The following is a 72089-nucleotide window of genomic DNA, read 5'->3' as shown; positions in this document are numbered from 1 at the left end:
GCTCTACGCGATTGGACCCAGCCAGTAGGAGGAATACCTCCCTTCTGGTCTTTTAGCGACCTGGCTATCTGCTCCTGCTCTGCCCCTCTCAGTGATGCCGAGAAAACCCCCAGGAGTGCGTTGGTTCGAGAGCGGACACTTGACTCGCTGTGCAGAACGGTGAGTCAAGTGTCCGAGCCATGCGGGACAAAGCACAATTACACGGCTATGTTCAACTGTTGGCGTCTTAGTGCCATCTTAAGCACTAACATTTTTTTTTTGTTTTCCTGTCGTAGATAGTGGCTGCGCACGTCTTCGTTTGCAATTATTTGCATTTATGTGAATATTTATTGTGCCTATATTTACGATATTCCAGCCCTAAAGCGGTGCTTTGCCTGCCTGTTTTTGGCGCCTAAAACGAGCGTTTTTATTAATATAGAAACTTTAGCGAGTTGGCATATCTTCATCATGCGTAAATTGTAGCGCCCACAGGAAACGACGGATGAAAGACAAGAAGGAAACAGGACTAAAGAAAGATTGAGAGTGTGATTAGCGAGTGTTTGTTGTGCGCATGTTCATTCTGAGAATGTATAAAAGGCTGGTTTTTCTTGAAATAAACATTCAGTTGGCAGTCAGCGCTTGTCCCGTGGTCTTCGTTCCTTTGTCGTCCTTGTTTCATTCGCGCTGTTACTTTATTTTTTCTTATTTTGTTCTTATTTGTTCTTATTTGCTCTAAGGACTATCGCGTTTTTAATGCCTAGAAACCCAGCCTCTAGTTATTACCTTTCTACGAAACCCAGTAGTACAGGCTTTTGGGCTACTTTTATCGATACATTTAGTAAAGCTATAGCGCTGAAAACGAAAACAGTATAGCACGTTCAGTCCCTGTCATTGCCCTGTGTGCTGTCAGTGCTATGAACTTATTGGAATTCTACGAATTCTCTTCTTGTCGAGCAGCTTTGTAGCCGCCGCCCAACATAAATGGGTAACTTTCGCCGCCTGTTTTAGCAGTTTATCTTTCTTAAAATACGGAGGCTGTTTTAGGAGTTCATTTTTTTGATGGAGTTTCGGCGATCATCGATTTTATTTCTCGTAAATTCCCGATTCTCGAAAAAAACGGGTTTACATTTGCAGTGAACTCATTACTCCAAGATCTTCGATTAAATGATTTATCTGAACACGAAAGCCTTAGAACACTCGAAGCATGTTTTAGTCGTCCGGAAGAATCCAACGCACAAGCCCATGTACAGTACGGTCCACTGTTAAAGGGAACACTCGAATGAGCAACTTTCACTTTGTTGGCCCCCTAACAGCTAGTGGATGCGGAAAGATTGTTCGTAGACGTTACTAGTCTATCATAAGGGTTCGGAACTGTCAATCACCAGTAGTGTTATGCAAATCTAAGCCGTTATGCTTTTGTGGGAGAGCGAAATCCGGACACACCCGAAACGCAAGTGTTCCCCTTTAACAGTGGACCCGTCTGTACACACAACTACAAATACATGAATACAAAAAAAACGTAGGTTTGTGCGTATTACATCCTTAAAGCTTGTTCTATTAGACGCAAGTAGAATTTACGATGTCCATATGTTCTATGTCGCCTGGCTGCCCCAGCGCCGTCAGGGGACAGCGTATAAAGACGTCTCGAGTCTCGGAGGGCCCTACACACGTTGACTCCTCTCGCTCCATGCGCGACAAGCCCGTCGTTAAATGTGGTATGGGTGCGGTCTACGAGATACTGTTGACGTGAGGTAAAGTTTACATCGGCCAAACCGGCCTATGCATGAATGAACGCTTAGAACAATGTCTTGCGATAAACCGTGGATGACGATGAATCAACTTTTATTGAGCTCAAACTTTATCGCTGGTGCACGCAGGCACCAGACAGCGTGCACCAATGGAATGGAACATATGGTTCCCAAGCTACGGGACCGGTTCCCTAGCTACGGGACCCATATGTTCTCAGCAGCTCCTTGCCCGTGTCCGTCAGTGCGAGCTGTACAGGGTCATATTTGCCGTTAAAAAGGAGTTTCCGGGATAAATCCGAATTGCCAAAAAATTTCAGGCGTATAATTACTGTCTTTTGTGGGTATATTCGAAAACACGGAGCCCTAGGTGTAACAAATTAGGGTAGTGACCATGCTATTGCAGGCGAGCATCACTTTTGCGTAAATATTTCTCTGAACCTGTCATCGAGGAACTACATTAAATCCACCGGCTTATACAATATGAACAACCAAAACCAAAACTTACAATAAAATGAGTGTGCATTCGCCGTGCTTGCATAGAAAGAATGTGCATTGCTTTGACTGCAAAAGCACCGGACTACTTCAGGAACAGTGCCTATATAATCGTACATAGAGGAGTTGTCTGAAAAACGCTGATTACCAGGCCTTCTCACATGTCCCTCGGAGCCCTAGCATACATCACTCATCATTAGACGGTGGCTTCATAGACCACTTTCGCTTATATTTTCCCGAATGCACACCGCCGATGATGGCATCGGTTGAGGATTATACCCGTGTCGCACGGACACTAAAAAAGTCTTTTAAGCAAGAAAGATTTTTCCGAAAAAAAAAAAACATCACAGCATATCCACGGAGTGAATGATGATGAGTGGGCGAAGCTGTGGAGGTTCATCGGTAAACCGTCAATCTTCCGTGAATTCTGCCCAGTACATCATCACCGACGTGAGATCGGGCGCGTTTATACTAAAGGTTCGATGACAGTTATGACGACTTGCAGCTCACTTTAATTTTACATGTACGCGGTGAATTTCCGTTGTTTAGAAAACCATTGCTTTAGAAAACATCTGGCGTCCTTCGTTAAGCAGCTGGCGTCTTTTTGTTTTGCTTTAGAAACATCTGGCGTCTTTTCGTTTTGCTTTTAGAAAGCATATGGCGTCTTTCGTTGGTTTATTTCATCAATCAACGGCGTTTTGAACAAAATATTTATTGTTTATTCACGCACAGGAGAAATCTCACCAGGCACTACCTTGGAGGTAAACAATGGCTGCTAATGGGAATGAGAGACAGAAGAAGTCGGCTTTTAGCTAACGCTTACACTTCTACTTCTACTAACGTTTCCTACTGGAACATGCCAATTGCTGGAATTGGGGAATGAGAGACAGAAGAATTCGGCTTTTAGTTAACGCGCACGCTGCGAATTTTTTATTGTTCAACAACGCACAGGAAAAATCTCCCACCGGCACCACCTTGGATGTCAAGATCTGGTACTAGCGTTACGACTGTTTACGCACTACTACGACTACGACTACGAGGGACGAACGGGTGCCGCCTTAAGGAGCTTCACCCCTAAAAGTCTTTTAAGCAAGAAGACTTTTTCCGAAAAAGAGCTCCACGCGCTGTCACACGACAGACAGCGATCTCCTTTTCAGAAGCGGTCTTTTCTGGAAACGGCATTCGCCGAACTCTTTCACGGCGGTAAAGGAGTAGCCTCGAAACCAGTGGGCGGCAGCATTTATGAAGTGGTGAAAAAATCGGCAACCTTTTATTTCGGTGTCACTTGGGCTCACCATAAAAAATAAAATTAGTTTGTCGTAAGCAGCGTAAGAAAACCATTTAAACTTTATTTTAGGGGCGAAGCTCCTTAAGGCGGCACCCGTTCGTCCCTCGTAGTCGTAGTGCGTAACCAGTCTTACGCTTTGACCTCCAAGGTGGTGCCGGTGGGAGATTTTTCCTGTGCGTTGTTGAACAATAAAAAATTCGCAGCGTGCGCGTTAACTAAAAGCCGAATTCTTCTGTCTCTCATTCCCCAATTCCAGCAATTGGCATGTTCCAGTAGGAAACGTTAGTAGAAGTAGAAGTGTAAGCGTTAGCTAAAAGCCGACTTCTTCTGTCTCTCATTCCCATTAGCAGCCATTGTTTACCTCCAAGGTAGTGCCTGGTGAGATTTCTCCTGTGCGTGATTAAACAATAAAAATTTTATTCAAAACGCCGTTGATTGATGAAATAAACCAACGAAAGACGCCAGATGTTTTGTAAAAGCAAAACGAAAGAACGCCAGATGTTTCTAAAGCAAAACGAAAAGACGCCAGCTGCTTAACGAAAGACGCCAGATGTTTTCTAAAGCAATGGTTTTCTAAACAATGAAAATTCACAGCGTACATGTAAAATTAAAGTGAGCTGCAAGTCGTCATAACTCATCGAACCTTTAGTATAAACGCGCCCGATCTCACGTCGGTGATGATGTACTGGGCAGAATTCACGGAAGATTCACGGTTTACCGATGAACCTCCGCAGCTTCGCCCACTCATCATCATTCACTCCGTGGATATGCTGTGATTTTTTTGTGTACTCTCGTAAACAGGGTGAACGGGTTGGGGTTATGGCCACCCGCATAGAGGCGAGCATGGACGCGAGTGAGCGCGGAAAGGCGAACGCCGGTGTGCTATCAGCCCGTCGTCGCGTCTGCTCGCCGCGTGTGCCTCGTTTTCCAGAGAGAGATGGTACGCTACAAGACTTGCAGTTGTCACTTTTTCCTTCGTACGGTCATCCATAGCGAGGCAGACAAGAGCGCTAACAAGGAAAACAGACGCCCACTGTTGCCACAATAATATATAAAAGCCGCCAGTTGTTCAAAGGCTTGTTAGGATACTACTGCGTGAACCTTCCTTTTTTTTTCAACTGGAGTTGCTAAATTTATGTCAACAAACGTGCCATACAATAAATTTGGACATCTTCTGTCCAGATAAATAATTTTCTTTTCGCTGGTTCTGTTTTGAAAGCGAGCGCCACTCTTTAGGTAGCGCATTCGGAAGTAACCTCTAAAAAGAGATCGTCAGTGCTGTGTGACTGCGAGGGAATGCCTCTTCATAAAAGGTCTTTCAACAAAAGACTTTTTGCGCGCCCGTGTGACACGGGTATTACAATGCAGCTCGAGAGATTCCTCATGATATAGTCGGGAAAACACATGGCCGATGATGGTATGGGTTGCAGGCTTAGAAGGTTGCTCGGGACATCTTAATGGTCTCCCATGGAAAACCAGCGCTGGCCAGGTGGCCCGCATGCAAAAAAAAACTGCGGAGGGGTCAAGCATGTTGGGAAGGGAGTTTCAGCTCAACGTGATACCTGTGGAGGGGTGACGCATGCAGTGTGCGCCGGTGTTTCCTGCAGCAAAATCACGGCTAATGGCCAATGAGAAACAGAAGGAAGATCAGACACAGAGGCCCGATGTCCGATTTTGGTTAAAGTGCACGCTGAGAATCTTTATTGTTCAACTACGCAAAAGGGAAATCTCCCAGCGGCCCTATATTGCAGGTCAAGATCCAGTGCCTACGCATAAGGTGCAGCTGGTGAACAGTTGGGTAGGTTTTTAGGGGCGAAGCACCTTAAGGTCTCAGTGTGCCAGCCTGCATCGTCGTCTGCTGTCGTGACGGACCACTTGCTTGAGCGTAGGCTCCCTACTTGAGCGCAAGAGAGAGCGCCACCTTCTCAGCGCCCACCGTGCGGCGAGAGAGAGCGAACGACTTGTGTTGACAATGGAAACGCTCTTTCTTGCGATGAACACTGAACTAGCAGCTCGCAAGGAAGGAGAACACGCGCTCGCCCGCTAGAGACAACGCCGACGCAGGCAGCGTCTGCTAGCGAGTTTCTTGATTGAAAAAACGCGAGGCCTGCGCGGGAAACGCAGCACAGTCACAGAGAAAGCTGGAAGAGCGGCATTTCTAGAGGCTGTTGTAAACTCTCTTGGGGCTAATAATGGAATTACACTAGCAAGATACCCACTACACCATAACTCGTAGCATTTATGAAGCAGGACTGAAAGTTGGGCTAGTTGGTGATACATATTGGGCAAAAAAGAGCGCGCAGACGGACGGGACGAAGAAAAGGATACACAGAACAAGCGCTGACTCTCAGCTGTGGTTTATTAGGCATATGCAGATTATTTATAGACAAATGATAAGCATCAAGAACATGCACAGTGGAGCGGGCAAAGGACCATAACAAGAAAAAATGGAAAAATAGAAAAAAAGGCTTTTATACCGCTGCGCAAGAGCGACAAGAGATCAAGCAAGCATACGACTGATTAAGTTTAGGGGTGTGCGAATAGTGAAATTTCATCTCGAATCGAATTCGAATCGAACAGTGCCGAATAGTGGCCAAATATATCGAATATCGAATCGAATATCGAATAGTATATTTACGCGAAATGTGTACCGCCAGTTACGGCAAGACAAAGGAAAAATCAGGGACGCTACGGTGGGCTGACAGCTTCATTGCGCACTTGTTCGGGAGTGGTTTTTGTTCCAGCTTTTATGGGCGCGCAAGCATGTTGATAGAAGAGCCGCCATTCCTGTCAGCAGCGCCACTCCTAACAGAGGGGGGTATGGTAGGTAGCTTTTTTTTAACACGAAAGTGTTTTATGCCGGGGTCCACCAAGTACATCCGCCACGGATATGACGTTCATAAAATGGACGCCAACGGGCAAGAAAGAAAAAAACCAAGAAAGAGTTTCCCGCTGGGAATCGAACCCACGATCCTGCGGCCTCGACGGCAAGCGCGCGCCGCCCTACCGACTAAGCTAAGTCGGCAGATGCTGGGCACGGCGCGAACGCGCCTTATATCTTTCACAAATTCTCTTTCGCACGGTGCTCTCTGTTGGCGGTGTAGGTAGGCGGCGCCGAGCGGGGCGGTGCCGCCCTCTGTGAGAGATGAAAAGAAGTAATGCTTCACGATCGACACCTACTAGCGCTTACTCCGAGATTGCGTGCGATATGGGAGGTCATGGTTACAGCTTCTCGATACCAGCGAGGTACACTGGCCGCGCTGGCGTCGCCGAGGCACCCTTGACGCAGTTACGTTGGTTACGTTCTTTTCTTGCCTTTCGCTTCGTGTTAGCGTGCGTTGGCTCATCGGAGTAGTGCAGCTTCCACATACACCAACGGGATTTCTCCGCTGCCGACTGCTTCGATTGCGAGAGCACCGACTAACAAAACTGCTGCAATACGCGTTGCAGAAAGGACGAGATTTCGACGGGCGAATGTCGTGCCTTGGTGGAGCGAGACTAGCGCCTGCGAGACAGAGCACAGCGGGACACACGCGTTTGCGGCTCAGGCTACGAACCTCCACCTGCCGTGTTGCTGAAGCGTAGTGTGTGGTAGTGTATGCATGAGCGCAGGCGTCGGTCAGCCATTGCTAGAAAGCGCACACCGTGCCGTTTCTCTCCTTAACTGACGACGCTTTGAAGAAGTGCATACCGGGTACCAATGTTGAATATGAGATTGTTGATATCATCATAACGCGGGATTCACGATTCGCTGTGTCCAAATATATGTTCACAACGTCAGCTACCACAACGGTTTAATCATGATCATGGGCGTTAGTCGTCGCGACGCAATAGAAACATGCCGTCAACATGGGTGCATCCACGTCAAACGGTGCTACAGCTGCCAAACACGAATAGACATTGTACAAGCTCTCATATATCACTACACACTAAGCACTACTTCTGTGAAGACACGTTTCACTTTCGTGGTATACCTATTCCTATGACGGAGGGATCAGCCATGTTTTTTTGCCCCCATGGTCGCGCAATACAACTCATCTGACAACGGTAATGTTGTGCTTCATCGCCATGGGTGCTCCGGGCCCAAACATCTTGGGGCACCCGTTCACACGCGCCGGAACGCTTGCAGTTTCTAAACGAGTGGTGCGGTGCGGCAGTGGCGATCGAGTGCCCAGCGTGAAAAACTTTTTATATGCAAGGCCAATCACCGAGGGTTTCGCAGGCCAAAGTCAGGTCGTTTTAACGCGCTTGCGGTATATGCGACCGAACTACGAAGAAGTCCGTGCCTTCGTTTCGGGAGCGAAGTTGTGAAGGACTTGACTGTTTTCTCACGTGTTTTTCTACGTGGAGAAATGACATAATCTCCTTGAAGATCACCATGCGCTCGCTTTTGAACCAGGGTGCCAGTGAAAGTTCAACGAAAGGCGACGTTAGCGTTAGTTTTAGCCACCCCACCCTAACTAAGTGGCACCATTGGCCTTTGTCGCGTTTTAGATATTTGTCCTGTCGAATTATTCGAAACTTCGAATACTAGCTATTCGAAAGTCGAATCGAATTATTCGATTAGGAACTATTCGATTCGAATCCGAAACTCGAATATTCGCACACCCCTAATTAAGTTTACTTCTTTTTCGTGTAAAGAAACCGATGTTTGGCTGACGCAGGACTCTCCTTCTTTTTTAATTTAGAAAGCTTCCACAAGTTCCCGTGTCGTCTGATCACTGTGTCTAAAGAGCACTGTCGTGTCACTGAACAATGGCTTGCACCCACACGTATTGCAGTGCGAAGGCAGGTTGGCATACGTGCATGTCTTGAAGGTTCCAGAATGTTCTTTTAGCCGTACATAGAGGCAGCGCCCCGCTTGCCCGATGTACACTTTTTTACAGGTTAAGGGTACTGCAACACGTGTGGGTGCAAGCCATTGTTCAGTGACACGACAGTGCTCTTTAGACACAGCGACCAAACGACACGGGAACTTGTGGAAGTTTTCTAGATTAAAAAAGAAGGAGAGTCCTGCGTCAGCCAAACATCGGTTTCTTTACGCGAAAAAGAAGTAAACTTAATCAGTCGTACGCTTGCTTGATATCTTGTCGCTCTTGCGCAGTCTCTTCACGGTATAAAAGCCTTTTTTTTCTATTTTTCCATTTTTTCTTGTTATGGTCCTTTGCCCGCTCCTCTGCGCATGTTTTTGATGCTTATCATTTGTGTATAAATAATCTGCATATGCCTAACAAACCACAGTTGAGAGTCAGCGCTTGTTCTGTGTATACCTTTCTTCGTCCCGTCCGTCTGCGCGCTGTTTTTTGCCCATTATGCATTTATGAAGTTGGGGCGCACTTACTACGCCATTATTCGTCATTCTGCGGAGAAGCGAGGTACCAGCTACACATCTCTAAGGCATTAGGTGCACTTTCTTGATGCGACGACTGATGACCATGAATTATGGCTGAACCCTTTGTGATGGGTTGGAAGCTTTAAATGACCCACTAGTTACGTAATTCACATTGCGAGACGCCCAGTCGCTATATCACTCTCCCATCACGCTACATAAGATACGTTAATATAACATACTTAACGTGAATGAGAGAGGGGGGGGGGAACTTAATTGAAACGCTATAGAAATGAATCATGGTGGCCTTATTGGCTTCCTGGGAAACCAGTACAAGTGCGCTTGCGAGGAACCCACTACGATATAAATCATCACAATTTTTCTGAGGTATAGGGAAGCAGCCATTATGCCATTTTTCGTCATTCTGCGGAGAACCGTGGTACCCGCTAAACACCTGTAGGCATTCTGTGCACTTTGCTGCTGCTGTGCCTGATGACGATGAAGGATTATGGCAGAGCGCTTTGTAATGGGTTGGAAGCATTCAAAAACCCACTCATTGCGCACTTTGAATTGTGTGACGCCTGGCTACAGAATTCGTGTTGTGCGGCCGCCTGGCTGTTATTTTACCCATTCTACTACGCGCTATTACGTATGTGGCGTCTTTTGTTTTCCAAAGCAGCCAAATGCAGACGCCGAACCTTTGCTAAATTTCATGGGAGCGTAAATTGCGACTAAGTATGTTGAACTTCTAAAACAGTTGGAATCAAAATGGGGCCATTCCTGATTGTAATGTGAACTCAAAAATGCAGTTTCTAACAAAAATTAGCCAAATTCTGCATCTGTTTAAGTCAAACTGAGCCGCATTCATTACACCAGCGCTGCGTCAACAGTCGTGACAAAAACAACGAACATGGTCTCATCCAATCTGTTTCATTTTTGTCCTAGTTGCTTTGCTGTCGTGTTTACCATCCACAATTAGTTTTTCTAAGTCGATTTTTCACTTACTGATTGACATGATGTTGTAGGGCAAGACTCGAGTATAAAGAGTAAGAGGCCGACTTTCCTACTTATTTTTGCGTCTTAGCGTTTCTTTCGAGTTTAGCGTTGCAGTATCATGTCCTTCTTTCGGTCGAAGACGATATATTTGAAATAAAAGATATATGAAATGAAGATATTGGGCACCGATCTATTCCTTGAAGAAGAAGAAGTTATCCGAAACGGCACGGCATAAAAGGAGTTCAGAAGAAGAAGAGCTGGAGCACATTTCAAGGCCCTCGATAGATGTCAAGAACTAGAAAACGCTGCCGACAATCCAGAACAGTGCGCCTTTTGCCACGAAGGACCACTCTCTCTTCAAATCTTGTCGTCACCATTACGCGCATGCGACGGAGGACGGCACCGACAGAAGCACAAGGATGATGTTAATTTTATCGCAAAATATTGCTATACCGTACATTCGAATCGGTTTAGATTTCTTTTATGAGCTAATTCAAGCCCAAATGTAATGTTCCTATCTATCAGAGCCAAATACAAAGTTTACTCCTGAATACCGACGATAGTGGGCTATGTCGATTTTAGCCGCAAGACAGATTTGACCTATTTAGGCGACAGGAACACACTGGCAAAAATTATTTAAAAAGAGCCGACCATATTGGCAGTAGCAAAAAATACGCTTTTCTTTGTTTCAGTTAGAGTGCATTTGGCTCTTTTAGAAAAAAAAAACGCCAGATATGTTAATGTGGTTCTTTCCCGACATGAAGCCTGTGTAGGGTCTTTTTCCGTTCCATCCTAGATATTTTAAATGCGAAGCATTTCTTAGCGAACTTCTGCGACTTTGATCGTATCTATCTATCTATCTATCTATCTATCTATCTATCTATCTATCTATCTATCTATCTATCTATATCTATCTATCTATCTATCTATCTATCTATCTATCTCTATCTATCTATCTATCTATCTATCTATCTATCTATCTATCTATCTATCTATCTATCTATCTATCTATCTATCTATCTATCTATCTAGTCGCCTACGGCTTTGTGCTCTCCTGGCCGTTTCGTTTACGGGATGTATGCCAAATGTGGTATGGCATAACATGACTGTATGATGGACATAAATGACAGGTCATAACATGAAAATAATGACATGTATGTCATGGACGACATGATTTACATGCCGCGGTGTTGGTGCTCCCGCGTCCATTTCGTTAACTTGATATACACCAAAATTGGCATGGCGTGACAGGAGTGTATGACCAACATAAGTGACAGGTCTTATCGTGCAAATCATGACAGGCATGTCATCTACAGCATGACTTACATGATATGATCTCGGGGCGCTGGCGGCCGTTACGATAGCTTGATATAAACGAAAATTGGTATTGCATGACACGACTGTATGACGAGCGTAAATGACAGGTGGTAACATGACAATCATGACGTGCATGTCGTGCATGGAATGATTTACATGTCATGTTTATGGTGCGCTCGCGGCCGTTTCGCTTGCTTGATGTACACTAAAACTGGCATTGCGTGACGTGACTGTATGAAGAGCATGAATGACAGGTGGTAATATGACACTTATGACATGCAGGGCATGAATTACATGCCATGATCATGGTGCGCTCGCGGCTGTTTCGCTAGCTTGATATGCACCAATATTAGTATAGCGTGACGTGACTGTACGACGAACGTAAATGGCAGGTGGTAACATGACACTCAGGACATGCAGGGCATGATTTACATGCCATGCTCATGGTCTGCTCGCGGCTGTTTCGCTAGCTCTACATTTACCAATATTGGTATTGCGTGACGCGACTGTGTGGTGAACACTAATGGCAGGTAGTGACATGACAATCATGACATGCATCCATGTATAGCATCATTTACATGCCACGCTCATGGTGCGCTTCCGGACGTTTTGGGTATACACCAAAATTGGTATGGCATGACATGAGTGCATGATGAACATAAATGACAGGCCATGCACTGCATAGACCAGAATATACGCTTCATTATATAAAATACTGCACAAGCGTGCATGCATACATGACATACATGCGATATATAGTGAACTAAATGTCATCACATGAATGATTTCATTTGCCTCTAAGACAAACGACGTGATGTATGCAGCTCCAAGCTGGCTGCTTCGCAATACATCGATTGCCACAGTGCGTGGGATCTGCCCGCTTTTTTGCTTATCTTCATTTTTTTTCTTATTTCGCGCGATAGCGGTTACAGACACCAGCGGCAGCGGACAACTACTGCGCCAAGAACGGCCGTTGAAATTATCTCATAACAGCTTTCGCTGTAAAAAAGCTTGCTGGAAAGCAAAATGGTCAGCGTTGGCTGCTTTGGGTTATTAACGTACTTTACTCCACAATCGATAGGGAAACATTACAAATGGCAGTGATCTCACATATCACGTACATATTATGAAAATACTGCGCATCTCATCCTCTATATTTGCTAAGCTAAAATTTCTTGCACATGTTCGGAACCTGTTAAGATAGCATATATCGGCACCATCGAAGCAAACATTCGATATTCAGCGATACGGAAATATTCTGCCGCGCACGATACTGAAAGCAGCGCGCGGCACTGGTAGAAAGAGTAGAGGCTTCAGCATGCGCCAGAGCACTCCAGTGCAAATTCCCGTCTCTCCGGCGCTTCGCAGTGAGCGACGGCGCCAAAGCGGCGAAGCCAGTGCCCCTACCAGTGCGACCGAGCTCTTTCCCAGTGCGTTCACCGAAGTGCCAGTGAATCCCAACGTGTACCAGTGTTCCCAGTACGATCCAGTGCCAAAAAATCAGTCCCCACGATAGGTGGCTGAAGTAGTTATTAGATGTTTTCAAAGATGGCGGGAGAACGCTACTTGTGAAGACAATCTTCAAATTGTTTTATTATCTATGAGTTATCAAGCTTCCTCCGATCAAGCACGCACTGCACACGTGGGTCACTCTGTATGCGCTCGGTGAAATAATGAAAAGCTAACATTTTCTGGGTCGAAAGCTATGTCACATCGTACTGGGCGCAAGCCTTATAGCCGAATCCATCATAAAAATAAAATTGCGAATGGTGGACAACGACATTTCTATATATCAACCCAAGTAACGCAGGATGTTGAGTCAACGTTGTTTGAATGCAACGAATGTCAGCAACGTTAGACAGTGAAACACCACATTGTATTAACGTTGCTGGAGCTACGTTGCCTTAACGTCGTGTTTTTAATGTTGCAACAACAATCAAATGATCACGTGATATCAACGTGATATATAGATATCATGCCAATGTTTATAAGTTAACGTAGAGGCCACATAGAGAAAATAATCTCTGAAACATCCAATAACACAAACGGGAACCTTTCTGACTTTTGTGTATGCTCATATTTGAATAAAGGTTGACAATGGCTAGTCGGTGCATTTTCATAAACAACTGAAGAAGCACGAACAACACAGACAAGAGTTAGAGCTTAGCATTTTTGTCTGTGTTTTTCACACTCCAATCCTTCTATGGATCACATAGAGCTGCAGCCTATGTTGCCCTTTTATATCTGTAACTGAACGCACAAAACACAGTAAATTTACACGTGTAAAAGAGTTAAGCAGGAGCATTCAGCATTTTATGACCTTGTTAAAGGGGTTGAGACATCAAAGTCTCAGGCAATAAAAGGCCTGCTGTAGGCTTCCTCTCAACATGTATGCATACAGACTTGTAGGATACAGATGCCTGTCCATGTTAATAACTACTGTGCAGTCGTAAAAATAACACTTGTATGTTGCAATATATGTTTTCACTTTTGCTTCAGCATGTTTGGGACGTTAAGCCCCAGATATTATTATTATTATTATTAACATTCAGCATCATCATCGGGGCAGGCCATCACCCTGGCATCGTGTTGCAACTAGTTTTGCCTCCCGACCCATTCTGGGTCTTTTTTAGTAATAAAACGCAACTAAAGGTGTCAGATAGTATGAAACGGCTCGCAAAGAAGTAAGAAGAGCCACCAAGTAGCAATCAAGACCAGGGCGCATTTCGAATGAGCAAACTTTATGACTACGCTGCAAAAGAACTGTTGTGACGTTGCCCGAGTGAAATAATGGTGAGCGACATGGCGATTGCGCCATCAGAGATGTGTCTCACAGGACACCTTCAAGGCAACTGTAAGTCCTCAAAACAGCACTTAAAATATACGTGACAGCGAATGGTCAAAAGAACAAGTCAGATTAATGAAAGATTGCACTGCTGTGACCATTGCAGGATCAGGTGTCATGTGTACAACACGGAGTTGGATGTGCCAACACTGACAGTTCCAGAAACTGAAAAGGTAGTCGCCACCGTGGTAAAGAAATTCAATGGCTACTTGGCGCCCAGAAAAAAATCTACACATAATACGTATTACCATGCAGGAAGCATAGCTGGGGGAAGCCTTCAGCGCATTTCTTACAGACCTCAAGGCAAAGGAGAGAGACTGCAATTGCAAAGGTCAGCGAGACAATATGATCCACGACTAAGTCATTTTAGGGATCAAGAGGTACCCATGAAACTGCTGAAACTGGAGGACCCAACCTTGGAAACATCTGCAAAAGTACCTCACGCATGAAACGTTTGCGAGTGAACTAGAAGCATTCAGGCAGAATGCCAGTGTGTCCAAGGAAGAGACAGACCCTTTGCACGTCGTCAAGACAACCAAGCACAAGCAACACGCAGCGACGACATCCTCTGAATGTGCAGGTACTGTGAAAATGCGCACGTTTTCTACAAAAAAAGAGCGTTTCAACAAAATAAAACAAAACTGCTCTTAACAAAACCACTTTGCTATGCAATACAAGTCCTGAGCAAGCACCTGAGCGGTACACAAGAGTGGATCGAGCCAGGAGGAAGTGCTGTGCTAAGAAAAGAAAAAGGATGGCATCTTTGTTGCGCTTCACATTACAGAAAACAATGAAAAGATGAGATTCCAAGTTGACAGCAGCGCATCAGTGAATGCCATTCCTAAAAGCTATGTGCGAAACAAGCTTGAGGAAGTGCCTTCACACTTGATAACGTACAATGGAACAATCATTGTTCCAAATGAGAAGTGTTGACTCAATCTCAAAAATGTAACAAACAGAAAATATACTTAGTCAAGATTGTCAAAGTGGACATGCACTTTGCCCCTTTACTGCAGAGAGAAACATCAAATATGGGACTCAATGGTGAACCACGTGTTGATGTCTGCACTTGGACAGAGCCCAGCATCATTGAAGAACACTACTGACGATAAATTTCAGCGCGTACCCATGTGACACCTGACGGTAGATAGAAGCAAAAAACCACTGTTACTTGGCTTGCAGTTACACCGGAGGTGTCAACTACAAGCCAAGTACCACTCAGCATAAAGCCACAGCTACCGTATGTCCTACAAGAACTCGAAAAGAAACAAACAATTGCCAAGGTGGATCAGCTGACACCATGGGTGAGCAGCGTGGTAATTGACAAAAAGAACTCCTGTGATGTGCAAATCTGCATCAATGTGAAAACATTGAACAAAGGAGAGAACGCCCCCTGCCAGTGCTAGAGGGTATCTTACAAGAACTCTCACAAGCAAAAGTGTTCTCCAAGCTGGATCTAAAGAATGGATGCTGGCTTTGCATCCTGGATCAAAGTCGAGTCAGCTGACAACCTTCCAGAACCCGTTTGGATGTTACAGATGGCCTTGGTTACAATTTGGTTTGGCTGTGAGCGGATTTTTCAGAAGCGATTCCAAACAGTACTTGATGGCCCAGAAGAAGTCACCTGCCGCAAATGACATACTTGTGTATGGTACTGGAAATAACATGACCCAGGAAGAACATTACAGAAGGTGGAGGTTGAAGAGGCTGCTCAAGAGATGCACAAAGGCATCTGCATCGACAAGCAGATGCTAGAATCAAGCACAGGACAAGTGATCTTCTTGGGTGACACGCTCACCATCAAAGGACTCATTTACCCTCATAAGCCCAGAGCGACCGCTGAAATGTTACCTCCCATGGATGCAAGTGGTGCACACGGCATTGTGATATAGTGAACTACGTTGCCACATTTTTCCAGGGCATACTGGAATTTGATGGAACTAATCAGAAGCCAAATGGCAATGTATGCTGGGTGGACACGATCAAACGAGCAGACAGAAGCCTTTGAGGCAGTGAAATGTCTCGTGACTGCAACACCAGTGCTCGCCATGATGACAAAGAACTCATCATTCAATGTGACACTAGTGAGAAAGGCATTGGAGCAGTACTATACCAGGAGGGAGCACCAGTCTCATATACCAGTCGCACACTCACAATGACAAAGCCTCAAGAGCCGAAGTGTGGCACAAAGGCATGGGAATTTGAGCCATCCACTAAGTAATGATGCCTTTGCACTGGAGCTGAAGCAGTTAAGAGTTCTCTGTTCGTTGACAGAGGAAGGGTGTCCTCATCGTGGTGCAAGGATGAATTGCTGCCTCCAGCTACGTGCCTTCACAACATTGACTGAGCACTGCAAGGAGTGCAGTCGCCTGACAATGCGGCCATCGAGTCCTCCATTGGCCAGAGGTAATGCCACCTGTTCGGGCCCACGGATTGGACCAACATGACTTCATTTGCCTAAGCTGTGATTCGCTGAAAATGATGTGATGAGGCGGTATATGCTGGACAACTATGGAGAGAAGGTTCGTTTTTTTGCCACGGGCTGCAGCACACAATTTGCTACCGCCCAAAACTATGAACTTATGCTTTCATTCTACTAAGTTTTATTCCTGCAAAAATGCAAATAAACCCAAACTTCTCACATGCCCACATCACTCTTTGCCAGCTCCCACACATACGGGCAAGATACAATAAGGAATAGAGCCTGTGGCACCAAGATCATACCACGTCAACATTCATGGCAAGACTTTTAAGAAGAAACATGCCCAGACGTCAAGCCCAAGACGAAACTCTACAACCATGCAGTAGCTAACTACTGGTCCAGATATCGTTGACATCACGCCAGAGCCAGCACCAGACACACTGCTTGAGTCTGCGAGCAACTATTCACCAAAGATAGTGGAAGTATCAAATGATGTACAGTACTCAGAAACAATCAGGTCAGTGCACACCCCGGCCCATGAGGAGGAAGCTTATGCCGCGATACTTCAGTGACTTTATAATGTCATAGACTGAACAGTTCTTCCTTTCCTCAAAGAACAGAGGATGTTGCAATATATGTTTCTAGTTTCGCTTTTACATTCAGCATCATCAGGGCAGACTGTCACAATTGTGTCTTGAGAGTTACGGCTTGCTTTCCCACCTGACCCATCCTAGGTTTCTTAGCAGTAAAGACGCAAACCAAACATCATAGACACACCATTTATGAGGGGCGTGGCTTCTGTTTAGAAGCAACTTTTTGAGCAACAAAGAGAGAAGTTTGGAGCAGGAAGATAACACATGAAGCAAAGATTCATTGCTTTGGAGCAACAACCCATTGCTAACATGCAAAGGCCAAACTGCGCATGCAGTATCACACAAAAAAATCTGTTACTAAAAACACATGCATTTATTAATTACTTAATGCACTAACTGAATTTACTAATACAAAGTTCATTAAACTGCAGGGAACACAAGATTAGTGATCATATTATGTAACATTTGCACAGTGAAGTACAATTTAGTCACAGCAAAATATCATCAGTCTATAAAATCAAACGAATTATCACTGCTTAAAAAATGTAACTGTAAGAGGATATAAGGGCAAAATTAAGATTAGTTAATGAATGCATAGAAGAGCAAATCTTTGGGCACGTTGGTCGTACATGCTTAAAACTAACAGAGCGGAAACGACAAGGACATAGGAGAGTAACAGAAGCGCTGTCGTCTGTCGCGTTTGTTGCTCTCCTAAGTCCTTGTCATTTCCACTCTGTTAGTCTTAAAGGGCCAGTAAATAGACTCCGACTTTTTTTTTACACCCCCCAAACAAGCTCGCCAATTCATACAGTAGACCACGGCAATCACATTTTCCGAATATTACAGCCGCGCAGACCTTCCATTTCGAAAAACAATTCCCGCGCCTCTTTCCTTCACCTGACCAATCCCGCTCGTACGCGCAGTGACGCAAACTTGCCCGTGGGCAACTTGACGTACCACTGAGCTCGTCGATTGGTCTAAACCAGGTCTCAACAAACAGTTGTCAAGTTAACGTCAGTTCCTGTTCCCACCCACCACTACGAAACTGTGCCTTGTTTTTTGGCCCTGCGGTGATGCAGTTTCAGCCACACATTTGTCGCGCGTATATTCCGTGCACTGCATAGCACCTGCATGCACTTCGCCTTCGACATGAGGCAAAGCGTTGTTCAGTTGTCGGCTGCAAACCGAGCGGAGAGAGGGGAATCTCCGGTAGCTCGAACTTTTGCTAGGATTGTATAAACAGGAATTATTCCCATTTTCTAACTGTCTATTTGTTTTTAATGACAGAGCACCTGACATTATATGAAAGAAACGATGTTGCAACATGTCTTGCTCATAATAATTACGCATGTTAAAAATGTTTTTTTGTACCACTTCAATTTATGTTTGATTCTGTGACTAAACACATAAATAAGTAATCGTGAATAAATGTCTTCATTTTTTCCCCCCTTTTCTTGCATTCAACACGTGAGCATGGTCTCTGCTGCCTAAGCTGCGGCACGTGCTCATGGTTGCTTTAATGTAGCGTGCAATTCTGCACATAAAGGTATACACACACAACGCATGTTCACTTATAGATATTGTTTATACAAATCAAAACTACATATTTTGTTATGCTATATAGTAATGAAACTGCTGGATGCATATCACGTACACTGCAAGCTTTGTGACAGGAAAGCAGACTGTTCTGAGTCTGGTCTGACACTAAATTTATAGGTTAGCTTTTCTAACAATATTTGTATATGAATTTATGTATGTGTTGATCAAGAGACGTATGGAAATATATATACATCAAGTGCAACACGTGCATCATCATAAGAAAATTAGTGGGGTATTGGCTGTCCGCCGTCATCGCGTGCTCCCTTGTATTTAACAGACAATGTTTCCCAGTATTTTCCCCTTGCACGTTTACAGGTTGGGATTGTACAACCAAGAATTTTTGGCATTTTCTGTCTGTTTTGATGACACAGCGGCTCACTGTGTGTAGAAAGAAACATTTTATAGCAATATGTTTTGTTCATATAAATTACTGTATTTTTCATACCACTACCCTCTGTAATGTCTCCGCCTTTGCAACAATAAGAAATAAATAAAAAGTAGGTAATCTTCATTTGCAAGTGTTTTTAGTTTTTCTTCGTTTTTGCATTCAGACATGTGCATGTTCTCGGCTGCGGCACTACATGCTCTCATGATTTCTTCAGTGTAGGCTGCGACCTCCTTCACATAAAGAATTCTACCCACAAAACGTAATGTACTTAATTGTTTACATAGAGCAAAACTGTACATTTTTTATGCTGTAATCTATAGGTGCAGGTTGTGCTTCAGGCACATTTCAAGCTTTATGACACAAAAACAGTGTGCTGCTGAGTCTTGCAGACATCTGCAGCTGTGGTTTAACATTTTTATAGCTTGGCTGTTCTAACAGGTTTTATTTATGTATGTATAGATGTGTTTGATCAAGGAACGCGCCTACACCCCAATGCTTTAGTTCCTCGGCAGCATTTAATTATGCAGTTTTTTCCCCACCCTGGCAGACAGCTTTCCAGGCTGAGAGCTGTGCACAGCGGCTTCCACAATAGGTCAGCGTGCCAGATGGTAACAACATACACACACTAATGCGACCTGCCATGACAGACAGCTTTCCAGGCCGAGAGCTGCGCACAGTGGCTTCCACAATAGGTCGGCGTGCCTGGTAGTAACAACATACACACACTAACGCTACCTGTATGTTTCTTGTATATGTTGCCTGAAAGTCAAATTAGCACACATGCACGTTTAGATCATGTTGTTTAAACGTTGTACAAACATTGCCACAATGTCTGGAATGTCACTGAACGTTGCTTCAATGATATATTTAACGTTTCGTGGTGGTCAGAAAGGAGGACATTAAGCGCATTCACACAACGTTACCCACTGACATCTGGACACATTTAGGCAACATCATGGCAACGTTCTGCGTTGCTTGGGAATGATTTGAAGGGTGACGTGAGCCAGTACTGGTGACTACTTTTCCTTTCAACGGAGAGAAAGTTACGGCGGGGGAGCTTGTGCGCATGTAATCCTACGCGAACTATTTCGGTATGGCTCGAGTTTCGCACTGCTGTGGAAATTGATGGCGCAACGAAGTCGCAAAGTGGGCTTCTTTCCATAGGATATTTTTGATAACTATGGTAGCGCAAAGAAACAGGCCGTAAGAAAGGCAAGGAAGCAACACAGACACATTTATGCTTGCCGGCATTTGAACATATCTCAGGCACATGAATGACGACCCGCGGGTGAGTTACAAGTTTAAGAAGGAGAACGTATTATACGCAGGCAACGCTGAATTTTGCGGTAGTGGAACAAAACCCCTCTTCAAGAGAGAACTTAAAGACGCAATGGAGATGCTTACACGTCGTGAAAATTGAGAACTTTTGCAAGAAATTCGGCAGGAGCGAAGCATCTAGGGAAAGCTGTTTCAGCTTCACTAAAGTGAAATATCCGGAGGGGCGAAACATGCAGTGTGCGCCGGTGTTTCTCACAGCAAAATCACTGCTAATGCGCAATGAGAGACAGAAGAAAGATTAGACACAAAGACCCAGAGTCCGCTTATATTTAACGTGCATGCTACGAGTTTATATTGTTCGTTTACGCACAAGAGAAATCTGACAGCGGCCTATATATACGGGGTGGCTGGTGAACGGCTGTGCAGCGCGAGCAGTCGTTTTTTTTTTTCAGTCAAAAAGCTCGCTAGCAGAAGCTGCCTGCGTCGGCGTTGTTTCTCGCTTGCGAGGGCGCGCTTTCGTTTGTTGCGAGCTGGTAGTTGAGCGTGCATCGTAGAAGGAGCGCTCACATAGTCAACGCGCGCCGTTCGCTCCCTCTCGCCAGAGGGCTAGCGCCTGCTCTTACGCTCAATCAAATGAACCATCACGACAGCTGACGATGAAGCACACTGACACATGGAGACCTTAAGGTGCTTCGTCCCTAAAACGTACCAGTATCACGTGGGGGTACTGGAACGGCGCTGGTTTTTGCAATACGGTGGGCACATTCAAACAGGCCCACGTACACCTACCTCACGGCATGTTGAAATGCATGTTGAACGTCATTCGACACTACTAAGGCTTTTGCCTGATATTATTTTCACACAAAATGGTGCATTACTTTAATTTTGCAAGAGCAGGCATACAGTGCAGAGTAACTTTCTGTCATTTCGTAAAACCATAACTAGATGTCTTGATCTGGCCTTCTCCGTATTCCAACTGTAATGTCTTCTGCTGTCAGGACGCCGAGTCCTTTCTTAATGGTCAGTGGAACCTGCAAGGTGTCAAAGCACGCAGACATGCATTTTTGCGTCCTTCACTATCCAAAGAATATTCAATCTGCACTCCTCGTGACTATGTTTCTCCAGTACAACGTTTGTTATTTCGTTTACGGTGTTCAACGCACCAAAGCGACTCAAGCTGTGAGAGACGCCATTAAGAAGGGCTCCGGATATATTCGACCACGTGGCGTTCCTTAACCTGCGCTGACATCGAACAGCACACGGTCCTCTAGCATTCCGCTTCCATGGGAATGCGACCTGCGGGCGGGTTCGAACCCACGCCTTTTGGTTTAGTATCAAAGCGCAGTCATCACTTAGCTATATCCAGGCGGCCTACCAGTGAAAAAAATTATGTCATTAGCTACATAGCAAAGTTTTTTTTTTCGTTTTTCAGAGAACTCGCGGCGCCATTCGAATTACAACAGTAATGTTGAAACCAGCCCCACTTCGAGTTACCGACAAGCAATGACGCAGTGACTGTGCATGCTAAGAATATTTTTCGTAACCTTAGTGAAATGCTTGCGTGAGGGAAATAGTGTACCCTTACCTTCGTTTTGCCGGTGCGAATGAACTGAACGCTGTGCAGAGAATGAAGCAGGCATAGCTTGACGGACTGAAGAGCGAAGCGCATTCCAATGCAGTTACGTGGCCCAGCACCGAAAGGAAGGTAAGTGTACGGCTCAATGGATTCGACGTTCTCATCGCTGAATCTGAGGAAGAAAGAAAAACGAGCACGTAAAACAGCAGCAGTTTTCCTGTAGTAAGGACGGAGTGCATAAGAAATGCTTTGAAGCTTTCAACCAAAATGCACGACAGTAATTATCGGTGAGATATGGCCTTAGTCTCAGAATGCTGCGGTTGTTTTATCGGTGCGCCGACTACTGCCAGCAGGACGAAGCTTGTAAGGCAAGCTCTATCAAGCCAGTTAACCAGGATCCTCGCAGTATTATGCGTGCGTGCATGGGTAGGTAACGTATGCATGGGAGGTAACGCAGAAGATAAGCTGCTGAAGCAAAAGAACGAGACGGTTTTACCAGTTGTGTTATTTTCTTTATTACTACGCAGATGCTTTGTGCGAATGAGCGTATTACATATTTGCTGCATGGTCTGAGTGGCGAATGATTTGGTACTTGCCATTTGCGTATCCAGGAGAGTGTTTTCTTTGGGAGGGGGGGGGGGGGAGGGTGTTCAAACCCCCTAAACCGAAATTTCTAAATTTTCTATCTGCGTACATATGCACGCAGACATACAAACACACGCAATAACATACATGAATGGTGGTGGAACCAGACCCGAAAAAAGTTTATGGCTATGCTCTCGGTACTTGCCGTTCAGGTTTGAAGCTCTCAGGGTCGGGGAACAGCTCCGGGTCGTGATGCATTGCGTAAACCGGAATGAAAATAGAGCACTCTTTTGGAAGTTTGATTCCGGTGTCACCAAGTACGTAGTCTTCGTATGCTGACCGCTCAAGCCTGAGGCATAGGAAGAGCAAAGTTACGAAGTCTGGAAAACTGGGCCAGCTTGTACACATAATGAATGTAAGAACAGCGCAACAGACATGGACTGGCGAATAACGCATACACTCGCAGCAGCGAAGTATTCCAGCATATTGATGAAGCTGAATTTGTGACTGTATATTGGCAAGTAAACGCGACATTCTCGCTGCACAAGCGAGAACAAGCTATCATCAGCAGGCAAAGCAAGTGGCGTTAAATAATTTCTGAGCATTATCGAGGACTTATGACTGTGGCCATAACTATACGCGACTGCAGAGTTACGCCTGGGAATATGACAGGCGCGTGCATTTGAAGGCAATGGGAGGAGAACATATGTTTTATAATGACCCTCTTATTTGAAGGTTTCTGTGTTATGTAATTATTCGAGTAATGTTTTCTTGTTCCTATTGTTATATTTCCACGCGGGTGCATTTTTAAAATTTTTGTGTTACCGACGTCCTGCGCAGGCCGCAGTAGAGTGTATGGGAAGCTTCCCAATTGTTTTAGAATGCACTGATAAGATAACGCCCGTGACGAGAACAGTTGAGTTCGTTCTGGAACTAACCCCCGTATACTTAAACATGAGACGACTCAAACTCGGTCTTTCACTTGGCCAAATTGAACATAGAGCTACCGCTCGACTGTAACTGGTTTAGCGGTTCTCAAAAATTGCTGTCTATTATCGCTCACGTACAGTGACCATCTCTGTCGATGGGCGGCGCCGCCCTCGACTTTCTCGAGTGGACAAAATGCGTTGAGTTAGGGGCATTCTGGATTACGGGAGCAAGAAGGCCACGCTCTGAGAAAAAAAAAGGACCGTTTGACTTTTTTTTAGGAGCTGGCTCACCAGGTTCTTAAGCTGGGGCAATGTCCCGCGCCGTAAGCGTAACCTTAGTTCCAGAGGCGACCGCTACAGGCGCAGCTCGCGCGAAAGAGAAGTCTTCTTCCTCTTGTTCTTCGAGCGCCTTGATGATGATATTAACGCAGACAAAACCACATTTCCTCGATTTCCTCGACCACGCGTTCGGCCACAGCTGCAAGGTCTGCGACCGCTTGTGGTTCGACAATAACCTGTCCACAATCGTTACTATAACAACGTGTGACGTCTTTATATGACAGTAGAGGAATTGTACGGAGCATTCGCGGTTTACCCGATTATCTCCGAGCCAGCTCCTCAATCATCATTCACTTCGTGGATATTGCTTGATTTTTTTTTTTGCGAGTCCGGATTTGCTACGTATATGACTCTCAAAAAACACGTGAACTGTGCTTGGAGATCATCATACTCCTTTCCGAGAGTCGCAGGACTCAAAAGGAGTTAACGTGTCTCTTTAAAGAGAGCTATTCACGTGGCAATTCAGGACTCTAGAAAAAGTGTATCACATACTCCTTTTTTTCTTTGACCAGCACATGCAATAATGCTGGATAGTTTGACAAGAGATTTATAAAAGCCGTCGAACTTCACGGACGGCTAGATTATTCGACGGTGACCATCCGAAATACTCGTTATGATTGTATTTGGAGCGTTACTTCCATGTACAGCGAGTCCTACATAAATTTCTGGGCACAAATTCACTAGATAAAGAGCTTTGTCTTTAACCGCCTGACTGGCGCCTTTGCCTTCACATGAACTTGAAAATTCAATGTTTAATAACTTGTGCGAGTTAAGAAATATATATTTCATTCGGGAACCATTCAATCGTTACGTATTTTTACTTGTACCTATAAGGGACAATGTATTTTTAGAATAACAGAGAGCTGAGCTAGTTGGTAAGTATTAATTCTAAAAAGACAGGGCATGCAAACACGGACACAAGAAAGAAGTCAGGACACCAGACAAGCAATCGTGTGTGGTGTCTTGACTTCTTTCTTGTGTCCGTGTTTAAAGGCCTTGTCTTTTTAGAAGGAAATGTATGCTGTTATGTTCCACCTGTTCAGGAACCAAGGAGGTACCGGCTCTGTACTTGTGCACCAGCGCCCCGTGAATTGTGTAAATCAGAAAAAAAATGAATGTGAATAATGAAAAATGAATATTGCAATCACTGATGCTTTTTGGCATTACTCATCGTTTGTTAAATTTTTTTTCTTGCATTTATTTGTGTGTATGAAGTAGTTAAAAGGCTGTAATTGCATCGAGGCGTAAACGTGTGAGTAACTGACAAAGAACGCATATTTCGTGCTATTTCGTTTCACGATTTTTGCGCGTAAAGGTGTTAAAGTTATTAAGCCACCTCAGCTTCCTAGTTCGGCTTCAAAAAGACAAATGGACCACGAAACGTTTGATCTCTCACAACAATTTCACCAGCTCACCTTGTTGCCGGTGGATATAACCTTAACGTTTCCGATACCACGCAGTGCAGGTACTTCAACTTGGAGATGACATCTAGGCTGGGCTCGGGACCCTGTGCCAAAGATGAATATATAGAATCCGTAGCTGCGCCACTAACAGAAGAACACTCTAGATAAGTCGTGTAGGGCGTGCAGCGAAAAACATTCATTCGTTACGGGCCCAGAAAAGGTATTTACACAGAAGTGATCTTTGGAATCTGGCTCGCTATGCCTTATAATATGTACCGCTGTAGACTACCTACCTGGTATTGCAGACATTGAATTCTCGCAAGAAAACGCGATGTGATATGGCTCTGAGTTTTACTGAAGGTTAACCTTATAATATACCGGATGTTTTTTTAGGCAGTATAAATTTTCCCTAGAAGTCGTGACAGTCAGGCTACTGTGTTTTTGGCACAGGAAGTGTACGTCGAGCGAGAATACTTCGCCGGAGCTGAAAAGACATTGAAGTTGGTAATTGAGGAAATCTTGTTCATTAACTTTTTGTTATTTATTCCGGGCTAAGTGCAATAACACCGCAATATCCACCTTTTCTTTGTCTGCTAAGCATAAAGCATACGGGCATCCAGTGAGGCGCTCCTTGTTGTAGAAAGGCAAAAGAGTTTTGTGCACCTGTTTAAAATTTAAGACATTGATAAGCGCTACAGATCTCACGCAAAGAATAAGCGGTCTACTTGTGTATTTTTTTTAAAGCTTGGTATAATATTTATTGGCCTACTAGGCCTGGGTGGACGATTGGCTCTGACCGTCGAACTTCACTTGCTGTGTTTTCTAAGCAGGTTCTGTTTCGATGCGCCTTTCTTAAAATTTCATCACACCCGCCACAGTGTTCTAGTGGTTATAGTACTCGACTGCTGACCCGACGGTGGCGGGATCGAATCCCGGCCGCGGCCGCCGCGTTTTCAATGGAGGCGAAAATGCTTGAGGTCCGTGTACTTAGATTTAGGTGCGCGTTAAAGAATCTCAGCTGGTCGAAATTACCAAAGTCCTCCGCTACGGCGTCCCTCATAATCATATAATTGTTTTGGGACGTTAAACCTCTACAATTATTGTTAAAATTTCGTCACTTCATTGTTCGCGAAGATCCGGTGCGACATACCATAGTGGACGCGTTTCCTGCACGGCGGGCGCCGTCCTCTTCGATATCGCCATTAAAAGTGGGGGTCGGGGGGGGGGGGTATTAAAATTACGTGCAACTACTGTGATTTCGAAAAAAATGGGTATGCCATAAATTGTCACGAACTGCGACTTTCCCTTATAACGAATTGCCCTGAATACAATAATTAGACAGTTAGTTATTGTGTTGTGTTAATTAGTCTAATTAATGTCATGTTGCAAAGTACTTCCGCCATGACGTAGAGCTCGTGTACGAAAACGACAGGCACCTGACTGTCATAATATTACGATAGAAAAAAAACATGTAGTGTCTAACAAAGAGCACCATGTATAAGGAAAAGGTCGCCGCAGAACTAGCAGAAGAAGCGATCCCTCAAACTTTAACGCGTCCTCAAAAGCCCCCGATAGTTCAGGTAAACTCAAGGAAAAAGCTCAATCGTTCGTTAATTCAGAAGGTTTACTCGGAAGGTTTCTTACAAATGTAAAAAGTAACGTTGGCCTCTTGAATGGGTACAAGGCAGATAAACCTGACCAGACAATTAGCTCATTGTGCCAAACTTTTCCACTTCGTTGCTGTTATTAGGCATTAAAACCGGTACTTGGTGATACGGAGGCCCAAAAGAAACGTAATTATTGATCTAACACCGAAATCCCCAAATGAGACGATTCCCAAACGAGCGTTCCCAAATGAGACGCCAAAGAGTTACAAATGTACTTGCATTAGCCTCAATGCAATCGTCCACTTCTTTTCGGAGCTTTTCTTGGACGTCTGGGTTAAGTGCAAGGAGGTAAGCAGTGAAGGCTATCGTTGAGGAAGTAGTCTCCTGGCCGGCCAGGAAGAAGAGCACACACTGCGCCATGGCTTCGAGTTCACTCAGACCTTCAAGGACGCAGACATGTGCCATGTTCTTATACGCAATGTTTGAAGGAATATATTCACAGTGTGTTGTTTAGCATGCAAAGTACTTTAAACTTTCTGATGTTTCATCGTTCGCAGGTTCTCACCTGCGAACGATTAAGCCGCGGGTTTTAGAGGAAAGCGAGACGCTCAAAGTTACAATAAATTAATGAGACAAAACAAAAATTCTAATTAGGTAATTTAAGATGGTGCATACCGTGCCTAAAATACTTGCGTGATTTTTTAGAGGTACGACCAACGAGTCCCACTTTTACCGCACTCCCGCAGACTCATGCTACTTGTTTATTCAGAGTGTGCGTTGCTATGGTATTAAAGAGAGCGTCCGAGAGGCTCATAGCACGTGGGAAGCGGTAAAATGTTACGTGAATGCATCACGGCGTATAGTTGTATTTGGCCAAAGCTCAAAGTATTGTTCAGTCCGAAAAATATCCGGGCGCAGCTTTTCAAGTATGGTGAATATGGCCTGGTGAGCTTGAATAACTTTATGTAAAAATATTACGAAGGCAATGTCACGACAAGTGCGCAGTGGCTGGTAAGATAGACAGAGTGTAGATATACATACACTTTGTCTGCGCAGTGTAATTGAGAGGTATAAACGAATTAGCTTTGCACTATTCAAAGATATTTGAGAACCTTCAGCAAGGTATATTTCATGCCATGACTTGATAGTACGAAAAAAAAAAGGAATTTTTCGAGGGGCTCCTTTCTTTGTTAAAAACAACCATTGAAACAGACAGCCAATCAAGCCAAAGAAAGCATAGGGCACGTTATATATTTTTAAAAATCTGCAGCCTAATGATATTGACCTAATATGAAAGGAATTAATGTGGATGAAAATTCACCAGTGTTTGCACATGTTTTGAACTTACTTGCTTATGGAAATAAACTTCAAACAAAACCTTTTAGTCTGTAGCAACTGAACCCACAACCTTCAAATAACGTGCCCTATGACCTAATATCAAATGTAAGAATGTAACTCCAGCTGACTTTAAAGGACCCCTGACACCAAATTTGGAAACTCGAGATCCTTGTGTTGTTTGATAGTACTGTATGCGGGGGCACTTCTGACCGATTATGAGTGAAGAGCGTTGCCTTTAAGATATTTTAATTTGCTTTTAAAGTAAAACCTGAGTGCTCATCTGAAGTTTGAGCTCCTATCAACATAACCACTAGTATGATGTAGACGTAGGCCCCTTGTGACATTGCAGAGGTAAAGCAAGTATTGTTGATGTCATAGACAGAAAAAAATCACACCATCTCCCGCTAAAGGGGACCTGAGGCGATGCGAAACAGCGTTTCGGCATGTAGAGCCCGCGTTTCAGAGCGGGAGTGGAGAGGGGAGGGGAGAGAGGCAAAAGGGAGAGGGGAAGTGGAGAAGATGAGGGCGAGAGGGAAAGTGGAGAGGGGGAGGGGAGAGAGAAGAGGTGGAGAGAGAGGGAAAGTGGAGAGGGTGGGAGGTGTGTGGAGAGGGCTTGCGCATGCGCAGTAAGGGTGGTCATGCCGCACACCACCACTACCGGATTGAACTCCGCTATAAGATGCTTCACATCTTTATGGGCGGTGCACTGTGGTATATTGCGAAGCATGTTTGCTCTTTGCTCCTGCCACCTTCTCCTTCTTCGGTACGTGTCGGCAGGCAGCGTGAACTCTCCGTGTGTGTGTTCTCCAACTGGCAGTTTAACAAGCGCGTGGCTGACGTCACCCAATACTGAGTTCACGTGATCACGCGTGCCCCGAGGCGCGACAGCCGCGGCGCGGCGCTAGTTTCTTATCCTCTTTCGGCGGGCGTTTTGAACCTACCGTAAAAATGACCATAATTAACGCTGCTAGGATTAATTAGACATCACGTAGGAGCATTTACTGTGTCATTCCGTGATTACAAGACATAGACCTACTTAGTACAACATAAATGTCACAAACAAAAATCGGCAGTCAGGGGTCCTTTAAACAAACGTGATGCAATCCAGTCAGTACTCAACAGAGGAGAAGCATTTATGGAAACGAGAAGTATTGCAGATTGAGGTGGCTTTAATGAGGTTTTCCTTCAATTAACGATACATTTCTTTGCTTTGTAAAAGTTATTTGGTTGGATAAATTTCGCTCGTGAAACTGTTCCCCGTAAAAGGAGACACAAGTTTCAATCTTGATTTTTTAATAATTGTTGAGGTTTCTGCGTCACAAAACCACAATATAGCCTCTATTTCTTTACCTATCGACATTCCCATACGTGCATTTTAAGGACAGTCTTTTCTCTTGAGACAGATAATCGCCATTAATTAACGCAGTAAAGGTCTGCTGCAGTGGCCAACAAACACGCAGTCCCTCGTATAGCCTCATTTATTTACTTTGTTTATACCGCCACACACGCTTCCTTCTTTCTATGCCCCGCCACGGTGGTCTAGTGGTTATGGCACTCGACTGCTGACCCGAAGGTCGCGGGATCGAATCCCGGCCGCGGCGGCTGCATTTTCGGTGGAGGCGAAAATGTTTGAGGCCCGTGTACTTAGATTTAGGTGCACGTTAAAGAACCCCAGGTGGTCGAAATTTCCGGAGCCCTCCACTACGGCGTCTCTCATAATCATATGGTGGTTTTGGGACGTTAAACCCCAGATATTATTATATTATCCTTCTTTCTATGTTTTATGTTAGCAGCCCATTACACGTGTAGCGGCTGCCTTGCGCAAACCGCGCCACAATGTCTGAGAACGTTCGAGATTATTATAGGATCGTCTGTTAGGCTTGAGCGCGCAAACGCAAACAGCTGCGTTCATTCTCGAACTAACGCGGCCACCAGCGACAAGGCTCGAATGTTCGAAGGCCGAAGCTCTGTTCGCCGCTATCAGTGTAGAGTGTGTATTGTTGTAGTTTGACTTTCCATTTCACCGGCCACATGTTCGGCCAAATAAAGAGTTGCATCTTGAACATGCCGACTGCTGCCTTCGTCAATGTCACGACCCCGTGAGAATATTATTTAACAGTACTACCAATCCCTTGAGGTGTTATAGCAGTGAAGGCACAAGAAAAGCAATATTTGCTTGCACAAAATCATTCATGGTTGACATTATACATTACTATTAGAAAAACGCAATATTAAAACAATTTTAGTAACAACAAAATTATCCGCGAGGTTATCACTGAAAACAACTACAAAAAAATTTGCAGTGGCTTAGCTCGACCACGCCAGGATATACGTAGCGTTAGCAAAGGTTTACTGATTATTCTTAGCTTTCCAGGTGGTCTAGGATTATTAGCCTTCTTCTGTTTATTCTTCGTACGCTGAAGCGCTAATTGCCAGGCAACTACTTCGCGATCCCACGAGATAAGCTTCTCGGCTCTTCTGCGCCGTTGAGCAGCATTTGTGCTCTCCTTCTCCATGGCGTTACCCACCTGCAAACGCCAGTCAGAGGCGCTATCAATCGGCTCCAGCGCAGTGTCAGACGGCGACTGCACAGCGAAGGCGAATAGCTGCGCGCGCGCTGGCGCCGGTGTGTCTGCCATGGCTACGGCGCCACTCCTCCGAACACGCAGACCAGCAGCGGTGAGTGGCGCGCGGCGGTGTCGGAGAGCGCGGAGAGCGCGGAGAGCGGTAAGCCAGCTGTGTGACATCACTGAACCTCGCCCATGCGCAGCACGGTTCATGAGGACGCACGCGAAGTCGGCTCCGGCTAGGCAAGTGTAGCTAACGCTACAAAAAAAAAATATTGGCCGCGTATCTGTGTGCTACGCTGCAAATGTCGTCGAAAGACGGTAGTCTTCTGCCGGCCGTTTCTGCGCCGTTTCAGCGCAGCCTAGGAAACACTATATGTATTTTCTAGTAAAGGAACACATCACCTAATACTTACGTATTGATGTTGCGCCTCAGATATGCGTAATATTTGCTTTTTGATCGACAATGTTCACAAGTATTAACGCAGCTACCAGTTCAAGATGGCTGGGCATTCAGCAAGTACTCAAACTTTGGCGGGGTGGCTGAATCGTGTGACAGACAGACAGACGGACAGACCAAAATTTCGGCGTTTAAATATCCCTAGAAAGACTATCGTCTTTAAAAATAAGGTATACATTTGTGACATGGCGTAGGATCAGCAACTGCACAATAATATTACAAGAACACACTAATTAAATAACTTTAATAACAGCAAATTAATCCGAAAATATGTGACTAAAACAATGAAATCATAAAAATAAAAGAGGAAAGGTGTGCATTTGTAACATGACATAGACTACTCGTTTAGCGAGTTTATTGATTTTGCAACGAAGTTATTGCTCTTTGTGAAGCAAGCAATTCATTTTCAATCGCACTTGTAAACATGTGCAAGGTTTCTGTGGTCTAGCACGTTTTAAGGCTTTTAAGATTTTAACATGTTTAACGTTTCATTAAAACATGTTTTACTGAATCGTGGTTGTAAGACAACTGCGATTCATTTGAATCGCAGTTGCAAACGTACACATGTTTAAATGTAAAGATTCTAATCGCGTATTGCAGTACAGCAGTCATCGATACTTAGCGGAAGCTTTAAGCAAGTAAGAAGATAAAACGTCCTAAAGAGCGTGATTACGGTGGTAATGGTATGTGCAGTGGTTATGGTGCTCGGCTGCTGACCCTTAGGCGCAGAAATTTCAGCTAGTTGGTGGCGATTGAAGATATACATCCTAACAAGCGCGAAACAAGGAATCACACAAGGAATAGATACGTCAGTAGACTTTCAGTTGATATCTAGCGCCCGTTTTATTCACGTGTCTCTTCCGCGTGTGGCTATTGTCTTGCGCTTACTAAGATGTATAAGTACTGCTGATGACCCAAAAGGCGTGTGTTGATCCCCTCCTCGGCGGTTGCATGTTCTATAGAGGGGAAAGTACTAGAGGGTCGTGCACTTGCATTTACGTGCGCGATAATGAACCTCAAGTGGCGGAAATTTCGTGAGCTTTCCACTACGGCGTGGCTCACAATCATATCGTTGTTGTGGGGCGTAAAACCCCACAAGGTATTATTAATAATGCTTGACGAAGAGCTCCTCATGAAGAAAAGCTGCGTTTCATCATATATAGGAAAACGGTATACGCTTCTAAAAACTGTTTATTTGTCGACGTTTCGATCGGAGACCGATCATCATCGGGATCTTCATCAGGATACATCATGATGAAGATCGGTCTCCGATCGAAACGTCGACAAATAAACAGTTTTTTAGAAGCGTATACCTTTTTCCTAATTATTTTACGGCAACCGAAGACAGACTGTTCATAATCTACGTACTATATATATATATATATATATATATATATATTGTTAAGGTGTTTAATAGACAGCACTCAACGACAATGAGTAATGGCGACAGTCACGGCAAGGCACGAACTCCCTGCGCGAGCGGCGTTCTTTTTCAAGCAACCAAAGAGGACGACCCACTAGAAGGCGCTGGAGAGGGTAACCCATTACCATGTCCCAAGGCTTCTCTACAATATATATATATATATATATATATATATATATATATATATATATATATATATATATATAGGCAGGCTTATAAGGAACTGCTATTGCTTACACGTATTTGTGTGGAAACATTGCTAAAGGGGACAATACGAATAATGCTTACGTACGTTTACTACTGGTTGGTGAAGTCAGCTTAGTTTCGGAACCAATGTCAAAAAGCTTGTCGTCTGGCTCCGCTAAACCTTCATCGCTCGCAGCCAGGCTACCATCCTGAGCATCCATCATGAGCTGCAAGAAATCGTCTTGACGCTAAAAAAACAAAAGAAAAACGATGTTGTTACAACATGTGCGGCCAGTATCATACTACTCATCACCATCATAATCACCACCCCCATTATCACAATCAGCCCACCTTTATTTCCACTGCAAGACGAATGCCTTTCTCAATGTGCTCCAATTTACCACGCCTTGAGCGAGCCGATTGGATTCCGCGGATGTATCTTTTTTTTAAATCACACACCTTAATCTTAATCACAACTCCGAATCCTATTTTGTCTTCAGCTGTGTTTGCCATACTTGGGTACCTAATCTGCTGCTGACCATTGACGACCGCTTACCTTTCCCAAGATTTACGTGGCCTGCCCAGCAAATTTTTTTTCTAAATGTGAGCTGAAGTATCCAGTATACCTGCATGTTCTTATGTTCATTATGCAGCTCTGCTTTCTTTATGTCTCATAATGTCACGCTCGGCGCCTATCAATTCCGCGTTTGATCACACGGTGCGTAATCTCTGAATTCTTCTCGAGTTTCACTCTTATGCTCGAAGTTTCTGGCGCATAAGTTGGTAGTGGCAATATAGAATGGTTCCACACTTTACTTTAGCGACAGCAGTAAGTTCGCGTGATTTGGGAATATCTGCGATATGTGCTCCAGCGTATCCTTTATTCGTTTTTTATTTTAATACCTTCAATGCCAACAGGCGTTACAGAGAGAGTGGAAGTTAAAAAAAAACAATGCATATTTCTTAGCGGCTATAGTTAAAACAATAATCTTCAACACTGAATTTAAATGCAGAAACGCTTGGAGGGCTGACGATGGATGTGGGCAGGTGTTTGCATTCTTTGGCTCTCTTCGGCATGAAAGAATCGGAAAACGATTACGTACGACAACAAGGGACTTCAACTTTATGGCGATGATTAGTACGGTCAGACAAATCAGATGGCTCACAAAGAAGTTCATTTTCCAGGTGTGGGTTATGAAAAATTTTATGAAACATTGATAATATAAACGAGACGCTTGCCCATGACGAGACAGATTAGGTAGTTGCAGAGTGGGTTTCATGGATGATATACTTCGGCGTATTTTCTTTACATGATAAGATTTCCGCATTGATAAGCGGCATTTACACATACAACATTCTACTGAGTGTAGGGAACAGATTTGTGTCAAAGGCTTACAGCGACAGTGACATTTTTATTGACAACCTCTGTCGTTTCTTTTGTACTACGCAATATCTGCGATGACCTTCTGCAGCGAATTATCAGTTGTCTATAGCGCTGTGTCCTTACGCCTTGTTTTGTCCTGTGTTTTTGTTTTCTTTACGCAAAGCCTCAGGATATGCCCTGTGATGAGGTGTGCCACTTCGTTTTGAAGAATGTGGCAAAAAATAAAAGCTTTCGATGAAGAAGAACAATACCTAGGTCTTGGCTATGCAGACAATGTTAACACAGTCTTTCAGCAAGTTACGGAAATCATCATCATCATCACAATCATCATCATCAGCCTGTCTACGCCCACTGCTGGGCAAACGCCTCTCCCATGTTCCGCCAATAAGCCCGGTTCTGTGCTTCCTGCTGCCACGTTATACCTACAAACTTCTTAATCTCATCTACCCACCTAATTTTCTGTCTCCCCCACACGCGTTTGCCATCTCTTGGAATCCAGTCAGCTACCCACTTACCCTTAATGACCACCGGTTATCCTGCTGACGTGCTACGTGCCCGGGCCATATCCATTTCTTCTTCTTGATTTCAACTATGATATCCTTAACCCCCCTTTGTTCCCTGATCCACTTTGCTCTCTTCCTGTCTATTAAGGTTACATCTATAATTTTCCTATCATGAGAGTGAAATAACTAGAAGAATAAGGACGGGATGGGGCTCATTAGGCAAGCATTATAAAATCATGAATGGTAGTGTACCACTATACCTCAAGAGGAAGGTATATAACAGCTGCATCTTAGCGGTACTCACCTACGGAGCAGAAACCTGGAGACTTACAAAGAGAGTTCAACCTAAATTGAGGACGACGCATCGAGCAATGGAAAGTTATGGAAATACGGTCGGCAAATACCGTAAGGCCGTACGGTAGCGCTCTTCCTTTCCCGCCGATTGTGCTTTTGCCGGTGAAAGCACCCAAACACCACAAAAGCTTTTTCAAAAATTACTGTGGGGTTGTCACGACTCATTGTTGCCGGTCAGCCTACGCATTGTTAATGAGGAACCTGTCGTTCGGGGGTCGCACTGTCACTGCACAACGAGCTGGAAAGGAGAAGTGTGATCATAATGCCTTACCGTACTTGCGTACCGTATTTCTGTAACTTTCCAAAATACGCTAATGTTAACGAAATTACTAAAAGGACATACATACGTGGTCATTCTGACGTCTCTCGTTTATGATGCGCTGACAAACATTTCTGAAGTACTCAAACTCGTCACCTTTTGCCGTTTTAAAGCTGAACATTTTCACCAGTCCAGGAAAAAGCACTGCAAAAGGTAGAGGAATCACTAGCCATTTCATAATAATCATTCTTGCGTGACAGGGAATAAAATCCATAGATCTGATATGTGCTCTATTTTATCGTGTAATTCTCAGAACTTCCAGATGCAAAACAAAATCACACGATCTCCCGCTAAAGGGGACCATGAGGCGATGCGAAGCAGTGTTTCGGCATGTAGAGCCCGCGTTTAAGAGGTGGAGTGGTGAGTGGGAAAGGGGAGAGGGGAAGTGGAGAGGGGAAATGAAGAGGGGAAAGGGAAATGGGTAGGGGGAGGGGAGAGGGGAAAGCGGAGGGGGATATGGGAGGGAGATGATGAGTGGAGAGGGGGTGAGAAAGGGACATGAGAGGGGGAAAGGGAAGGGGAGAGGTGATATGGAGAGGGAAAGGGGAGAGAGGGAGTGGAGAGGGGAAGTGGAAAAGGTTTGCGCATGCGCAGTAAGGGTGGTCACGCCGCACACCACCACCACCACCGGATTGAACTCCGCCATAAGATGCTTCACATCTAAAATGCGCGAAGTATAATTTTTGTGTTGACTTTCTTTACTGCAGCATATCGCCAGTTCATTTGATTGTCGGCGTTTGTGTATCCTTGTTCATTTCGCTTGTGCCCGTGTTTGCACGTCTTAACCTCTTTTATGGTGAATCCTTACCATATAGTTTTCTGTTGTTCGAAGCGAAAGCTTTTCCGCAAAAAAAAGAAAGTTGCAGAAATTGCAGAATAAGACAGGTGCATAATTTGGATTGATTGTGCAGACAATGTGGTACACAAAACACCTACCTTGTCTCCTTTATGTTCACTACAATGTTCACGATTATGTTAGAGAACATTCTACCATAATCGGGCATTAATGTAATGTACGACGGAGATGTACGTACATAGTTCATCTCATTATTTTCCTCTTCTTTTATTCGTTCTACTTTTCCTTGTTTTTGTGTTTATTCAACACTACTCTCACGCTGATGGGACAACCGGCTCTAATGTAGCCAACCTTCCCATGGTTTTTCATATATGGATAAAATAATAAAAAATGTTTAATAGGGTACCATCTATTAACTACTTGCTCTATAGTCTGCCAAATTACTGCAAAGATGAATTGCTTTATATCGTCTCGTACAGTTTATTATATGCACACTGTGCCAGAAAAAGTAACTTTAATGATAGAAAAATGCTTCGGCTCCTGTGTGGGCATGTTCTGAGAATACCGGTTTACGTTGACATGCACTTCCGCCTGAAATTTTACAGTTCAGCTAGCATACATGGTTCAACGGCCTGGATGGAACCTTTTTCCTTTTCCGCGATGTTCTACGCCGTGCACCAGCACTTATTACTGCTGGCATGCTTTCGAATTCAGGTTTTTTTTTGCTGCAAGCATTTCGGGATGCGCTAGCATTTTTGCGGATCACTGTGACGAAACTATTCTTCAAGGTGATCTTCACGCAATAAAAAACGCCAGGCCTGCGCTGAAACCGCAGCAAAGTCACAGCGAAAGCTGGAAGAGCGGCGTTTCTAGAGCCCGTTGTAAGCTCTCTTGGGGCTACAATACAAGTAGACTGGAAAGGTACCCACTACGCCATAAATCACAATTTTTGTGAAGTTGGGAAGCACCTACTAAGCCATTATTCGTCATTCTGCGGAGAAGCTAGGCACCAGCTACACGTATGTAAGGCATTGTGTGGAAGCTCTAAACGGCCCACCAGTTATGTAATTTGCATTGGGTGACGCCCGCTCGCTATTTCCCTCTCCCGTCATGCTGTATAACATACGTTGATGTGAGAGAGACGGGGGCGGTGCGAAGAACTTTACTGAGACCCAGAGGAAATGGATCATGCGCTTATGGGCTTCCTTGGCAACCAATACAAATGCACTTGCGAGGAACCCACTACGCTATAAATCATTGTAATTTTACTGACATCCAGAGAAATGGATCATGCGCTTATAGGCTTCCTTGGCAACCAATACAAGTGCACTTGCGAGGAACCCACTACGCTGTAAATCATTGTAATTTTGGAGAAGTAGGGCAGCAGGCACTGTGCCATTTTTCGTCATTTTACGGACAGCCGTGGTACCTGCTAAACGCATGTAAGGCGTTATGCGCACTTTGTTGATGCTGTGCCTGATGACGACGAAGAATTATGGCAGAGATCTTTGTAATGGGTTGGAAGCATTTCACAACCTACTCGTTGCGCAATTCGCATTGTGTGACGCCTGGTTACAGAATTCGCGTTGTGCGACGCTTGGTGCTTATTTTACTCTTCTACCACGCTATATTGCATATGCTAATGTGGTTCCTTCCCGACATGAAGCCTGTATAGGGCCTTTTTTCAAAGCAGTTTCAAGCACCGGCATGGCTCAAAGGGTGAATACTGGGCTCCCACGCAGAGGGCCCAGGTTCGAACCTCGTTCCATCCTGGAATTTTTTTCTTATTTCGTTTTTTTTTTCTTATTTCGAGCGATACTGGTTACGGACACCGGCGGCGGCGGCGGCGGCGGACAACTACGGCGCCAAAAACGGCCGGTATAATGATCTCATAATAGCTTTCGCTGTAATACACGGTGTCCAACACACTTGATGACTCTTAATACAGCTAAAACACACTTATTGTGATTTACAACACGCAACCACCGGATACTGACTTCTTACGTATTAAATACCAACATAATTTAACTTACAACTTTATTTGAGTACCTTGGTGTTCACTTACGCTCTGATCTTACGTGACACGATCACATCCGCCTGACGTTGGCATCAGCTACCCGCTCATTAGGTGTTAGAATGAGAATAAGAAATGCTTTTATTTTCCAACGAAATAGTTTGGGGTCCTTCAGGCGAACATCTGCGCTACACAACTTGAAAATGCCTGAAGGCACTCACACGGAAGCAGAAAAACTACAATCAGCATATATACATACATTAAACATATGTGCATTATAATACACGATTTCAACGAAACTAAAAAAAGTGCAACATGTATAGAAAGAAATGTCACATAAACACATATTATTTACAAACAAAATTGAAATCTATAACATTTAGTCAGTGGAAATGTCGAAGGTCATTGTTATACATCAGAATGGTGGTATTTATCGCACTCAAGAAAAGTGCAACAGTAAACGCGGCTATGATACAAAATATGATGATACACTATGTAATGAAACGCTGAGCGGGAAATAAATATTACGAAAATAATGCGAAATATAAGAACGGTTTCGTTTATGTTATGTGTGTTCATTCAGACTTACAAAAGTACTGTCTAATTAGTTTGCAAGTCAGAGTACTTAGAGGAAATCTTTCCCTTTCCAATTTATTTACCAACGAGGGTATGCCATGTCTTTGCGGCCGCATGAGATCGTTTGTGCGCCTGTGTCGTACCGACCACCTGTATTTGCTACGACCGCGCGAGTCACTTTTTTGTGTTCAGACGTGACGCATGTTTTAAGAAGGTTTTAAAATTGTCGGAGCCGAAACAGAATGAGGTACGTAAGATTTGTTGCGCGTTATAAATTATATTTTTGAAAAACGTTGCGCAAACGCAACCTCAGGCACTCTCCAGATAATCGCCGTCGGCAACCATACATCACATTAATACAACCTACCACCGAGTACGCATCCGCTGTCTGGGATGACACCCACATCTATATCACCCATGAAATGAAATATCTACAAAACCGTGCAGTCTGTTTCATCTTTTTCTGATTACGCACCCTATACTAGCATTTCAGCACTAAAAACTTGCGCTGAGCTTGACGACTTATCTCATCGCCGCGGAAATTCCTGCCTTTCGCTACTTCGCAACCTTTAGCATCATCCACACCCGCACCGCATCTTTGAAACACCGACAGCTATCTTTCAACGCACTGACCATATCTTCAAGATAAAACGTATAAGCTGCCAAAAAATACCCATCACGTACTCTATTTAACGTTTTTTCGTATGTTGTTCAGCGTATATATTTCCTGTTGTGACCATTTGTTAATGATTGACTTGACCATTGTACCCGCTGATTCTTATTATTTATTTATTTGTCAACTGAAAACGTGTGTAACTTCCGTTCAGGACTTGGTTTTACTTATTTTCCTTGTATACTGTATGTTTGGTACCCCTAGATTATGGTATCTTAGTAAATTTTCTTTTTTTCCTCTGATATTCATTTCCTCAATGTATCTTGTCTTTTTCTCTTTCATTTTTGTCTGTAGCTTGATTTTGTTATATGGTATAATCTTGTCTTACATTGCGTAAACAAATATCGAATTGTTTCATGTGTCGGTTCCCCTTTGGGGACATTTAGGGGTATTATGAAATAAATAAATAAATAAATAAATAAATAAATAAATAAATAAATAAATAAATAAATAAATAAATAAATAAATAAATAAATAAAAGCAGTTATGAACATTCTTTTCGATCACTGATGGAAGCTACGAAATAAGAGTCTAAGGTGCAAAGGTACTCTATCTTCTTTCTTTTGTAGTTTAACCCTTGCGCCCCACACCTTTAATATTCAACTGTGTACCGACTAGCACTATATAGTACGCAACTAATGCTACGAAAAATCATTCAAGACGGGGTGTCGCTGAAGCCAAAGCTTCGACGAGTGGTCTTGTCTTTTTCAAGTGGTCCTGTCTTCTTCAAGGTTGTTGCCTCCAAGAAGAGAAGAACACTTGTTGAATTAAAAATTGGCTCCAGCGACATCCCCTCTTCAATGATTCTTCATCACTTCAAGTGTCCATCTTCCCCTGAACTGCTACAAAAGCTAGGCATACCTGCAATAAGCAGCCTCAAAGATATTCTTGCGGAAAAGGCTTTGCTGGCTTGCGTCACAAACTCGTTGGTGGCATCCGTGTGAGAATCGAGCGTTGTGCCGAACGCGCACCTTGCGATCACGTCGAGTGAATAGTGTCCGAAGAACCTGTCATAGAATGTAACAACGCGAAAAGGACCCTGAAACATTTTCCGTATATGGTTGCAAAACACCTCCGTTCTTTAGTGAAGGCAGCTCTGAACATTTGAGCGAAATGATATTGCGCTTCCCGCCGCATAGAACTTCGTGTAAAAAAACAGCGAAAAATTGCTTGCTATTTGCTCAGAAAACTACGCAGCAGGCGGAAGCATGAACGTAGGCGAGACATATATCTGGTAAATTTAATGAGCACTGCTTGAACATACGGAGGTCCCAGCCCACGTCGGGCAGGTACGGCGGCCACACGTGGGGTGTCGACACTTGTCGACGCCTCGCCTTTATATAGCAGTAATAGCAGTAATAGCAGCCAATGTGGTCAAAGAAAATGGAAAGAAAACGTGCAATGCAGTGAAGTGCGGCAACGTAGCTTTTGAGGCACGCGTTATCCGACTGCTATTATGACGATCCCTTAAATGCCGCATAAAGGCTAAAATTGATGTCAGCACGAGTGAGGCAAGAAATCATCATCACGCGTACACGTCACCATATGAAGTCATCATAGCCTCACACATCGCCGAACTTATAACACTTACATGACCTCACATGATGACGTCATCACATGACATCGTCGCGTGGTCAAAGGGGGCTCGATCCCGTAGGCTGTGTAAAACCAGGCGAGGTGCAGAAATGCAATGCCTCCGATCCTGGAGGCTGTGCAAAACCACGTTTATGCAGAAAGCTTTCGAAAGGTGGGGGAGGATTAGTACATCGACTGAGCCGTAAAAGTAGACGATGGCTTTTGCCTTCGAGATGTCTTAGGCGAATGCATATGGCACCCTGTGTGTTGTGTTCTACTGCCGCGTTGTTTCGCTTGCAGCGTGCTGGTGGTGTTGAAAGAAAGAAATTAAGCGTGAATGCCGCGGTATTGCTCCGCTGACACATAACGGATTCGAAACATATCGCAGTAGGAACTTCGTAATCCAACAGACTACCATAATAAAGCAATTCTATGACAACTTCGAAGGGTGCTCCAGAGCCCCTTTATGGGGTAAACACACAATTAATACCACTGTGTTCAAATATGTGTAACAGTCCTCATGAAAGTTTTATTCGGAAAAATTCTGCATTGGTGTTTCGTAATCGTTACAGCTACTATGTGTATATATTGTAACGAAAATTACAGAACAGCTGTGCAGTTTGCACAAGACAACAAAACGAAGTCCTCGACTTGGTTTCAGGTTAACTGCATAAAACGAAACCCTTAGAAAACTAATTTCTTTTTCAACAATTTCTCGGCATTTACGGATAGTTCAAAAACAAGCTCAGAAGCGTTGCTTATAATTTTTTTATTCAGAGAGAGAATAAGAATAAAAGAAAGGCGGGGAGTTTAACCAGGGCTGAGCCCGGTAGGCTACCCGGCACAGGGGAAGGGGGGAGGTGGAAGGAAAGTTAGAGAGGAGGAAAGAAAAGTCATTCTTTCAGCCGACGTAAGAGTTACGCGTTTGACACCACAAACGGCGAATCAGTCCGGTATCCTTGAGGAAACGCAACAATGCTTTCGTTGCCTTTCGGAACTGTGATGTATGTCCTGATGTCACTTATGGACAAAATAAGAACTTTTTCGAGGGGCTCATTTCTTTTTTTTTTCCACACAACCAAATGAATGTAACAGGCAACTAAACTATTCAAATGATAGGAAATTCGAAGGTAATCCGATGGTTGTTGGTTCGAATCCCACCAACGGAAAGGATGCTACTTCGTCCATTTTATTTCTCTTCAAATTGTAATAATAATATCTGGGGTTTAACGTCCCAAAACCACAATATGATTATGAGAGACGCCGTAGTGGAGGGCTCCGGAAATTTCGACCACCTGGGGTTCTTTAACGTGCACCTAAATCTAAGTACACGGGCCTCAAACATTTTCGCCTCCATCGAAAATGCAGCCGCCGCGGCCGGGATTCGATCCCGCGACCTTCGGTCTCTTCAAATTGTCATAATTATTATACTACAGGTAAAAGACTAAGGGATACCCCTATGCTTTACTTGGTCTAATTATCTGTTGTCCGCCTCGTTGGTGCAGTGGTTACGGTACTCGGCTGCTGACCAGAAGACAGCGGGTTCGAAACCGCCCGCGGCGGTGACATTTATATGGCGGCGATATGCCAGAGGCTCGTGTACTGTGCGATGTCAGTCCACGTTAAAAAACACCAGACCGTCGATATTTCCGGAGCCCTCTTCGACGGTGTGCCTCATAATGATATCGTGATTTCGGCACTGAAAACCGGATAGATTATGATTAATACTAATTGTATGTTGTATTCATTTGGTTGATGTGGCTTATGTGGCTTTTAAAGAGCGGAGCCAGGCACTTTCTGCTGAGGTTCCTGCGGCGTTGTGTAAGGAGTGTTTTGTTCACACCAAACTGTTAAGAAAATTTGCGTGTTTTCCGCCGCAGCCGGCAGTCTATCCCATGACCTTGTCATAAGTAGTTCAGAACGGCAATGTACTGTGAATCGCCGCATCAGGATTAAGTTGGTGCTCGAGTGCACACTCACCTTTTGACATCGATGTCTTCCTTTCTCTGTGCAACTTCTTTGAGATGCTCACACGTGATTCTCGCGCAATCCTGAATCAACGCATTCATCTGGAAAACACCAGACGAACACCGCGTCCACATTATTTCATATCGGTTTTGTGAGCAGTGGAGCGTGTTCCTTGCGAAACAGCCCTTTGCAATATGCTTGAGTGTGCGATCGCGCATGATTTTCTCATTTTTATGAGTGTAGTTTAAGTGAAGATGTGTTCATCTAGAAATTTTTCATGAGTGCGGTTTTGATGTGCAGATTTCTCTGTTAAAAAAATTAGACGACCTATGTCGTAATGGCAGAGAAAGTGGTGATATCAACTGGTGATATCGTGAGTTAAATGGCATATGATTATCAAGGACATCTGGCGTTGTCGCGTTCGCTGCAATTCAACCGCGTTGGCAGAATAGAACCCTGTATTACATGTTAGTACAGGTGTCCACATGCTTGTCTAGAACGCCGGAGCGTCGGGCTCGGGACTGCACGGGTGACATCTGAAGATAACCCGTGGTTTGAGATTGGCCACATCTGAGCATGCGCGGCCCGCAATGAAGCACCTGCCTTGCATGTTCTCTCGTTGTTTATCGCCGCGGTTGCAACGATTCTTTTGGCCGTCAGAAGCGTACATTGTCTGTGGTGTAGTGCTGCACGCACACATAAAAAAAAGAAAAAAGAAGGAAAAGAAAAAAAGCGCGGAGACTCGCCCGGCTTCGCACCCGATGCAACCTTTGCCGCAAGAAAGACGATCCTCAGTTAGCGGTGACATTATGTAAGTCCATCGCAGATATATGGCGCATTATCTTTTTTTTTTTTCGTTGCGACATGAGTATTAAGATAATGTCGTGATGACATCAACAGCGCTTTGGGTGTCCAAAGCCTTTGATGTGTCTAGGCGACAAACATGGAAAGAAAATGCAAGGCAGGTGCGTTATAGGGTCCGCGCCCGTTCATATGTGGCCTATCTCAAACCGCACGTTGTCTCTAGATGTCGCCCATGCAGCCCCAAGGCCGACGCTCCGGCATTCTAGACAAGCGCGCTGACCTCTGTACAAACAGAAGTGAGCGCTTTATCTATAGCAACTTTGTGTACAAGGACAAGATTGGCAGGATGAACCTCAAGGGTCTAGATGTCAAAGACCCTACACAATAAAAAAGCTACGCGCACTCACTTATCTTTCGTGGCCAAACTAGAGGGGCAGGGTGCCCGATATGCTTACACGAAGAGCGGCAACACAAGATTTACGGGTCAACAAATGTCGACAAATACCTATATTCTGAAACTTTAGAGTTGATGTTGCTTCAACATCTAACGAGAGTATGTGTTACGCAGTGCATGTTCAATATCATGAGATCCAGTAAAAAATCTTGTGGAGGTATATTTGGGAAGAGCTTAAAAGGAAATATTCAAATAACGGAGAAGCCTACATTCGGTTACGTCTCAGCCGCTGCCTGAAAGACACCATACTACTTGAAAACAATGCTGAGGTAATTCCTACTGTATATACAAGCAACATCACTCTACTTGTCAAGCAACATAAATGCTGCACAAGTGCTAACGTATACATAAGTACATACGTATTTAGGTACCCGGCCTACATAAAGTCGTAGTGCAATTTCTGAAAGCATCTGCTTTCTAAGGTACACCCCTGAGCAAAAGTACACGGACAATTGCCGTCCGTATACCTTTGCCGTCTGCACCGCGTAGTGGCGAGCCGCCTGCTTTCGAGAGTATTTCTCTGACGAATTCCGTCAGAGTCATGCTCTCGACAGCTATTCCGGCAAAGGAATGCTCTCGACAGCAGACGGCTCGCGACAAAACGGCGTAGGCAGCGATTTCGGCTCACGCTTCCGTCGTCCGCATACTTTTTCTCATGGGTGTGCCTTTGAACTTATACAATAGAGCTCTTCTGAACCAAAATTTGCTGAGAGAGCTACTTTCCATCTCTTTCTTTGTGACAAGTTTCCCGCACCTAGCATTATTCTGTGTTTTTCTATAAGAGACAAAACCTTTTGCCATTGGTCGCACTTGGCTTACTACGGGATTATTGTCTGCCAGTGGGCGCCAGAAGAATTTTTCGGAATACGAAAATTATGCGAACGCCTCGCGGATTTTCGCGCACATCTATAGTTGTGTCCCTATGTAAATGTTGTCCTTGCGCACCAGCTAGCACCTCTGGGTACGTGTAGTACAGCAGGCTATTGCTCCGCGACAGCCGGGCTTGGTCGTGCACTCTACTCCTACCCTTGTCCTGGCGGACAAGTTTGCTATGAATAAAGTGCCTTGTTCTGTTCGCACTAACATGAAATAGAGGGTTCCATTCTGTCAACGTGGTTGCCTTGCCGTGAATGCGACAACCTGCAACTCGTCTAGATAATCATGTGGCATATAAATCATATTACTAATTTGGCACCCATTACAACATATGTCGCAATAAAGATGTAGCTTTGCAAATTACTACGCCTTTAGAAAAATGTGAAAAGCGCCACCGGCAAGAAATAGTGAAACAGGATGACTTGCCCAGCTGGCTATATTATCACAGTTTGTTTCCTAAATACCAGTTTTGACATCGTAAAGACAACACTTGCCTTCTCTCCTCTCAGAGTCTGTTGTAGCTCACGCCGTTCATTTGCTTTTAAGGTAAAAGGACACGGCTGTTCACATGAACATCGCCAGTTATTTGCAATGTACTCTTCCTCAGCCAATCTCTTTCCGATTGCTGTATAGCCTCCGTGCTCTATCGCAAGTATTTTTACATCTGTAGTGTCTCTTCATCCCCATTTCTCCTTATATCTATCTGGTTGTAACACCTTCTGGATGATTACACCGTGAGAACATGAAGTTTTACAAGCACCAATATGACAACAGAGCTTCGTGCTTTCAACGTCTGGGCGCAAAAGCACACGCCTTATCTCGAGAAGGATCAGCAGACGGCTCATACCTTTGTAGTGGCTGCTTTCTCACCACTTAGCTTTCGTGGAAGCGATAGACAACACGAAGGTCGTTTCGCTTGCTGCAGCTACAGCGTTTTCTTACGAGAACATTTCGCTGAGTTATGCCGGGTCGGAAGCTAATAGAATTAGCTGCTACCATCGCTTCGTATAAAATTCCACTCTGTCGCCACAGGATTCATGGCTTCGCCATTGCGGTGAAACTGTGACGCTATTGTATGCATCAACGCAGAACTAATGTCAAAGCTGCCTCAATGTCTGTCATGGCATCTGCAAATATCACATCGATGATTTAGACTAAACATCATCTTCAAGAAAAGCCACTTTTACCAGAATGGAGAGACAGCAGGTTCCAGTTGTGACAACTGCGACACCATTCAGTATTTATAGTATATCTTGCTTAAGTGTCTCCCTTATTAGGACAAGTGTCAGCAATAAAAAGAGAGCCGGCAAATCTTCGAAGGAGGCCCATTTACTTTGACGAGGTTGTTGGGTCCCTTTCTTTACAAATTGAAATAACGCTGAATACTTTAGTGCTTACGCAACTCCTAGCAATGAGTTTTTTCTGCAACCTAAGGGTTCCAGAAGCAAGAGTGTGCGCACATTCGCATGCGGCTCATTACTTACGTCTTTTGCATTACCGCAACCAGTCCATGTCTTCATAAGCTAAGACTGCTATGCTATCACGATATATATATATATATATATATATATATATATATATTCGAAACCGCAGCAGGCTGTTTCTGTTCTAAGTTTCACTGTTTTTTATATAAGATACTTCACCAAGCTAGAATTAATTACAGCTGGTATGCAGGCGTAGAGTGCCAAGCTGTAATGACTGCAGCGGGACCCTCGGATAAAAGGAAGACTGGTAGATACCATACAGGATAAAACAGTACAAATTAAGGGGTGAAATAGGGCGGAAAAGAAATAATGCAGAGAACGAAACCACAACATGCTAACAGCATGCTAACAGCATGGTCGATCAACCAAATATACACTAGTAGTGGTACCATTAGGACTTTGCAGATGGGTAATGACTGGAGCGCATGTAACAGCCGTTTTGCGTTTTGTGACATACCTTGCGCAGTTTCCCAGTCGAGAATGCCGGACTGGAAGCGGGGCGGATTGTTCGCCAGCGCTCCGCCGCTGCCATAACCATCATGTTGTCCAACAGGGCGTTCGATGTGCGTCGCAGCTGCGGAGGAAATCACGCCATATCCACGAAGTGAATGATGATTGAGGAGCTGGCTCGGAGATAATCGGATAAACCGTTAATGCCTCGTACAATTCCTTTACTTTCATATAAAGACGTCACACGTTGGTATATTAGCGACTGTGATCAGGTTGTTGTCGAACCACAAGCGGTCGCAGACCTTGCAGCTGTGGCCGAACGTGTGGTCGAAGAAATCGCGCTTGAAGCGCGCGTCGGCACCACCAACTTCAGGTAGCGACCGCTTTCGGCACTTGGCAGCTGCATCTCGCGCCCGTACCTCTTTGAGGTTCTCTTGCCGCGCTTCCGCGCTGCTTCGGCTTCGCGGGCTTGTATCTCGGGGTCCGCACGACGCTGACATCTCTCTGTGGCCTCGGGAGCTCTCACCGCAGGGTCTTGGCGGCAAGCCCGCGTTGCTGCTGCCTTGCGAGCCCTCCGCTCCGCCGCCTTGTCTTCTTCATACACGTTATTAGTATCGAAGCGCACTGCCGGAGTGGAGCGATCGCCGCATGCTACAGTTGGCTATGCTATATGTGGTTTTGCCTGCGTTATTTTCATCATCAAGCTCTCGAAGAACAAGACAAAGAAGACTTCTCGTTCGCGCGAGCGTGTGCCCGTAGCGGTCGCCTCTGGAACTAAGGTTAAACTTACGGCGCGGGATTTTGCCCCAGCTTAAGAACCTGGCGAGCCAGCTCCTAAAACAGTTGACGTGGACGTATAGCTGGATGTCTACTCTAAGCATACATTCACGTGAGGCAATTACTTGCAAGCGCTCTGCGCTTTGGCGTGGCTAAAATGTTCACCGGGTTGGGGTTGGTAAGCTGGTGAATATATAATACGGAAAGAGATGCGCACATGTGAAAATTTTCCTTGGATTCAATGACGAAGAATAAGAAGTGCAGGCGCGCGCGCACAAATGAACGTACAATATACACACCTTTTAATCCTCTTATTACTCTGGCATAGTAAGAACAGCTACACATACAGTAATAATGTCCAACTATATAATTCTGCGTGTAGCGAGAGTGTATTTTCAAGCACAGAGAAATAAATTTACATGTTTTTCTTTGTGTGTGTGGCATATGGCCGCAGGCTGTAACGTTGATAGGAAAACAAGCATCCGTACATACACGGCATCGATTAGGAGGCTAATTAGCATAGGAAAAACTAGCATTCCAAGGGCACTGGTGCACTAGCACAATTTTGCGGAACATACAAAGTTCAGTGCATACTACGCATTTATGTTGAAGGCGCACATGCTTGAGCAGAGGTTGGATGAAAGGCACACATAATCAAACAGGGCTCACATACTAAAAGTGGTTGAGATTGCTGTAAGAAGAGGGGCGGTGAAATTCAGGACGAAATGTGACATGTTAGCATGGTACATGTGTTCTTCACGTCTTTTTAATCTACCCGCCTTCATTACTGTTTCTGCGCAGGTTCACAATATCTGCACTTCATCGTCCTGTAGCCGGAATAAGGCACTGCTCTGGTGGCAAAGTTATCATCACGAGCATCATTCAGAGATTATTAAATGCGAAGCATTTCTTAGCGAACCTCTGGCACTTTGAGCGTTTCTATCTACGTATCTATCTATCTATCTATCTAGCCGCCTACGTCTGGATGCTCTCATTATCGCCTCCTTAACTTGGTGTAGAGCAAAATTTGCATGGGAGGGTAAGAGGATTTGACAAATATGACTGCCGGGTCATGACATAAATAACGTTAAAATCCTGTCGCGTACGTCGTCAAACCCTTGCCACTAGACACGTGTGGCGCATACCCGTTTACCACGGGCCGCGGTGTACGGGTATGCGCCACAGGTGATTGACAGGTTATGTCTACCCAGGAACGGCGAGAACAGACATTGATAACCTAAATGCTAGACAGTTAAGTAAAACCAACATCGGCAGCGTTGACTCAACGAATGGAAATAATGAAAATTAGGATCCCAGCAGGAATCGAACCCTAGCATTCTGCGGGGCAATCAGGTATTCTACCACTGAGCCACGCCAGGTCTATAAATTGGTTTGGAAAAACAGCCTACGCAGGCGTAATATCAGTGCAATGTCAATTGTGGTTGTGGTGCTGGCTATCTAATCTTACAATAAAGCAATAAACACTACACGATACTCCTACGATGCGGGCGTCATATCAGATTGACGTCTGTAGTTCCAGTGTTGGCTCCGATTTTTTAGCAGTCTAATAAACATTACGTTTGTATTCCTATGATTCAGCAAGCTATATTGAAGCATTGCTCGACCCCGGAGGAATACATTAACGAAAGTTACATATGATATCCACATCACCGCATCGTAAAGTGCACTTCGTCCACCAGAACGATGAAGTGTCCTTTTCATTTCTTAAGAGGCTGGGCGATGGCGTCATGCTGGCCGAGGATGATGTCAGATTGATTGACAGCCATTTGTAGACTAGGTTACGTAGGCCACATACGCCCAGGTAGTCTACGAATAGGACAAACACCATCCACTGATGTTGGCCTACGTAACCCTATCCAGGCCTACCAGCCTCGACGGCCTCGACCAACGGGAAAGGTGGCTTCAGGTTCCGACATGTCGCCGGCTCTGTCGACAGACAATTTGTCGACGAAATGACCGAGGCATCCACGAATTCCAAGAGCTCTATTATACCACATTCTTCAATCTACATGGACCCCTCTTCACTACGATCACGACCGGATCCTATAACAAGTCATGACCAGCTGCTGGTGCTCACTGATCACGGTGATGATGCCCTTGTTCAAGGACTGTCAAGAACTTCTTGCACACATGCACACGGGTTCGTGAAACGCGCGTGCATTCTCGGGACACGTGTAAGCACTACATATCAGCCTACCGCTTCTGGTGTTGGTAATACACACGTTGTCATTGGCAGCGTTACCCAACCGTAAACAGCTGCTTATATAACACATATGCAGCTCTTCAAGATATATATGTATGCGTATAAAATATATACAAATCTTTAGCGTCATTTTGTAACGTGTCGCTCAGTAAAAAAAGTTACGCCACAGTCACCTACCCACCGCATGCTTCGCATAACATCGACTCCCACGGTACGTGGGATCTGCCGAATTTTTTACCTCTAAAATTTGTATACATTTGTAGAGGACTAAATATGCAGTCGGAGCTCCCGAAGTGAAAAGCTGCGGAGGAAGAAAAAGAACAAAACTTTATTTTGAGGGAAGGGGTAGAAAAGCGGGTACTCAGGAGCACGTTGGTTGGGGCCCCACGTCCAGGGCCCCACTGGCTTGCGCCGCTCGCCCACCTTGACTCAGAAGCGCTAACTGCACCTGTTGCTCCAATTGGCAAGTTGTGCTTCCCACTGCTCCGAACTTCCTACAATGTTGCTGCCTAAGAATGAGTTTAAATTCGCTCTCTTTCGGACACACTCCCAAGAGATGTGATATAAAGTTTGCAAACCGCTGCACCACGGACAAACGTCACGGTACAACGTGCGATATATTTTACTGAGCCGCGATAAATTTGAAAAGACTCCCGTCTTGCAGAGATCCGTAGCGTCCCACCCTTCATGCGATTTATGGGGGGCACTATATTTTTGTCGTGTGCTCCGCTGGTAAGCGAGAATGTCTTTTGGGGCCATTAAATGGGGTTTGATTTCGGGACGCTGACGCTCCGCTTGGTTAGTCAAATCCTGAGCTAAAGCGTCCGCTCTCTCATTCTCTTCCATGCCAGCGTGTGCGGGGCACCAAATTAGCCGGTGTCTCTTGGCTAAGTTAGGTCCAATCAGGTTAATTATTTTTGCGGGTAACAGTGCGATCATATAAAGTCGGCACGATTCTTGGGAGTCTGAGATTATGATTGATTGTTCTTCCTCTCTACATTCTGGCTCTCTAATGGCCAAGGCTACGGCAAAGTACTCCGCCTTGGCAATTGAGGAAGCACATAGAGAGGCACTCATGACCGTCTTAAAATCCCAGTCAACTGTTGCTGCTACGCATTTCGCCCAGTTATATCTGGCCGCGTCAACGTTTATGACGTTTGCCTTCGCTGTTAATTGTTTCTTCAGCCAGTTGACTCGTTCTTCCTTCTTTGTTTTCCTCTCTCGTCATATTTTCGGTTGAGGTGCAACCCAAATCATGCGACGGATGGTTTCTGGCATGCCAATCAGTTCCTCGTCCAAGTGTTGCGGGGTATACCTAGCCGTGTCAGGATCTCTCTGCCAGACCGTGTTTTGCTTAGACGGTTTCTTTGGGAGATGAGAACTGCCGCCTTAGCTCGGCGTACGTATTGTGCACGCCTAGCTCAAGCAATTTACTAGTTGGCGTATTTACAGGTAATCCCAAGGCCGCTTTATAAGCACTTCGGATTATGGAGTCGACCTGCCCTTCTTCGCTTTTGTTTAGCGTGTGGAAAGGCAGGCCGTATGTTATCCTGCTCATTACTAGCGCCTGTACCAGTCGTGACGTGTCTTTTTCCTTCATGCCTTGCCGGTGAAATGTTATCCTTTGAATCATCGTTGCAATCTGTTTTGTGGTGGTTTTCAATGTAGTGATGGTGTGGCTTGCTCAACCATTGCTTTGAATCCAGAATCCCAGGATTCTTGCTATGCTAACCTCCCGAATGTTATTCCATTCCACTTGAATTTCTACGTTCCCATTGCTTGTATATCGTTTGCCGTGTATTCGGATGATTTCTGATTTCTCCGGGCCGCAGTGAAGTCCAATGGAACTGGCAAATTTTTCTGCAGCTTTGGCGGCCTCCTGTAGAGTTTCCTCATTCGCTGCCAAAGATAGATCCTCGCGTGGCCCAAATAGTAGTGTCGTCCGCGTATAAGATGTACCCCAGCACGGGACTTCCTCCAGAGCACGAGGCAGTCTTCGCGTCGCAATATTAAACAGCAAGGGGGAAATGATCGCCCCTTGGGGGGTGCCCTTGCTGGGCATCTGAAATGTTTGGGATTTGACATGGCCAATGCTTAGTGTAGCCTTCCTTCCGGTGAGGAAGACCTTTATATCGGTTGAATGTTCTTTCGCCGCGTGCAATTTCATTCAGTTCAGAGTTGATGGCGTCGTGAAAGAAGTTGTCGAAAGCTCCTTTTAAATCTAGTGCTAGGATTAGGTGTTCACTGCCTTTAGGAATTCCCTTTAGCACTTCTTCCTGCAGGAGGGGGAACGCGTCCTGCGTAGACAGACCGCAACGGAAACCCATCATTGTGGCAGGGTATAGGTTATCTTCTTCAATGTAATTTTAATGAGAACAAACAGATAATAACGCCAAGGAAAGTATAGGTGGTGTTACATGTAGTATTTACAATATATATGTGAAGAAAGTAAAGTGGACGAAAAGATAACTTGCCGCAGGCAGGGATAACTCCCGGCCGGCGGCAAGTTATCGTTTGGTCCACTTTACTTTCTTCATATTTATATTGTAAATACAACATATAACACCCCCTGTACTTTCCTTGGCGTTATTGTCTGTTGTCATTAGTATTGTGTCTAGCAAAGAAAGACGAGCCCTCAGGAGTCACCTCCTTTCCTTCAATGTAATTTTGTAACCTTGTTTGCATTACCCGTTCAAAGAGCTTCCCCATGCACGATGTTAGCGATATGGATCTCAATGCATCTAGGGTAAGCTTTTTCCGGGTTTGGGTATATTAATTATATTTGCTTCTTTCCACTCATCGAGAACTATCCCTTTGTTCCAGTAATGTTCATTGAAATGGCCAGTGAGATCTTCTGTTACGCTGTCGCTCAGATTCCTAATCATTGTATTGGTTATCCGTTCTACTCCAGGGGCTGAGTTTTCGCTTAACTGCCTGAGCTGCTGCGAATACTTAATTCGTTCTTATAGGGGCGGAGCTTCTTAAAAAAGACTAGTGAGGCTATTAAGCAGTCAATCAGTAAGATATTCAGCAGTGAATTAGGTGTTGTAGATAAATACGCGATCGGAAATATAGGTGAACATCATAATGGCAAATAATGTTAAATGCCGGTTCTAGGAAAGCATAATCCATAGTAGCGCCAATAGTTAGCGCAACGTTGCCGAACTGCTACGATTGTTGCCATAACGTCGCAAACATTGCTTCAACGTTATGGCAATAGTGCGTACTACTAGGAATTAGGAGCAACAGCCTGATATGAAACCGATAAAACCTTTATTATGTGGACTTTAATGCGAAGAAAAATGAATGCAATGCGCATTTTTAAGCCAGATGTCAACATATATTCTTGCGATATAGAAGAAAATAATTTTTTCGCGCTGATAAAAAAAAACAGAAAAAAGACGTGCATTCTTTGCACCGTCATTTTGGCGGACAAGAATTGTCGCTGGCTACCTTTCGTTATTTTCCTTGCTTTATTGCAGCACACCGGGCTTTTATTTTCATTGCAGGATCGGTGCTGCGCGCTATCAGCGTGGCCACCCTTCTTAATTGTAAAGTAGCAAACGCTTTATTTTGAAGGAAGGAAGCAAATATTGCGGCAAAATTTAAGGACTTCCCAAACTGCGCTACTGCATTGTAGTACAACCTGCCGCAATTATTAAGTATTTTCGCGTAGAATATGTTATTCTTGAAAAAGAAGTATCCTCGTGTTAATAGTGTTTACGAAACAAGAGTAGGCAAAATTATGCATCCTGAGTTATTAAGGCGAAAGCCTTAGACGCCTCATCGCATTAAGGCGAAAGCCTTAGTCGTCGCGTCGGCGACGTCAACACGAGTGACTCGAAAAATCATCGTCACCCAATGACGTCATCATATGGCGTCACCGTGACGTCACAGGCCACAAAAATTGGCGGTCCCTACGCCACAAATCATAATTTTCGTGAAGTAGGGAAGCAGCCACTACACCATTTTTCGTAATTCTGCAGAGAACCATGCTACCCGCTAAACACCGGTAAGGCATTATGTGCACTTTGTTGATACTGTGGCTGATGACAATGAAGAATCATGCATGGCACAGCCCTTTGTATTGGGTTGGAAGCATTCAACAGGAATCACACAAATTCACAGGTTGGCATCTTTGGGATGTCATCAAGCCGTTGCTACAGCGTAACATAACGTGATATCACATGATGACGTCATCACATGGCAAGCTGCTTGGTAAAAGGCGGGCCGATCACGTAAGGAGTACAAAACCAGGTGAGATGCAGAACGCTTGCAATGCCTCCCATCCTGGAGGCAGTGCAATATCATGTTAGGTGCAGAAGGCTTTCCGAGGGGGGCGTGCGAGGTTAAATGCATCGAATAAGAAAGAAGAACTGGCTTTCGCCTTGGAGTCGTCTTAGGCGAATGCATAAGGAACCTTGTCAGTTCCTAACTTCGAAGAGAAACTTGAAGAAGAGTACTCTTTTACTAACCCAGTAGTTCATGAGCGACAAATGCAGCAACACTACTAGATTGTTAAAAGGCTGTTTGTAATGACCACGGGCCTTATATTGACGAATGGCAGCGTCGGAAAAAATGTAAACGAAATGAGCATACCCTTCGGTTGGGCAAAAGGTGGAAGTCCTTGACTAGGACCTGTTTTACCAGGCGAGGTTCGGCCACAACGAGGCATGGCTTTCCTTGTTCGTAAGCACTGCGTCAAAGCAAAGCAAGTAACCATATTTCGCAATGAAAACCAATGACAAAAATCACGAAATGCGTGCATACAAAGCAGAACTGCGAACATTTATTGTGATATAGATAGCACGCCTAACGGACGCGGATTCTCACTGCTGTAGTGCCCAAAAAATGGCGGGACAGTGACGTTATTAGACCATAACATTACCCATGCAACGCTTTTCTCTACACAGTGGCCGTTTATAACCGGATGGTAGCTGTTAGGGAATGCTCTCCTTGTTCAAGACGCGCCTGTTGGGCTTCTAAGTACCTTAGCCACGCAATGTCTCGGTCTACTAGGAACCCAAGTTGGTGGCCGTGATTACGTCAATGTAAACTGTCCATAGTGCGGCTATAAGCATTCAACCGTATCAGATGCATGTTTCTTTGGGGTGCTTGAGAGAAACAGTGTATTTTAATCTATATTTGGAAGACATGGGCGACATGATATCTGGGTATGAAACACATGTAAATTATAAAGCGAGCGTGTCATCAAAGGGCCAAAGCAGAATTGCCCAACCACACTTTCCTGGCTGGTTTGAGGTGTTACCGGAAAGGCTTATAAATTTTCCCCCCGTTGCTGCTAGAAGCAAAGGTGGCAGCACTTGATTAAATATACCACATGAGACGATGACGTGCACTTAAAGCTTGAACTGTGCAGTAAATTAAGTAACTTCCTTAATCTAAACGTTCTAGAGCTTCAGAAGCGTATATTGCAAGCCGCGCACTCCTGTATGTCTTACCTTTCGGTCCCTTTTATTGGGCGTCACTTTATCAAGTAGAATGTTTCCCCGTTGTTTTATGTACATATACGTGTGTGTGTACTGCATTGTGATGTGTAATGCTAATACGAGCGCCCAGTCTTACTATGAAACACAATCTTTTGCTATAATGTAGACTATCACAGTCACTGCTTTTTTGGCCACCTATGCGAGCATGGACATATGCACGGTAACCATATCTTTTTCAAAATGTCCAGCGCGTTATATGCGGAGATGGACTAAAACAGCTGAATGCATTCTTACCCGTATAGTCGTCCATATTTCTTGTACTTTTCCTGATCGCTGAGGCACAGTGGCTGGGAAACAAAATAAACACTGCTTAATTAAAGTGTTCGCGCCATTCGGTAATATGAAATGGAAGTGTGAGTCTGTATAATAAAAAGTAAATACAGGGGCTTAAACTTGCCGGTGAACCCCAGCGCAACTACCGAGACGACGACGATAAGGAGGACACACAAGGGGCTGACTTACAGCTAGTTTTTTTACTTGACAAATGCGCAAATATACGCGTCACAGAAGAAGAAAATAACACGGAAACAACAATAACAAGAACAAATATGATAAATCACCAAGAGATAAAGCCTAGCCATTAACCGTTATCGATATGTACTCTGTTGAGTACGTGTATCGATGCCACGCTCAACTATGCATTGCTCACCCCAGTGGTCAATTTCCACTGCATCGATAATTTCCCGCGTAAGTGTGTCTGAACCTTTCGCAGTTATGCGGCAATTACCAAACTGTGTCTCACAGGTGCATGAATCACAGTGGATGGCAAGGTGTCCGTCCGCTTTCTTCTGTACATTATTATGCGCTGTGGTTCGCCATGCATCGCTGACTAGCTCAAATTTTCACGTTACTAAATTTGCCAATATACTTTACCTTCAACAGCAATCTCTTGGCGGGCCCGAATATCAGAGAAAACGTATCGTGTACCACACTCTGGCTCTTCCAGTAGTTTCGGTGCCTCGCTGCATACCTGTTGACGACGTCATTATATAAACATTACAAACATACAGAGAACATTATATTGTCTGCAGCCTGCTAGACTTGCACACGCAAGTTTGCCTTCATTAAACATAGAGAGAAATGATTGTTTTATTACAGGTGAATCTGCCGCAATGTATATAGGTGTCTACGTGCTTTTCCGCATCGTGAAGGGGACCTAGCACAAGGAGTTCCTAGAACCACGAAAGCAGGAATGCATGCGAAAAAGCAGGAACATATATGACAGCAAAATGTACATGTGGGAAATGTGCAATGGTGGGGATGTGAGCTGGTTTGGAGCATATTGCATCCTAGAACACAGTATGAAAATTTCAAAATATCGCGTCGCTGAAGAAGACACACGACTCACTTTTTTCGATATTCACTTGGGAAGCTGGGCTCAACATGGTTCATTATGTGTTTTATGCGTACTATCTAGTGTTGCATGCATCCTACATGTTTTGAACATTTACCATCAAGCCTGCTGGCTTGAGGAAGCCGTTCTTTAAACACAACGGTAACCAACTAAACGATGGGTCGTGTTCGCGTACTCGAAGCTGCCGCACAGGGCATGTGCAAGACGTAAAAGGCATCCAAGCAACATTAATTGACTTAGGACAGTGGTTACCACCACTTGACTATGAATGTCCGTGGCCGCATCATCGTTTATCTGCGTGATTGCGGACACTGTTGTATATACGCAAATTAGGAGGCGGATCTAGCTGTTCGAACAGGGCTATAATTGAGAAAGACAAAACGCCAAGCCTGCGAGGAAAGCGCAGCACAGTCACTACGAAAGCTGGAAGAGCTGGAATTTCTAGAGCCGGATATGAACTCGCTTTGGGCCTACTGATACAAGTACACTAGCAACATAACCCTTACGCCACAAGACAAAATTTTTGTGAAGTTGGGAAGCACCCACCACGACCTTACTCGTCATTCTGCGGAGAAGCGAGGTACCATCTGTAAGGCGTTATGAGCAGTTTATTGATGCGACAGCTGATGACGAAGAAAAATTATGACTGAGCCTTTTGTAATAGGTTGGAAGCTTTAGGACCCACTAGTTACTTAATTCGCATTGTGCGACGCCCGGTCGTATTTCACTGTCCAACCACGCTTATAGCATACATTAACGTGAAAAAGAGAGAGAGAAATAACTTTATTGATACCCCTAGGAAATGGATCGTGGGACGCCTTACGGGCTTCCTTGGCAACCAATAGAAGTGCCCTTGCGAGGAACCTACTACGCTATCAATCATCATAATTTTTGTGAAGTAGAGAAGCAGCCACTATATGATTTTTCGTTACTCTGCGGAGAACCATGGTACCCGCTAAAAACCTGTAAGGCGTTATGTGCACTTTGTTGATGCTGTGGCTGATGACAATGAAGAATTATGGCAGAACCCTTGTATGGTGCTCGGCTGCTGACCCGAAGGTCGCGGGTTCGATCCCGGCCGCGGCGGTCCCATTTCGATGGACGCGAAATGGTAGAGGCCCGTGTACTTAGATTTAGGTGCACGTTAAAGAACACCAGATGGTCGAAATTTCCGTAACCCTCCACTACGGCGTCTCTCATAATCATATCGTTGTTTTGGGACGTTAAACCCCACATATTAATATTATTATAATTTGTATTGGGTTGGAAGCATTGAGCAACTCACTCGTTGAGCAATTCGCATTGTGTGACGCCTGGTTACAGAATTCGCGGTGTGTGACGCCTGGTTCTTATTTTACTCTTCTACCACGCTAGATTACATATGTTAATGTGGTTACCTCCCGACATGAAGCCTGTATGGGGCCTTCTTGCAAAGCGGTTTCAAGCAGCGGCACGGCTGTCAGGTAGAATACTGGGCTCCCACGCGTAGGACCCAGGTTCGAACCCCGTTCCATCCTGAAAATCTTTCTGATTTCGTTTTTTTTTTTGCACGATAGCGGTTACGAACACCGGCGGCGGCGGCGGCGGTGGCGGACAACCACGGCGCCAAAAACGGCCCTAGCCATCTCAAAACAGCTTTCGCTGTACAAGATTGGCGAGTATGTTTTAGAAAATTAAACTTATCGGCAATGGCAATAAAACATGCCACGTGGAAGGAGATCGACCATCAAATCTGTCACCTTAATGGCCCAATTTTTATTCAACAGACTAGGCATAGAAATGAGGACTTCGACAACACCCTACTTGCTTCATTGCCTTCAGACTACACTCTTACCACGGTAACGTATAAATATACAGATAAAAGTGAGTAACGGATAAAATAACAGTTACATCGTTCGTATTTTTGATGCTTTCATTATTTCCGTCTCGTTCTATCGGTTACATTGCCGAAATAAACTGCGAATGGATGCATTTATTGGTTACCTCGGAAGTTTATCGGTTACCCCGGCATGTAACTTATATACTGTAACCCATGTGTAACGCATACACTTTTTTGGTAACTTATAACCGAGATTCCAACGAGACCTAACTAATGGAGTGGAAGTTCGCAAATTACACATGAGCAAAGTGCAGGCTAAGTTGACTTCGTGCCCGCATGGTTAGCCTGCCTAATAAGAACCTGCACATTACTGAGTTACAAATTATGCCTCAAGGCGCCTCACTCAAGGAATAAGCAGGATGCCATACCGGAACTAGCCCGCAGGCAAATGTTGTGCGACAATAACGACGAATATTGCAAGACTTACAATAACCGACTTCACGAGCATCACAAAATCAGCGTTCTTCTCACACATGTGCCCTTGTATATCCGTATAAGAAGGCGAAAGCCATCTTTTTCTTCTCCGTCAATGTATTCATTCTCCACCGTCCGCCTGCGAAAGTTTTATGCAGCTAATGTGGTTTTGGACTGCCTCCAGGACGGGATACATTGCAAGCTTTCTGCACCTTCCCTGGTTCTGCACCGCCACCATGATCGGCTCACTTTTTACTAAGCGATGACGTAATGACGTCATCACGTACCGTGATATTGTGTGACGTGGTGGGGACGTTATAGTGGCGCAAGGGATGCTTATCGGCGTCCCTGCCGAACGTGGTCTGCATCTACAAGGACGCTTCGATGGGAACGTGTGCCTCACAGCCCAAACAACGCAACCCTATTCACTTCGACCGCATCGCAGTTTTCATTGACGTCACTTTGTTAGCCATCTTGGAGCACAACCTGGCTGAAATACCGTGTAAGACGCGTGGAGTGAGAAACCGTGACATTACATTAATGCCGGAGCCCTCTAGCGTTCATTTGTGTTTCCCTTGACGCAGCTGGCGAACAGAAGAATGCGGGAGAGCACAAAATAACACAGGGGCAGAACGACTGTGCGTCGTCCCCTACACTGACACTCTCTAATGAGATAAAAGTCACGGTGGCAGAGAACCTATCTGTGACGTCACATGAAAACTATGTATAGGATTTCCACACACCGCGCCTCACCCCCAAGCAAGCCCGGAACCGGCTGTTCGGCCCACTCGAATTGAATAACTGTATATGCAGTAACTCTGCACTCAAAATGCTTCTATTACACTCAAGCGGGGCTGAGCGTAAGCGACACTCGGCTAAAAATATCTATTATTTAAACAAACTCGGTTACGGCGCGAGCAAGCGTCTGAACAAACTGGAATGACACAAAATGTACAGAAAAAAACATCTGCAATACGTCGTTCGTTGCTATATTGTACATCGACACTGGTGGCCCAACGCGCCAATTCTCGCCAGCGCGGTCTTGGTACACCGAAAAGCCACATACTGCCGCTCCATTGCCTAGGAGACTTGTGGATTGATGAAATAGGCAGTGGTCTGAAGCAACAATGATCTCTTTCGCCACGCTTCAATAAAAAATGATAGCTTTCAATGCAGCATAACTCTTGCTAAGAGCGAACTCTGGTCACAAACTTTCGTTTTACTTTACTCACAATGGACGTGGTCTTGTTTAAGTGCGAGTAGCCGGATCCGAAAGTTTGAATCATGCTTCGGGGCAGAAGCAGCGGCCATGTTTCTATGGTATCTCTACATGTATTCTTGTTGCAGCGCTGCGTGTCGGGAAGGCGTTACGTAGATGGCGTCGTGATCGGTGCATGGTGTTGGCCGTGTGTGTTACCTCGCGTCGCCGGCTTCGCGCCAAATTTATACCATTATTCCCGTTGGACACGCTTCCGAACATATCAGCGTTGAACGTGGACTTGTTTGGAATAGCGCGCGGCCGCTGCAAAGAAGTGGGTTGTGACTGTGAACGCTATACTATGCTCGCTTCAGCTAACGTACGGTGTGACTACTGTGATCATTGCCCCGGATCGCATGGAAGATTAGGCGAACTTGGTAAGTGGTTCTTTTTCATTGTTCTTTTTTCTCTGTTTTCAGTATAGATAAACTTTTTTTGTGCGAAAGTGTTCCACCCGCACCTGTCGAGACTTAACGGCAGCCAGGAAAGAAAAGGAGGCTTCAGCTGTGCCCAATGGGGGAATTTGTCGCGAACGATGCCTGGCCAGGCTTTCACCGGCTCTTTGGCGCTTTATGCGTTTGCTTTGGCCACTCCGGCTTTGTGTTTGTCGTCAGCTTCGGCAGTGCCCTTGTCATGACGTTTGTTGACATTATAACCGCGTTTGGCATTGTTTGCAGTTATTCTCAATGCGTTCTGTTTTTCGAGCTTTTATGACGGCAAAGTGTAATAGTGTCAGCAACACGTGCTCCTTTGCAAGCGCTTAGAGAAGCCTACGATGCACTGTTTGTCTATGACGTTTGTCTTCAACACTGTTTGTTTGTATGTTTGTCTGTTTGACTGTCTTCAACGGCGACTGCGGGGTGCCGGCCTAACGAGCTTCGCTACTAATAATTTGAGTTTTTTACAGCGTCTATGGGAGCACCTACGGCTGGAAATGCTCTCTCTAATGTGCTGGAGAACTCCGGACAGGCCGGTACCTTTAGTAATCGTGAATACGTAAAGCCGGCATTGTTTAAAATAAGTACGTACATATATAAGTAGAATAGCTGTTTTCTGTGTTTTAGTTTTACGGTATCCGCTGTACTAGGCAAGCGTAACGCCTTTCGTGCCGAGTATTCTTTCTAGAGGCTGGTTTCAGTTCCCCGAGCAATTATCGAAAAAGAACCTGTAATGTGACGCTCCGGGCATCGCTAGCAATCTGATTGTTGTTAATTTTAAGCAAGCGCTGAACAGCACCCATTGATTGGCAAATTACAAGAACCTTATGTTTTATTTTTTTAGCTGTGGGCCATGTTTTTTTGGGATAATTTGAATCCGCTCCTTCACTGGGCGTAACTGACGGATGCCAGTGGCGCTCTCTGCGCACTTAGTTTCACTTTACAGGCGGGCTTTACAAACAAAATCTGTGAGATTTAGCAAAAAAATCGAAAATATTTGGTGTAGTTCAAAAGATCCATCATCGAATTTTCAGACCGCTGTGCCGGCGATACCGAAACTGAGTGCACCGGGTGCGTCGGAAGGGCGGTCCGTGTACTGCGTCACACTGAATCTTCCATTTTCGTAATTTCATGATGGCGCGCCGCGTGAGGACTTCGCCGCGGGAAAGACGGCGTGTCATTTGAGGGGAACGAGCCCAGCAACGGTCCTTCGCGCGTGATGTGCGATGCTTGTCGCCTTCTTTGTAATTTTGTCTTTGTCTTTCTTTGTAATTTTAGCTTTGACGCTCATCGCTGTCTCTGTCATGTGCGATCCTCGACCCGCAACAACACTGCTTAGCATGACGTGAGCTGTAGTGTTGAGGGGAACGCTGGCAGCGTTATCATGACCACTTTAATATCACAAAGAATGCGACAAGCACTGCGCATCACGCGCGATGGACCACCAGTCGTCTTGCTCTCCTCAGATGACACACTGTTTTTCACGCGGCGAGGTCCTCGCGTGGCGCACCATCATTTAGATCACGTCGAGGTAAGTTCCGGCGTGCCGCAGCACCTTCCGGAAAACCCGGTGTGCTCTGCAGTTGCGGCATCGCCGGCACCGCGGTCTGGAAATTAGACGAATTTTTGTATCAAATCTGCAAAAGATGTTCATTAAAAATGAGCCACTATAACAAATGTCAGCTTTAATGGCGACCAATGTCGAATAGTTCTTAGCGAATCAGCTGATAAAATTAATGAACATTAGTGTTCACATCTGTACAGCTGTTTTTTATGACGCCTAACATTAATTTAAGCCTGTTTTCATAGGAGTGATGGTTCTCAATGTCCTAAATTGCTTTGTTGCAGTTGTGCATCGAGGTGGAACTTCGGTTCAATGCTAACATAGCAAGACTCGAGAGCGAACTCAATGATGTGGTAGACGTTTTCTCTGAAAAGAAAGAGGGGGTCTGCACATCGGTGGATGTTATGAAGCACATACAATTCAACGTTGGGCACAGTCTGATAAATGAGGTACGTGGACACCCTCTTCAACATTAATAGTTTGCGGCTTGAGCCCTCTCGTAGATACGCAAAAATAATTCCTTGTGCCTCTGAAAAACCTGTTTAAAATTTTTGTATCTTACACCACAACACTCCCACTTGTGGTATGTTGTAGCACTGGATATATGGTTTGCTAGTGCCAGCATTAATAGCTCGCTGTTCTCATTTTGCCCTTATTGGCACATATCTTCATATTATTCTGTGGGAAAGCGCATGCATACCATACTCTGCACCACCAACAAACTTTAGCTAGTAGTTTATGTAGTCTGTAATTTCTTTTTGTAGGTGGAATTGCCTGGTGATGAACTTCAAATATCAGCGCCTCACATTTACTGCACGCCTGACTAAGTCTGCGTTTTTGCTGGCAGCCAAGCCGAAGTCATCTCTGTCTCCACATCTGGATTACCGCGGGCACTTATTTTTTGTCTTTTGGTGTAATATATAAAGAACTTACAGTATCCATTTGCGTATTCCCAGATGCTTGCTCTTGTGCAGAAATTGCATTGCCAGGAGATAGGCCACAAAAAGTGTGGTTTGTGGACGTCTGAAATGTTTTTTGGCATTTCTAAAGCAGAAAAATGTAATTTAAGCTGCAGCACTTTTCTCTTCTATCTGTGTTTATGTAGTAATGCAGCTGCATTACTTTATGTAGCTGTATTTGTGACATCTTTTGTGTCTTTCATATTTTGTGTCTTTAATAGCTGTAGGGCTCTGACACTACTCGACGTGTCACCCTGTTTTAGATATTACATCTGGCAAAGAAGAGATGTTTAAATAAAGAATTTCGTACCTGACAGTGTTTTTTGAGAAAATTCCAAAAAATGTGTAAAGGAATACCTTGTTTGAAAAGTTCAGACAGAGTTAGGAAGTTGACTAATGGAATTGCCTTGAAGTTCATTTGAAATGCCATTGATATCCGAGACATTGTCCGGAGAGCTTTGCAGTGGGATTGAACTCACCTGTTCTAATACCAGCCAGCCTAAAATAAATACAAAATATAGCTGCCCCAACCGTTTCTCGTCACTGCGTGTAGTGGTGCATGTTTGCGAATGCACGCGTACATGGAAAATTTAAAACTTTTGATGGTTAGATCCACCAACCCTCCTCCCTCTACCAGCTACGCCAATGTCAAAGGAATACCCGAGTGAGCGGCAGTATATATGTGTGAAAAAACTGCAGCTGATTTATGTGAGTTGGGAAGCCCAGACAGTATTCAAAAGAGTGTGTTGATTTTTCAGGATACTTTAGCTACTTATATGGACATTTTTTTTTGTTTTGATAGCACTCTGTTTCAAAGCCAGTTTTCAACATTTAGACGATGCCTCATGTCTAGAAATCTTGCCCACAAATTTGGTCAGTAATGTGATTTGTCGACTTGTTGGTTCTCATGAGAGAATCTGTGTAGACGATTGAGCAATGGGACTGAAAATGAAGCCATATACGGGTAAAGCAGCAGTGCGAGAAAGCGTCATCCACTCTTCAATGACTTGTTCAAATGCATAGAAATATAGGCGAAGTGATTTTATCAGACTCCCAATTTTGGCATCACAATCTTCTGTGAGAACAATTGCCAGACGTGACAGTACCATTGTAAACCTCATTACAGTGAACCTAAGGTTGGCTATACCGGGTGTTTCAAGAAATGTGCCGAAAATTCTCAAAAATCGCGAAAATGCTATATTTGCTGGCTGCCTTGAGAATTGCTTGCGCTGTAGTGGCAGGCGTCTTAAGATTGTTAAAGACCATTTGGAGCTGCAATTAGAGTTAAATTAATTAACGTTTTAATTAGTGAAGTTAGGTGGTTCTGTCAAAGGGGTGAATTGAAGTTATATACGCAAAGAACCCATCCCAGCTTTGAAGTATAGAAAAATCTGCCTCTGGTAATTTTTTTGTCGTAGTGACATTCAACCAACTTCCACGGCTTTCAAAGGCGGCATCCATTGAATTTGGTTGAATTTCACTACGACACAATAATTACTACAGGCTGCTTTTTCAATATATCAAAGCTGGCATGGGTTCTTCGCATGTAAAACCTCATTTCGCTCCTTTGATACAACCACCTAACTTCACCAGTTAAAGAGTTAATTAGTTTATTTTTAATTAACTCCTAAGTGGGGTCTTTAACAATCTTAAGATGCCTGCCGCTACAGCGCAAGCAATTCTCAAGGCAGCCAGCAAATATCGCATTTCCGGTATTTTTGAGAATTTTCGGCAGATTTCTTGAAACACCCGGTGTAAATAGAGTGCAATCAAAACTAAAAGATATCAATAGCCGACGTAACCTTTAAAAACACCTTTTTATAAGTTACATTCTATAAGTTACATTACATTATAAAAATACAAGGCTACAGCGTAACCTATACAATATCAACAATTATAAGGGTTACAATGTAACTGATATCTGTAACCGTTACAATGTACCTTATATATGTAGGAGTTGCAATGTATCTTGCTAAGTTATCCGTTACAAAGTATCGGATAAACATGATTTTGTGGACGGATAGTAAATGTTACAAAGTTAAGAGTGTATGCCTTCAGCTTTGTGAATACGCCGAAAATCACTGAATACAGGGTGAACCTGTGCTACGATGGTTGATTGTAGTACTTGCGCGAAAACAAACGGGGACGACGAGAGGAGACACACGGACAAGCGCAATCTAACAACTAATTTATTTTTGAAAAAAAAAAAAAACCTCTGTGTCTCCTCTCTTCGTCCCCGTTTGTTTTCGCGCAAGTACTACAATGAATTCGTTCCAACTAGGCCGGCTAGCAGTTTTGCTACGATGGTTGACCAAGAGCCCGTAATACGAAGCAACTGGTGCGCCAGAACGACCATCATATAGAAAGAAAAACTCCGGGCCTTTGCGGAACACACAGAGCAGTGCCGCAGCACAAGATGGAGGAGCGGCCGTCTCACACAAAGTGTGTTTCAGATAAAAAGCACCCAGTAATATTAAGTTACGCATAGGCACTACGCGTCTCCAATTAGCGCTGTATCGTTCTGAGGCATGTAGATCACTTAAGAATATTTTTTTTTTGCAATCAGCAAACCTCGGCATTTAACGAAGATGGCTTAATGAACTTTTAAAATAGTAAGTCTAGAGAAAAATCTTCAATACAAAAGTCGTAGCGCTTCTTCAGAAACATTGATTTTTTTAATGTATGGTAATATAACTCCCCTGTTTAATTTTTTCCAACCTGTCTAAAGCGCGCGCATTTAAAAAAAATATCACGTGACTGCCGCCTAACGCGCGGTGTGTGCAGTGCCCTCAAATGTTCATTGAACAAATTATCAAACGCTTCTCCGCGCAAGAAGATTGAATAGGCAGGCTATCGGTGACTGCGATGGACGTTATAAGCGACAAAAGGAGCGTGCAGTTTCAACAGCAACAACAACAAAAAATGTTCAGTGAAAAAGCGGCAGCCACAGAGCAAATGCGACATGAGACTAAGGGCAGCATTTCATGCAGCGATGGCAATTTTCGGTACTTTTCGCACCAATGAAGAAATACATTGGAAGAGGCGAGGGTGACAGCGTGATGAAGGACCGAGAGAAAAGATTCATTCACTCGTGGTGGCCGCTCTTTGCTAATTATTTTTTTAGACCGTACGCCGCTACCATCATTTAGTGTCCATCGCAGCCACCAATAGCCTGCTCAATCGACCTTCATGCGCGGAGCAGCCTTAAATAATTACTTCAACTAACATTTGAGTTCACTAAAAGCGCCGCGCGTTAGGCGGCAGTCACGTTGTACATTTAAAAAAAATTTGCGCGCTTTAAAGACAGGCCGGCAAAAAGATTAAGCAGAGGAGTTATCTTGCCATAGACTGAAAAATTCGATGCTTCTGAACAAGCGCTACAACTTTTGTATGAAGATTTTTCTGTAGACTTACTATTTTAAAAGTTGATTAATTAATCTTTTATTCTTTGTTGATTGCCGAGTTTTGAGGATTGCAAAAATATTCTGACGTGCTCTATATGGCTCAGAACAATACTGCACTAATTGGATATGCGAAGCGCCTATGGTTAATTTTGGAATGCTCTGTGATTTTTACCTGAAAAAAATTCGGCAGATCCCACGTACCATGGGAGTCGATGTTATGCGAAGCATGTGGCGGGTAGGTGACTGTGGCGTAACTTTTTTTACTGAGCGACACGTTACAAAATGACGCTAAAGATTTGTATATATTTTATACGCACACATATATATGTTGAGCCGCATATGTGTTATATAACCAGTTGTTTACGGTGTGGTAACGCTGCCAATGGCAACGTGGGTATTACCAAAACCAGAAGCGGTAAGCTGATATGTAGTGCATATACGTGTCCCGAGAACGCACGCACGTTTCACGAACCCGTGTGCATGTGTGCAAGAAGTTCTTGACAGTTCTTGAACAAGGGCATCATCACCATGATCAGTGAGCACCAGCAGCTGGTCATGACTTGTTAAAGGATCCGGTCGTGATCGTGGTGACGAGGGGTCCATGTGTAGTGAAGTATGTGGTATAGTAGAGCTGTTGGAATTCGTGGATGCCTCGGTCATTTTGTCGACAAATTATCTGTCGACAGAGCCGGCGACATGTCTGAACCTGAAGCCACCCTTCGTGTCGGTGAGGTATAGGCCGTCGAGGCTGGTAGGCCTGGATAGTGCTACGTGGACCAACTTCAGTGAATGGTGTTTGTCGTATTCGTAGACCACCTGGGCGTATGTGGCCTACGTAGACTAGTCTACAAAGCGGCTGTCAATTAATCTGGCATCATCCTCGGTCAGCATGATGCCATCGCCCAGCCTCGTAAGAAATGAAGAGGACACTGCGTCGTTCTGGTGGACGAAGTGCACTTTACGGTGCGGTGATGTGGATATCATATGTACCTTTCGTTAATGCATTCCTCCGGGGTCGAGCAATGCTTCAATATAGCTTCCTGAATCATAGGAATACAAATGTAATGTTTATTAGACTGCTATAAAAGAGGAGCCAACACTGGAACTATAGACGTTCATCTGATATGACGCCTGTATCGTAGGAGTATCATGTGTTTATTGCTGTCTTGTAAAATTAGATAGCCAGCACCACAACCACAGGTGACGTTGCACCGATGGCACGCCTGCGTAGGCTGTTTTTCCAAACCAATTTAGAGACCTGGCGTGGCTCAGTGCTATAATACCTGATTGCCACGCAGAATGCTTGGGTTCGATTCCTGCTGGGATCCTAATTTTTATTCTTTCCATTCGTTGAGTCAACGCTGCCGATGTTGGTTTTCCTTAGCGCTCTAGCATTTAAGTTACCAATGTCTGTTCTCGCCGTTCCTGGGTAGATGTAAACTGTCAATCACCTGTGGCGCATACCAGTACACCGCGGCCCGTGGTAAACGGGTATGTGCCACACGTGTCTAGTGGCAAGGGTTTGACGACGTACGCGACAGGATTTTAACGTTATTCATATCATAACCCGGCAATCATATTCGTCAAATCCTCTTACCCTCCCATGCAAATTTTTTTCTACACCAAGTTAAGGAGGCGATCGTGAGAGCACCCAGACGTAGGCGGCTAGATAGATAGATAGATAGATAGATACGTAGATAGAAACGCTCAAAGTGCCAGAGGTTCGCTAAGAAATGCTTCGCATTTAATACCCCTATACCTGTAATAGCAGCCAATGTGGTCAAGGAAAAGGCAAAGAAAACGTGCAAGGCAGTGATGTGCGGCAGCGTAGCTTTGAGGCAACGTAACTTCTTATCTGAAACGCCCTGCATTATTGAGCTATAAAGGCGTTGGCACAAGCCGGGCCACAAAGAAAGCTATGGTCAAGCCACTGTTCATAATTTGTGCAGCCGCGAATTTTATAGGTACAACATCGTCATCTGTTCAGCGGTAGCATCTTTGTTCGTCGGAAGCTCGAACTTGGCATGGAGCGCCTCCTTCGGTCACTAACAATGCAATTTTGTGATGGATTTTTGTTCAAGTCACATAATGATATGATGTTGCCTTCGGAGCACAGTTTCAACATGCAGCAGGATCTGTGAGTATGCTAATGCTTTTTTTAGGAATTGGCTAAGAAACCTCCCATCGACCAAACCTGACTTGGAAAGGCTGAAGGCGCACGAACCAATGCGCTGACTAAGGGCATCAACCTCCAAATGTCGCCCTCCAGAAGACACCATGAAAAGACAACGCAGGTGCACCAGCTGCAATTGAATGTCTTTTCTAGGAGGGTCGCACTCCGAATGCTTATCGGCAAAAGCATACGTGCTTCTCCGACGAGAGCTGCAAGCGGCCTGGCAGAGCTGCGTATCTATCGCAAACACGTTGCGATAAAGAAAAATGCATCCTCCTTGTCACATAAACGGATGTTCGAACGGAGAGAACGGTGTTTTCTGCTTAGCTGTACAGCTTTCACCACAGCACGTATCCTTGCCGGAACAAGTTTGTCCTGCAGTGCTGCAATACACAGGGACCCAACGCAAAGGCTCTCACGCTTCGCATTTACGGTAAAAACCTAACTTGGCCTTAACAATGCCTATTTTCGGGATGATGATTGCCATATCTCGGTCTTGATTTTCAGTTTCATAAATACGACCTACTATGAGTGAATACGTTCAGGTTCTCTTTGTGATATGTGGGCTTGATATTTCATATTTGTGTCAGAAAAAATGCCACTTAAGACCGTCCACAAGCCATTCAGCAGGGCCATTCAGATGTCATGTAAGGTCACACGATGCTTAAGTTTTTTTTTTACAAAGCAGGATCGTGTATATTGGGCTTAATCTATAAAAACAGCGGTTTAACTTGACCGCTTTATTCGGAAGCAGAGATTTGCATCTTCAAAAGATCTCATGTACTGGTCGTGAAGATGCAAATCTCATGTAATGGCTACCTAAATAAAGAACAGCGGTGCGTGTCAGTAGGTGACGTTGAAATATTAGGTTTTTCCGTATTTAGTTTCTCACTAAATCTGTCGAAGAAGCATCCGGCGCAAATGTAGTTTTATTCTTCTATGTAACATGGCGTAATACGCACTCACCTAAACACCTAACATATCCGCACCCCCTCCACCATCACCTACTCCGCAACCCCAAAACCCACCCTTCGAACAACTGTTTTACAAATACTCACATGTAAAGCAGAACGACAGCAGTCACGCCAAGGATGATCCCATCGACCAGGCTCAAAGGGAACGCCATTGAGAAGCTTGGTTTGTAGTATACTGACCGCACAGAGATCCAGAAATAGAGATACTCGATAAACTGAGCGTAAACGGATTGGCTTTGTCTCGAACACTTTCTTATGCCGCGCCGTCTCTGAGTCAGTCGGCTCAAATGACTCACTAGTATGGAGACATCGGTGAAATTGCTTTGAAAGACAGGCACCTGTTGTGACAGGAAAGCATATCTCTGGCGGATGACTAAATTTATCCTTTTCGTTCGGGCCCTTCGTGAAAGAGGAGATAAGAAACTCACTCCAGGCTTTAGGGACATGGCGCACATATCTAGAAGCACAATGTTATCTACCATGCTCGGCACGCTCCGCCAACGATCATCCATGAAGAGGCCTGTTTACAAGTGGTGGGTGAGTTGTACTTCAGAAGAACATAATGAAAAAAAAATTCTTTGCGCAATCCATGAGTGACTCATCATGCCGGCTCATCCGAAGACTCTAACGCACAGAAAAAAACGCCAGGCCTGCGCTGAAACCGCAGCACAGTCACAGCGAAAGCTGGAAGAGCGGCGTTTCTAGAGCCTGTTAAGCTCTCTTGGGGCTACAAGTACACTAGAAAGGTACCCACTACGCCATAAATCACAATTTTTGTGAAGTTTGGAAGCACCTACTAAGCCATTATTCGTCATTCTGCGGAGAAGCGAGGCACCAGCTAGACGTCTGTAAGGCATTATGTGCACTTTGTTCACGCGACGACTGATGACGATGAAGAATTATGGCTCAGCCCTTTGTAATGGGTTGGAATCTTTAAACGGCCCACCAGTTATGTAATTTGCATTGGGTGACGCCCGGTCGCTATTTCCCTCTCCCGTCATGCTGTATAACATACGTTGACGTGGGAAAGAGACGGGGGGGGAGCGAAGAACTTTACTGAGACCCCGAGGAAATGGATCATACGCTTATGGGCTTCCTTGGCAACCAATACAAGTGCCCTTGCGAGGAACCCACTACGCTATAAATCATTGTAATTTTACTGAGACCCAGAGGAAGTGTATCATGCGCTTATGGGCTTCCTTGGCAACCAATCCAAGTGCACTTGCGAGGAACCCACTACGCTATAAATAATTCTAATTTTTGAGAAGTAGGCCAGCGGGCACTCTGCCATTTTTTGTCATTCTACGGAGAGCGTTGGTACCTGCTAAACCCATGTAAGGCATTATGCGCCCTTTGTTGATGCTGTGCCTGATGATGAAGAAATATGGCAGGGTCCTTTGTAATGGGTTGGAAGCATTCAACAACTTGCTCGTTGCGCAATTCGCATTGTGTGACGCCTGGTTACAGAATTCGCATTGTGCTACGCTTGGTGCTTATTTTACTCTTCTACCACGCTATATTGCATATGCTAATGTGGTTCCTTCCCGACATGAAGCCTGTACAGGACCTTTTAGCAAAGCAGTTTCAAGCACCGGCATGGCTCAGAGGTTGAATACTGGGCTCCCACGCAGAGGACCCAGGTTCGAACCTCGTTCCATCCTGGAATTTTTTTCTTATTTAGTTTTTTTTCTTATTTCGAGCGATACTGGTTACGGACACCGGCGGCGGCGGCGGCGGCGGACAACTACGGCGCCAAAAACGGCCGGTGAAATGATCTCATAACAGCTTTCGCTGTAAAAAACACAAACTCACGATGAAAGATTATCTCGGATGACGTTCGATGTGCCCCTAGTTTGCCCCCACTTTTCAAAAGTTACAAGTTCGTTCCCCTATTTTCAATTATGCTGCGAGGTACTACTCACCTTTGCTTAATACGCGCCACATAGTAATCTCGGCACCTGACATCAAATAGGCGGTTCTTCCTCACTACTAACCGCCCTTGGCAACGTGTTCTACCTGTCTTTATTGCCACTTTTTATCAGAAATGCGTGGACGAGCCGAGCGCGCACATCAAATGCATACGGTTAAGTTTGTTTAAATCGCACCGATAGCTTTAAAGAAGCCCTTGGACACTTTTTGAACATTATCAGAAAACGCTTCCGATTTGTAGGCAAGGCTGCTGTACACGTATATACATGTGACTGTGAGCGAAATGTTAGTGCAGTGCCGGCAGCGAAGCATTTCC

At 44.6% G+C, this 72089-nt stretch overlaps 1 protein-coding gene across 1 annotated transcript; it reads right to left on the bottom strand.

Moving 5' to 3' along the window:
* Positions 1 to 21121: 21121 nt before the first annotated feature.
* Positions 21122 to 70202, bottom strand: LOC119372212 (cytochrome P450 3A24). The gene is made up of 14 exons (XM_037642689.2): positions 69929 to 70202; positions 56302 to 56398; positions 55663 to 55715; positions 54518 to 54614; positions 46925 to 47041; positions 42862 to 42950; positions 40168 to 40313; positions 35276 to 35391; positions 32794 to 32935; positions 26993 to 27153; positions 25119 to 25210; positions 22641 to 22784; positions 21860 to 22022; positions 21122 to 21305 (listed from the first exon to the last, which is right to left on the bottom strand). The coding sequence occupies exons 1-14, from the start codon at positions 69994 to 69996 to the stop codon at positions 21216 to 21218; spliced, it is 1575 nt and encodes a 524-aa protein (XP_037498617.1). The 5' UTR covers positions 69997 to 70202; the 3' UTR covers positions 21122 to 21215.
* Between the last annotated feature and the right edge of the window lie 1887 nt (positions 70203 to 72089).

Source organism: Rhipicephalus sanguineus, chromosome 10, assembly GCF_013339695.2.
Source record: "Rhipicephalus sanguineus isolate Rsan-2018 chromosome 10, BIME_Rsan_1.4, whole genome shotgun sequence".
NCBI classification, from domain to species: Eukaryota; Metazoa; Arthropoda; class Arachnida; order Ixodida; family Ixodidae; genus Rhipicephalus; species Rhipicephalus sanguineus.
Note: the sequence above shows the minus strand (reverse complement) of the source record. Positions and strands in the feature narration are given on the sequence as shown.

What these genes read in the sequence shown, in the direction of transcription:
- LOC119372212 (XM_037642689.2), bottom strand. Translation starts at nt 69,996, where the DNA reads ATGGCGTTCCCTTTGAGCCTGGTCGATGGGATCATCCTTGGCGTGACT. An exon ending in TTCACCAACCAGTAGTAAAC is followed by an intron (nt 27,154 to 32,793) that starts GTACGTAAGCAT and finishes GCGTCCTTGAAG; the next exon opens with GTCTGAGTGAACTCGAAGCC. An exon ending in GAGAGCTTCAAACCTGAACG is followed by an intron (nt 22,023 to 22,640) that starts GCAAGTACCGAG and finishes TTTCTTCCTCAG; the next exon opens with ATTCAGCGATGAGAACGTCG.